Source organism: Elaeis guineensis, chromosome 6, assembly GCF_000442705.2.
Source record: "Elaeis guineensis isolate ETL-2024a chromosome 6, EG11, whole genome shotgun sequence".
NCBI lineage: Eukaryota > Viridiplantae > Streptophyta > Magnoliopsida > Arecales > Arecaceae > Elaeis > Elaeis guineensis.
The window spans coordinates 129,706,542-129,777,870 of record NC_025998.2 but is presented as its reverse complement, the minus strand read 5'-3'; the positions used below and the strand labels follow the sequence as shown (position 1 = coordinate 129,777,870).

The following is a 71,329-nucleotide window of genomic DNA, read 5'->3' as shown; positions in this document are numbered from 1 at the left end:
AGCATTGCTTTGTCGGCTTCGGCCACCGCCGACCTCTCCTTCCAAGCCGTCCGGACGTTCCCGAACCTCCGGTATCCGGCTTCAAGCTCCGACATGGTGTAGATCAACTGCCGACACAAGTGTTTCGTCAGAAAAATAAAGTGATGAAAACACTAAGGAAAAAGGATGTGGAACAAGGCTTACCTCGACCATGGTCGGGTAGAACGACGACAGCATCTCGGTCACTTGTCGAGACCTCAACGCCTCCACGTCGGCAGGGAGGAGGATTCCCTGGCACAACCTCCTAGCCAGGTTGTGGTCGGCCAACGCCGACGCCCCTTCGGGGAACTGTGCGCTGGGCGGCACAGTACGACTCCCCGACCTTGTTTCGTCTGCGGGGTCCATCGGGGCCTTCCCTCGATCGACCGCCCCGACCGACGGAACCGACAGCGAGGGGATGCTTGAGGTTGAACCAGCACCCCCCGTTGCGGCCACAGACGCCGTCGGATGATGTTCGGTTTCCCGAACGTCATCCAGCTCCACCGCCACCGGTGAGGCCGCCGATGTTCCTTCAGCCGCTTCTTCCACCGGCCTCTCCTCCGCATGCACTACCGGAGCCGCGAGCACTATGACCGGCTCCGATTGATCGGTCGCCGATGCTTCGACGGTCGGCGCCGCAGGAGTAGGCTTCTTCGGAGGACGCGAAGGTCCTGCCCCCGATGCTGGCCTCTTCCTTGCTGCAAATTGCCGAATCTCGGCGTCGGTCGGCCGCATTCTCGGAGGTGTCCCTGCGATACCGACGGAAGTGTTAATCAAAGAGCCACTAAAGGGTCGAATGAAAAGAGGATCGGGGGATCGGGCGATACCTAGTCGGGGGACCAAGCTCAAGCCGGCGTCATAGAGAGCTTGTTCGGTAACAAGCTCCCTCTGCTTCGGGACCGACATATCTTTGAGTCGGTGGAAGTCCTCCCGGTCGTCCGCCTCCATCCGGCTGTTGTCATTTGCTTCGGTTCGGGGCACGCCCCAGTGCGAAGGGAAGCCCCAAGGAGATGGAGATGATACAAAGAAAAACTGATTCTTCCACCCATGGATGGACGATGGAAGACCAGTGATGAAAGAAAGACCCTTCCGGGGGTTGAAGAGCCACCACCCTCGGGCTTTAGGGTGAGGTCGGAGCACAAAGAATGCCCGAAAGAGCGAAATGCGAGGGTTGGTCGGCAAAAGCTGACACAACAGCGCGAAGCTGATTATCAGTCGGACAGAGTTCGGCGCCAACTGCGCCGGACAAAGTCCGTAATAATTCAGCAGATTCCGGACGAACTCCGAAATCGGGAGCCGAAGATCCGCGCGAAGGTCTTCGACATACAACGCCAGTTGGCCGGGCGGAGGATTGTTGACCCGACCGTCGGCCCCTGGGGCGGAGAGTTGAAACTGCTCCGGGATGCGATACTGCTCCCGAAGCCGATCAACGTTCGGCCCCGAAAGCGAGGAAACCTCAACTTCGGAGTCGACCGGGAGTCGTCGGTCGGATTTCCCGACCGGGCTCCCCGAGTCGGATTTCCGGCCATGACACCAGAACCGAACAAGAAGAGGAAGAAGCGAAGGGGAAGAAGAAGCAAAGAAGAAGAAGAAGAAGAGGAAGGAAAGACCACGAACCGGCAATGAACCTTTCTGGAAGCAGGAGGAAAGGCTCTGCCCGCGACGACTGAGAAATCGCCCGGACAGAGTTTCTGCAGCAAAACGTCAGTGATGAAGTCCTGGGTCCGGATGGTCCTATATATATAGGGCCGTCCGACGGTCGAGATGCCTCTGCGCCGACCGAAGCCCCACGGATGTGCGACACGTGGCGACTTTTGGGCCCTTCCTTCGGCCGGATGATTCGGCGCGCCCATCCCGGGATGGCCGCACCGCCCATATTAAATGCGGGGGGCGCCGGCCCAACCACCTCCGACATGTGGCAAGCGGAGCCACGGTTCCGCATTAAAGCGCCCGCGCCGATTCGCATTTTCGATGGGACGCCTGGCAGCGCCCCGCACTCCCAGAATCGGCGCTGAGCGACGGTCTGCGTTCCCCAGAAGCCGCCGGATATCCGGTCATCTGACATCGAATCGTCTGCCACCCGACCTCCTGACGCCGACGTGACGTCTGACGATGACAAGACGTGACGTCTGACACCTGACGCCGACGTCTGACATCTGACACCGACTAGACGTCTGACGCCAGCGAATCGCTCGGCATTCATGAGACGCCTGACATCGTATCAACCCGCGGTACAGTCAGAATTTGGCATACGACGAATCCACTCCTTTTCGCTCAGTGTTGCTGCCCAAATAAAGGCATCGGCCAGCTCACCGTCCGACTCAGGAGTGGAGGGGGGCAACTGTTGGGAATACCCACCGACCGACCGACCGATGGCCTGAGGGACCGACCGACTGACGGCCGGAGGGACCGACCGACTGACGGTCGGAGGGACCGACCGACCGACTGACGGTCGGAGGGACCGACCGACCGACTGACAGCCGGAAGCGACCGACTGACGGACGCCATCACCGGCCAATTAACGACCCATCACCGACTGAGGATGTGTCGGGCGTACCTTTCCGACCGACTGAACCCGGAGGTCTGATGGCTGACTCACGTAAGACTCGCCGACCAACAGAGGGGCCCGACGCCTCTCAGCTGGCCACCGACCTAGGGTCGGTCGACTCCTCCAATCGCCGTACAGCCGCCAGAGCTTGTCAGTTCTGACAGCAACATGCGGCACGGCCACCTAGGGGCATTATCCCGCCGAGGGCATTGTCAACCCTAGTGATTTGACGGCCCCACGGTAATATGACACTTTCACGACGACTCTGACAGTCTACAGTGAGTTGACAATTCCTCAATTGTCCGCGCCATTAATGACGGCGCCATACCGTGCTCCACTATATAAATCGGGGAAGGCAACAGTGCAAGGGATCTCTCCACTTCTTGACTTGGAAACCACAGGCTCACTCCTCTCTCTCTCTCTCGATTGAGCTCTCTGTCTTCATTTTACTGTTGCCCAGTCATCTCTCTGACTTGACCGTCGGAGGGTCCCCGCCGGAGCCACCTCCGGTCAGTGTGGACTTCTCATTTTGCAGGCGCACGTTCCCCGACGATCAGACGACGGGGCGATTGGCCGCAACATACGCGATATAGTAGAAAGAAATAAAATAAAATAAAAAATAATCAAAATACGTAGATCAAGCAAAAAAAGACTCATCTCCACGGAACATGCAAACTTCACTATGAAAAAAAATATTACAAGAGAAGATCTTATCCTCAACCCTCATACATCAAATTTCTTTCTCACAGAAAGTTTTTCCTCACAAAAACTCTCTCTCTAAGAAGATCCTCCTGAATCCCTGAAGCGACCGTTGTCCAGGAGCCTTCTGTTCCTCTTCTCAGTACCTCAGCCTCTGTCTCTCTCTGTTGGTTCTCTGGGTCTTAGGCTTGACGAAAATGTGCCACCACCGAACCACCAAGCCACCACACAGGCCATTGTCCGTGATCAGGGCCTTTATAGGCCTTAAATCCATGTTAGATGGTGATTAAGACTCCTAATCAAGTCCAAACAACTCCCCAAACTGTTGGATCATTACTGGAATCAACCCACGCCCTTCGATCATACATCGGTCCATGAAACAGTGCCGAAGACCGCGAGAAATGCATGAAAAATGTCCACGCGGTCCATGCGACCGGCCATGGACTGCCCGAACCATGGTGGACCGGGCTATCAGGCTTGCTAAGCCCCGCGCACGTGCACGTGGGGCTGGGCTGGCCCACACCCGCGCGCTTGGGCCTGGGCAGCACACGCTGCATGCTGGGCAGCACCCAGCCAGCGCCTGGGCCGTGCACCACCGTGCACGGCCGCACCGCCGCAGCTCCAATGGCCCGTCGCTGACTGCCGGCGGTCCTCCACCACTTTCGAACTCCGTTTGGGATGATCTTGATCTCGTTGGACTTCATTTTTCATTGCGGACCTCGCTGTGGGTTTAATGAGAATCGAATCTCGAGATCCAAATCCTAACAATCTCCATCTCGACTCGATATTCGACCTCCTCCTAACTTCAAGAGCTTCTGAATCTCCTCGCCCCTATGTCCTGAGGCAATCGCCTACTGATCATGGATGGACAAATATGAGAGTCGAGCCAGGTCACTCGATCCCATCTCCGTCGTATGCTGTGCTCCTCCAGACCTGAGACCTGCTTGGGGCATCATCCTTTGGCAATAGGAATCTCACCTTGCGATGTCGTTTCTCGTCCTCTCGAGTCTCCTGTCTCGTGTCGATCCATCTCCATCTGGAGCTCCACCTCATTTTGGGCTCCATCTGGCTCCTGAAGCTCCACCTCATACTGGACTTCTCGTCAGGTAATAATGTTCTCTCCTTCCCTTCTTTTCCTCCAAAATAATCCTATCGCCGTGTAGTACCTTCAGGATTCCTCTACCAGCTACCGTCCTGTAACTTCTCGAATCCAGTCTGCTCAGTGAGATAAGATTCTGCTTGAAATCGGGTATATATCAGACCTCCTCCATTCTCCTCACTGCACCATCATGTGTCCTCCAGCTGACCATCCCGATGCCTCTGATCGCACAGCATAATCCATCCGGCAGATAAACAGTGTCCTCACTACTCTCCAAGGAGTCAAACAGTTCCTCTCTACAACATACATGATACGTGCATGCCGAATTTAAAATTTACTACTGGAAAGAAGTAGATACCTCATCAGATATGTTCAAGACATCTTTTTCTGAATCGCTATTGGCCATCGCTACAGCAGCTATCGTCCAATCTTTGAGTTGAGAGCAATCTCTATCTAGATACCCCAACTCATCCCACCGGTAACATCTGATCTTACTCAAGTTCCTCCTGGACTTGGACCGTCCTCGTCGCGATCTCCTGTCGCTTCGTCTACCACCTCCTGCTCTTTCAGAAACCACCAAAGCTGAGCTACCGCCTTCTGAGCTCGAAGCCGGATTCTCCCTTCTGAGAACCTCATTCTGCAGTATCACCATGGTGACCTCATCTATCTTGATGGTGCTCTTTTCTCTAGAAGAGCAGTCACCAAGGACTCGTACGAAGGGAAAAGCGATGCTAGTAAGGCCAGCGCTCTGGTTTTCTCCTCAATATTCTCACCAACGCTGAGGAGGTCGGTGAGGATCTTCTGAAAGTGGCTGAGATACTCTTACATGCTCTGTCTCTCAGCCATCCGCAGTTAATAGAATTGCCTCCAGAAGAAGAGAGTGATGAGAGATTTTGCCATATACAACTCCTCAAGCTTTGACCATAGCACCATCGAAGAAGTCTCGCTAAGCACATGGATCACCACCTCATCCGCTAGGTACATGCGGATGGTACTCACCGCCTGCATCTGTAGCCGTTTCCAATTCTGCACCTCCATAGTGGTCGGCTTCTCCTCGCACAAGAGAGCATCAATCAATCCTTGTTAGATGAGCGCATCCTTCACCCTTGCCTGCCACAAGGAGAAATTACTCTTTCCATCAAACTTGTTGATCTTCAATTTGATTGATCCTGTCTTCTCCATCTTCAGTCTTGCTCACTATCGCTGCAATCTACGTCCTTATATTTCTTCCCTCTGATACCACTTATTGGGTGGATGTCTGGTCAGGACACCACCTCCTAGGACCTTTTCGATATCACGTAATGCAGCAGGAAGAAAAAAGAAATAAAATAAAAAATAATCAAAATACGTGAATCAGCCAAAAAAGGGCTCGCCTCCATGAGGCATGCAAACTTCACTATGAAAAAGAAATATTACAAGAGGAGATCTCACCCTCAACACTCATACACCCAATTTCTCCCTCACAGAAAGTTCTCCCTTACAAAAGCTCTTTCTCTAGGAAGATCCTCCTGAAATTTTGAAGCGGCTACTGTCCGTTGTCTAGGAGCCTCCTGCTCCTCCTCTCAGCACCTTAGCCTCTCTCTCTCTGTGGGTTCTTTGGGTCTTAGGCTTGATGAAAACGCACCACCACCGAACCACCAGGCCACCACGCAGGCCACTGTCTGTGATCAGGGCCCTTTATAGGCCTTAAATCCATGTTAGATGGTGATTAGGACTCCTAATCAAACCCAAACAACTCCCTAAATTGTTAGATCATAACTAGAATCAACCCACGCCCTCCGATCGCACACCGATCCACAGAACAATGCCATGAACCACGACAAATACGTGGGAAACGTCGATGCGGTCCACATGACCGATCATGGACCGTCCGATCCATGGTGGATCAGGCTATCAGGCCTGCTGAGCCCCGCACGCGTGCGCATGGGCCTGGGCCATCCCTCGCCCATGCGCTTGGGCCTGGGCCATGCACCACAGCGTGCCGGCGCAGCTCCGCCGACCGCTGGCAGTCCTTCGTCATTTCGGATTTCGTGCCAACTTTTTTTACGCGTATTTTTTTCATTCGAATTCCGTTTGGGATGATCTTAGTCTCGTTGGACTCTATTTTTCATCATGGACCTCGTTATGGGCTCACTATGGATCGAATCTCGGAACATCAAATCCTAATACTTTTAAGCGGATATTTCTCTTTTCTTTCTCTTTGCATGATGGATCCTATATTTCCCCAATAGGAATTCATCAATACAAAGATTTGGTGCTTTAATGTGAACAATGCTATTGGTTTGATGATTACAAGGTTGTTACATCGCGGCAATTGAGCCAGGCTTTTACCCATGCTTGGTTCATTTAGGGCTCTTAAAGAAAAAGATACATCTCAAAAGGCTGGATCAGGTAGACAGCCGTCAAACAATTAGACCAAATCAAATCTCGAAAATATTGGGCTAGAATATTTTAACCTCAACTGACAAAACGCCTAGCTACCAGATTTGCTATTTTATTAGGCTTGGATTGCTGACATAACCACCAGGAATTTTTTTTTTCTGAAGTTGATAGCTGATCATTAAGAAAATAGTTGCTTAAGGCAATTCTTAGGACTCCTGTCAACTTTTCTGATACTTCTAGAGTACCAATGGAAGATTCAGCTCACATATGGCACATGGGTCTCCAACGTGCTTATGTTTCAAAATTTTCAATTGGGGATAGGTTGTCACTTGCTTAATATTCAATGCTACCTAAAACCTCACAACAAAGAGAAATTGTTGTCAACGAAGAGGCCCAAACTTGAGGCCCGTTACTGTTGGGAAAAGTCATCTGATGGATGTCACTATTCTCGATGCGGAGCTTGGGCAGCCTGAGTCAGCATCATGTACATGAGACTCGCCCTGAAGGCAAATCCTATTATCATCAAAGGAGACTCAGCCATTATTGTGGGCTGGTTGCAAGGGTGGGCCAAGATAGCTCATATGCACTCATTGATGTGTACTTATTATTGTGTGACATCTGAAGAGCGATAAAGGGAGGTTCGTTCTTCGACATCCGATATATTTATTAGGAGGCAAATAATGCCACTGACTAAGTCTCCTTTTTTACCATGGAGCACTCGAACGGGATTTTATGAACCAACGCTCAAAGCATCTTTTATTTTTTTCATGATATTTTATTTTATGATTTTTTTGATTATATTTATACTAGACTTACGTGATTACATTGCTTTACCAAAACAAAAAAGCAACATGCTTAGTGTTGCAATAGAAATCTATCTTGAATTCGGTCGGCTGGAGTCGCATGGCAATGACGATAAGATCTGCAAGATAAATCTCTATCGGAGTTGGCTCCAGTAAAGATCCTCCGATGCTCAAGTCAGATCTCCAAAATAAATGGAAAGGAGTAAGCATTTTTAAAGAATTTTTTTTTCATACCTTGGGCATCTCCTGTGAACCTGTATTTAGTGGCAGAGACTGAAAAGCCATAAAGAATGAGGAGAATCAAGCTATTTGCCTTACCTTATTAGGCGAGATATGCTTGTTGTCTCCTGCTTTATCTGAAAAAATATATTTTTTATCTTCTGCTTCATCGAGAATGCCGACTTGGAGAATTAGGTGGTTGATATTGTCTCATTGGCTCATTATTTTCAGACTTATCCGACAAGATATTTTGTTATCTTGTTCCTTATCAGTTCATCATTAGTTGTTCCTAGTGGTCATGGGATTTAAAGATCCATGTGGGAGTTGATCTTTCCCATTATACAGGATAAGGTCATTTCAAGTGCCTTGGGTCTAGCATCAAGGTCGGACCGGACCCAGCTTCCTCATGCATTGGCTTTATTAAGAAAAGAATTTTTTACCTACAATATAAGCCCCCTACTCTCGAGTCTGAACTAGAATTAAATCGGACGAAGAGAGTAAATGTAGTAGCCGACACTATTTCTGATTCAATCATCCGATATGCGGAGATTGTAATCTTTCTTAGGATGAAGCACCTTCGAGAAAGTTGTTGTGGCTGCATTTGTCTTGATAATGAAGCATCCTTCTCGTAGCTATATTTATCTTGGGATGAAGTACCTTCGAGGAAGTCATCATGGCTATATTCGTCTTAGTGATGAAGTATCCTTCTCATGGCTATATTCATCTTGAGATGGATATCATTGTGGTTATATTCATCTTGATGATGAAGTACCCTTCTCATGACTATATTCATCTTAAGACGAAATGCCTTTTAGAAAATCATCATTGCTATATTCATCTTGATGATGAAGCATCCTTTTCATGACTATATTCATCTTGGGGCAAAGCGTCTTTGAAGAAGTTGTCGTGGCTATATTTGCCTTGGTGACAAAGTACCCTTCTCATGGTTATATTCATCTTGGGATGTAGTACCTTTGAGAAAGTCGACATGGCTATATTCGTCTTGGTGACAAAATGCCCTTCTCTTGGCTATATTCATCTTGGAATAAAGCATGTTTGAGGAAATCATCATGGCTATATTCGTCTTGATGATGAAATGCTCTTTTCATGGCTATATTTGTTTTGGGACGAAGTGCCTTCAAGGTCTTCCTGTCATTTGGCCAAAGTCTTCTTCGTACCGGATGGTTGGAGTTTGTGGGCTCCTCATTTGATGCCTTTTGGCCATTATCATTGTAGCCTCCACTCAACTTGCCCATGGCCTAAGAGCGCCATTGGATCGTTGGGTTACGGATTTATACACAAAGAATGAAAGAATTCATCAGATTAATTCTAACAGGACCTTCCAATTTCTCTGTCAGGTCGAATTTCAAAATAACAGTAAAGAAAATGATAGATAATTAGAGTTGTGTTATCCCATTTTACTTAGTTTGCCTCTAATCAGCTTTCTTTGATTGGCATTCTTCAATTAATCTTTTCTCCTCAGTTCAACTTTGATCTTTATCTCGGCTTGATTTGATCTTGACCTCAGCTCGGCCTTGATGTTTGCCTCAACTCGATTGTTCTTTGCCTCGGCTCAATTTGATTTTCACCTCGGTTCGATCTTGATCTTTGTCTCGGCTTGATTTGATCTTTACCTCAGCTCGGTCTTGATCTTTGTCTCAGCTTTATTTTATTATTTGTCTCAATTTGATTTGATTTTCATCTTAGCTCGGTCTTGATCTTTATCTCAACTTGTTTTGATCTTTGCCTCAGCTTAGCTTTGATCTTTACTTTAGCTTGATTTGATCTTCACTTCGGTTCGATCATGATCTTTATCTCGGCTTGGATGCTAAAAAACCTATAGTCCTACAAAAAAGAAAGAAAGTGGAATGATGGATGAGAGCTTGAGAGCCTCTTATCATGAGAGTTTGGAGTTGTGAAAGTTTTTCCCTCTTAGAGCCTGTTCTTTTGCAATATCCTTGATTCTATTCAAATAGATGAGGAAATATGGATCCATCAGATTTTGGAGGCGCAATTCAAGAAATTTTTATAATCTCCTTTATTTGGATTTTAATCTATCGTGATATTCTTTCTTGTGTGGATTCCATCAAGAATTCAAATTTTGAAATGAGAAAGCATGGATCCATCATGGTTTGAAAATTAGAAGATTTTCATAACCTCCTTTATCTGGATGTTGTGATTTCCTTGCTCTTTTGGATTCTTCTTTTTCTGGATGTTGCGAGCTTCTTCTATGTTTGGATGTTGTGATCACCTTATTTGGATCCTGTCAGAAATTCAAATTTTGAAATATAGATGAGGAAGCATGGATTTATCATGATTTGAGAATTGGGAGGATTATATAGCCTCCTTTATCTGGATGTTGTGATCTCCTTCTCTGTTTGGATCGTATGTTCTCTGGTTTCGAGTCTAATTAGGATAGCTTGGAGGGCATTAATCGATTTGCTTGACTCATGGCTATGGGAAAAGAGGCATAGATATCTCAGCTCTGGCTATTTTGGAGATGATTGGTCTGAATCTGATCGACATCTAGCTGATCTAGAGATAGTCGGCTTGAACTTGGTTGACATCTGATCGATCTGATCTTTAGAAACTCGATGGCGTTGAAGTAGCACAATGGAGTTCCTTTGATAGGACTGGCTGGAGTCAGGTGGTGACTGCAGATCGATGATGGCGGGATGACGATGGTAGGATCTATAAGATATATTTTCATCAGAGTTGGCTTCAACAGAGATCCTCCAATGCTCAAGTCAGATCTTTGGAACAGATGAAAATGAGTGAGCATTTTAGGGGAGAAGTCTTTTCGTATCTTGGGGGTCTTCTGTGGGTGTCTATTTATAGGTAGAGGTTAAAGTACCATGAAAAAAGAAAAAAATCAGGTGGTTAGCCTTATTTTATTGGGCTAGATATACTTATTGTCTCCTACTTTATCTGAAGAGATATATTTATTATCTCCTGTCTCGTCTAAAATACTGGCTTGGAAAATCATGTGGTTAGCCTTATCTCATTGGCTCATTATTTTCAGTTTTAAGATACGTTAGTTATCTTTTGCTTTATCAGCTCGTCATTAGTTGTTCTCGACAGTCATAAGATTTAAAGATCCACATGGGGGCTAATCTTTCCCATTATACAAGAAAAGGTCGACTTAAGTGCCTTGGGGCTAGCATCAGGATCGGATCGGGCTCATCTTTCCTATGCGTTGACTTTATCAAAGAAAGAATTTCCTATAGATAATACTTAGATTAATAAATTTAGAGTTATCTATCAAAGTCTACCTGAGTGACAGCATTTAGGAACTAATTGTTCTTCCCAGCCTGATTTGGAGCAAGTCTTTGATAGCTTAAATCATGATCTTGTCATCATCATTTCGAGAAACCCAGGAGTTCAAATGCCATAAATCTTCACTTGCTTGATTCAATTTATATGTATAGAAAGAGGCATTTTCGTAAGAACATGAGTTGAAGTTATAGTTTCAATACCCATGCAATTGGCTAGCCAATATCATACCATATGACATGCAGTAGGACATTTGGAGCACTAGCACTAGCACAGGCACACATCTCATGCAATATCTTTGATTTTGTTAAGATAGATGGAGAAATATGGATCCATCAGATTTTGGAGGCGCAATTCGAGGAATTTATGTAATCTTCTTCTTTATTTGGATTTTAATCTATCGCGATCTTCTTTCTTGTGTGGATTCCACCAAAAATTTAAATTTTGAAATGAGAAAGCGTGATCCATCATGGTTTGAAAATCAGATGATTTTCATAACCTCATTTGTTTGGATGTTGGGATTTTCTTTCTCGTTTAGATTCTCCTTTATTTGGATGTTGCGATTTCCTTCTATATTTGGATGCTGTGATTTTCTTATTTGGATCCTATCAGAAATTTAAATTTTGAAATATAGATGAGGGAGCATGGATTTGTCGTGATTTGGGAATTGGAAGGATTACATAGCCTCCTTTATCTGGACGTTGTGACCTCCTTCCTTGTTTGGATCACATGTCCTTCGGTTTCGAGTCCAAATAGGATAGCTTGGAGGGCATTAATAGATTTGCTTGACCCGTGGCCGTGGAAAAGGAGGCATAGATATCTCAGGTCCAGTCATTTTGGAGATGGTTGGTCTAGATCTGATCGACATCTAGCCGATCTGGAGATGGTCGACTTGAACTTGGCCGACATCTGGTCGATTTGGTCTTTAGAAACTCGATGGCATTGGACCAGCACGATGGAGTTCTTTTGATAGGACTAGCTAGAGTCAGGTGGTGACTACAGATTAGTAACGGCAGGATGACGACGGTAGGATCTATAAGATATAAGATAAATTTTCATCGGAGTTGGCTCCAACAACGATCTTCTGATGCTCAAGTCAGATCTCTGGAACAGATGAAAATAAATGAGCATTTTAGGGGAGAAGTCTTTTTATATGTTGGGGGTCCACTGTGGGCGTCTATTTATAGATAGAGGCTAAAGTACCATGAGAAAGGAGAAAAATTAGATGGTTAGTCTTGTCTTGTTGAGCAAGATATACTTATTATCTTCGATTTTATTTAAAGAGATATATTTATTATCTCCTATCTCGTCGGAAATATTGGTTTGAAGAATCATGTGGTTAGCCTTGTCTCATTGGCTTATTATTTTCAGTTTTATCTGACGAGATATGTTAGTTATCTTCTTTCTTATTAGCTCATCATTAGTTGTTCCTAGTGGTTACGAGATTTAAAAATCTACGTGGGAGCTGATCTTTCCCATTATATAGGAAAAGATCGACTTAAGTGTCTTGAGTCTAGCATCAGGATTGGATCAGGCCCATCTTTCCTGTGCGTCGATTTATCGAGAAAAAATTTTCTATATGTAGCACTTAGATTAATAAATTTAAAATTATCTATCAAAGTTTATCTGAATGACAGCATTTAGGAACCAATTGTTCTCCCCAGCTTGATTTGGAGCAAGCCCTTTGATAGCTTAAATCACAGTCTTGCCATCATAATTTCGAGAAACCCAGGAGTTCAAATGCCATAAATCTTCGCTTGCTTGATTCAATTTATATGTATAGAAAGAGACATTTTTGCAAGAGTTGAAGTTATAGTTTCAATACCCATGCAATTGGCTGGTCAAAACCGTACCATATGACACGCAGTAGGACATTTGGAGCACTGGCACACGCACACGTCTCATGCCAGCCAATGCTCCATGTCGGGTTCCACGTGATATAGTCCAATATGGCCGCAACTCTTAATAGTTGGTGCAGATACGTACATTTTATCAAAGCATTCAGCAATTTATAATCCAAATCCATGAGATATTTCTGCAAACTAATTGACATAAATATACTTCAACGAAATTAGTTCAAATAATTCACAAAAGGATATTGCATAACAGTGGTTCTCAAATGCACAAAACATTATAAATTATCTTATATAGGTATCTAAAAGGAAAATAAGGTAGAAAACTTTAGGGGATTACGTACCACAAATATTCAATAATTATTCCATTTCCAATACTTTATAGAATAATTAGTATAAATATTTTTTAATTGCAATTCTAGTTTAGGTGGAAGGTTACTTGCAGAATATGATGAAGAGCTTCTCCACTCAAATAGAAATCCGTTCTAATAGCTAGTGATCACAAATAACCTACATGTCTAAAGGTTGCCTCTGGAGCCCAAGAATACACCTAAGTACCTCATCAAAACCAACATATTTCTTTTGTTCAAGTAGCTGAAAAATTGCATGCAGGATACAAAAATGGATAATTAAAAATAAAATTTTAGAAGTTGCAAAATATAGTGAGAAATATTTAACATAAATAAAGAACTAATTATTCTAGGTTTCCGCGAAGTCGACAAGTCCTGACGAACACCATCAACTTTAGACATTGAGCTTGCATGTAACAAGACTAGTGCAGAATTATCTAAATATATTACCAAAGTTAATCTTGTTGGAATCTTAGAACACAAGGATTCCAGAGGTATAGGCTATATATTCAACCAGAAAAAAGATATAGGCTATGTTGCCAAAAATTGGTGGAGATGACAGGCTATATAAACTAAAATCTAGATTTTTCTCAATTCTACCCAAAACTATAATTATCATCAAACTAATAGCAACATAATTGGGGTCTATTTCAATTGCAAAACATGTTTTAATTTTTTTTAAATGTGAAATGATAACACATCAAAATATTGGATTCTATGTGTTGATAGAGAAAATATACTCTACATTACATACACCAATATGTCTATGCATTGCGCCCATCATCTCGTTTTCTTTCTACGGGCCAATCACTAAGACAAGTTGTATGTTGAATGAAGTCTATAGGAAAGAGACGAGATAGTTGGTATGGTGCATGCAATATAGAATATATTTTATTATTATAACATATCAAATTTTAAGCACTCTTAGGATATATTTGGTTGGTGGAGTTGGACTCCGGAATGAAACTATTTAGTTGGTGCATTTTACTCGGATTATAAGATGGAATGGGCAACACCCAAATCCTCCAAATTCAATCCCACCTCTTGCTCTAACATTCAAATCTCATTCTAATTTCTATTCTAATCACGAAGTAAGAGGATACCATCATTTCAATTTTTATTTCGATCTATTTCAATTTCGATTCTGATTTCAGTTACTGTTGCTGCAAGGCTCTGAAGGTGAGATTGGTGTTAAACCGAGTTGGAGAGCTGAAAGTTGTGCTAACGTGAACTGCGAGCAAAACCTGCAAAAGAAATCTCAAAATCATGGGGTGTCCTCCAGTTTAGGACCCTCCGATGCTTAAGTCAACTGGGGCCTTAAGAATAAGTAGTGGAAATGGAGAAGTAGAAAGTAAGAAGTGAGAATTTATGAGTAGAGAGAAGTAGAATGAATTTTAAGTGGAGAGAACTCTGATTTTTTTTGAGAAATTTAGTAGAGTTTGTCTCTGTTCACTCAAATTTGGCTTGGACTTACTTTTCGGAGAACACCTTGTCCCCCTTTTATATAGGAAGCTTGCCTAGGCTTTAAGAAAAGGCTATTAGGCTGTTGAAAATCTATTAGACCGTTAGAAATCTATTAGGCTGTTAGGCCATTAGAGATCTGTTAGACTGTTTGATTGTTGTAACAGAATGATCAACTGTGCAGAAATCGTGGGGCGGCAGCCCACGTGACAAATAAGCTGGAATACAACTGGAAGACAATTACAGCTGAGCTGGATGATAGCTGTCAGATAATCATAGGTAGATATGGTGGCACATTGGTAACAGATTGATGTGGGATAGCTGACATCAGTAACTATTTAAACTGAGCGTCATGCCTTGAGTGTCAGTAATCAGATCGATTGGCAATCGAAGAAAAGTAAGAAAAATCGAAATATAACCGAGATGAGTATTCTGCTTACTAACAGTTCTGGACTAAGCTGACTTAGCAGATAATACTGAAGAGTCAAGTCGGCTTGAGGTCGATGTAACCTACAAGTATCATTAACTCAAATAATGATCTGCTACTACATAGATGAGGTCGACCTTATGATGAGGTCGATCTTTTGATAAACTTAGTTGTCAGCTTTCTGATCACCTCGACCTTCTGATGACCTCAACCTTTTGATGAGATCGGCCTCCTGATGACCTCCACAGTCGAGCCTTATATCGATATTCTTATCAATTTGAGAACTCCTGAGTATGAATCCTGAGGACATCAGCTGAGATGGTAAGATCTCACAATATTTGTCCTCCACTTCTAAGTCTGAAGAGGTCACTTCGGACGAAAGAAGTAGTCCAAGAAAAAGATTTTCAACTTATCCGAGGTAGCGAATCTATACCATTTGGTTTTTCAAGTGAACTGATCAGATCCTTCCACTCGAGCTCAGAGTGGGCAGGTCGGATCTCCTATATACCTAATAGGATTTTAATCTTTGGTGCCTCATTTTGTGAGGTTCAATATTTTTTGCTAAGATCTAATTCAAAAATTAGATATCTTACTTTTGATTTTGGTTCTATTGGAACTTTGGTCCAATCGGGACTTCGGATCTTTGTGACGTCCAATTCAGAGATCGAATGTCTCATTTTTTATCTTAGTCCTTTCGAAACTTTGGTCCAATCGAAATTTTAAATTTTTGTGAGGTTCAATCTAAAGATCAGATATCTCACTCTTGATCCTAGTCCTTTTGGGATTTTAGTCCAATTGGAACTTTAGATTTTTATGAGGTCCAATCCAGAGATCGGATATCTCACTTTTGATCTTGGTCCTTTCAGAACTTTGGTCCAATTGAGACTTCAAATTTTTGTGAGGTCCAATCTGGAGATCGAATATCTTACTTTTGATCTTGATTCTTTTCGAATTTTGGGCCAATCAGGACTTTGAATTTTTATGAGGTCTAATTCGAAGATTAGATATCATATTTGATCTTGGTCATATCGAAACTTATCTCGATCCAAAAATCGATATTTTAATCCTCAAGGAGACTTCACCCATTGGAGATTTAAATCAATCCGAAGATCGAATTTTTGGTTCTATTAAGACTTATCTCGATCTGAAGATCGGTATTTTGGTCCTCAAGAGGACTTTGATCCATTGGGGCTTTAAATCGATCCGGAGATCGATTTTTCTTCTTGATCTTTTCAGGACTTAAACTCGATTCGGAGATCGACTTTTCTTCTTGATCCTTCAGGACTTAAGCTCGATCCAGAGATCAATTTTTTGATGATCTTAGCTTCCACATGATCTCAACCTCCTGATGAGGATAGTTTTTCAATGAGCTCGACTTTCTTATGAGCCCTTCTGATGAGCTCTACTTTTTTATGACATCGACCTCCTGATGAGGTCAGCCTTTTATTCTGCTTGGTTGTTTAGGTGAATCGCTGCATTCCATCGGATAAGTTTTCAATATAGATTGCTAATGTGAATTTGTCGATGACTTCCATCTCAAATTCTGTCGAGGGTTTGCAGGTGACCACGGCTGTAGCAAGATGAAAGACAGCTATCAGATAACCGTCTGTATTTTGAGGTCACATCGATTCTGGACCGATGTTCCATACGACAGGTCAGTAGATAGCCAAACTGATCATAATGCCTCATCAGGAGTCAATTCAGGTTAGCTCAGGTTGGTATTTAGTTGAGCTGAGTTGAACCAGATCGGTATTCAACTAATCTGATCCAAAAGTAGACTTTGATCAATATAATTCTTAGATAATTCTCTCTGATATTGCATGTGCACACGCGTGACGCGGGCGCACACACACACACACACATATATATTGGTCTGCCGGACCTCACATAGCTCGATCTGAGTTTAACTATCCTATATAGAACTTAGATAATTATATTTATAATGAACTATTATGGTCAAGGGGGTTAGATGGCTCAGATAATTGGATTGACTCTGCTTCCATGTATATGTGGTATTGTCCGTTCTGCCTCATGACCATCTTTGGGCTTCAGTGGGCCTTAGGCTTCAATGAGCCTTGGTCATTTAGAGCTCCACAATTTTATCCTTTGTGGGAAGAGAGAAAATTTTAATCCATATAAGCCATACTTCCTTCTAACTCATAATTGATGTGGGATTAAAGATGTTGTCCCCTTATAATATGAACATTATTTAACCTCGATTGGATCAATCGTGAAGCTGATGTGGCTTAATACAATAAGTAAACTTTAAAATATTAAAAATAATATAACTTTAAGAATTAGATCGATTAATTGAGGACAAACCAATCTTAATAAATTGAATGTAATAAAAGTTTAAGAAATACCTCTGTCTGATGTCGTTATGGGCAGATTAGGTCTCTCATATATCAGATGAGTTTCATCTCTTTTTCTTTCAAAAGTATGTTGTCTTAAAATCTTAAATCTGAAACTTAAGTTTTCTCAAATAGATATATCATTCAGACGGACTTTCTTATCCTTGTTTGATCAGATTTCATGGCCTCATTTGAACAAAAGATGCTTCAACTTAATTGTAGAGATTTGATCTCCTATGGATAAGAATTAAGATATTGAAAAAAAAATTACTGAAGGCTCATTGTCAGTGCATTGTCTTTTCAGGGAAGAACTTTCATCTGCCCCCCAATCTCCACCAAAGTTTGACATTATGTTGATGATCCAGTAGTAGGCAGATTGTGATGGATTGGTTGTTGATTGTGTTGAGACAAAGTTTTTGGAGGAAATACCTTTAGTTGCTACTCTGTGGTATATAAAAGTGGAGGTGAAACTATTTCTGATACACTTTCAGGAAAAGACGGTGAAGGCATAGAGTTGTTTTGTGCTCTCTGATTCATCATTTTATCATAAAATTTTTGTGACTGAGGAAGCCGTCTTTACCTTTATAGAAAAGAATTTTTAGCTACCCCCCGATTTCCACCATGATCTCTCATTGCTACTCTGTGATATGTTAGAGCTATTGTACCGCAACAGTGAGGGCTTGAACTTGCTGAATTAGGAGGTTGAATTACTGAGGATCAACAGTCATTGATGGTTGAGCGACTTCCTAAGCTTCTCTAGAAGAGGATGAGACAGGCAAAAGATGAATCGGTGCATTTTTATTCATCATTTTTCACTAAAAATTTTTAAAATCTTCTTTTTCTAGTGTCAATCTATTGCTGCAAGGCTCTGGAGGTGAGATTGATGGTGAACCGAGCTGGAGAGCTGAGAGTTGTGCTTGTTGGATAAGATCCGATACTAATTATTATAAAAAATAATAATAATAATAATAAAATAATCAAATATGTGGATCAGCCAAAAAGCTCGCCTCCACGAGGCATGCAAAGCTTCACTATGAAAAACAGAAATTAATTACAAGAGGAGACCTCACTTGCTCAACTCTCAAATCCCTATTTCTCTCTCTCAACAAGAAACACTCACCCTTGCAAAGCTCTCAAAATCACCCAAAGAAGCCTTCCTATCGCTCACCAGGACTCCAGAACCTCTCATGGTGCTCATTGCTGCCTCTGTCTCTCGACTGCACCTTTTATCGTGCTCCATTCACCCATAGGAGCTTTTAAGGACTTGAGACCCAGTCCAGATCGGAGTTTAGATCTCCTAACATCATCCAACAACCCATTGAACCGTCAGATCACACCCGGCACACTCCAGTCATCATCCAATCACGCAATCATGCAAAGACGATCCACAAAAACACCATAGACCATGAGAAACTCCTCAGAAAATGTCATCGGTCCACTGTGGACCATGCGAAACACCCTGGGAAATGGGGCCTGGTCGACGTGGCCCCCATGGACCGCGCCAGCCCGATGGACTATGGTACGCTGCACCCCATGCATGCCTGGGCTGGCCCACATGCTGTCGGCCTGCGTCGGCCCTTGGGCCCCCTCTGGTGGCCTACGGATCGTACCAGTCTGTTACTGATTTTCTCTCACGCTTATCTACTCAATTTAGACTCCATTTAGACTATTTTTGGACTCATTAGATTTCATTTTTCATCCTAGATCTCGTTTTGGACTCATTGTGGATTGAATCTCAAGATATTTTTTTCAACAATCTCTACCTCAACTCGATATTCGGTCTCTACCTATCTTTGAGAGCCTGTGATCCATCTCGCCCCCATGCCCTGAGGCATGTCTGCTGTCTCATGGATGGGCAAATGTGAGAGTCGAGCCATGCCACTCGATTCCATCTTTATCATAAGTTGTGTCCATTCTGACCAAAGATCTGCTCGAAAAAATCTCCTGTGGCAATAAGAACTTCACTTTGTGACGTCGCTTCTCGTCCACCCAAATCTTCCATCTTGTGTCCGATCCACTTCTATTTAGAGCTCTACCTTGCACTGTGCTCTCCCTGACTCCTGAAGCTCTATCTTGTACTAGGCTCCCTACTAGGTAGTACTATCCTTCTCTAATCTTCTTCTCCTCCTGTATCACCCTATCGTCGTGCATAATCTTCAGAATTCCATCACCAGCTACCCACCTGTAGTCGTTTGAATCCAATCTGCTCAGTGAGATAAGATTCCATCTGAAATTAGATATGTATCGGACCTCACTCAATCTCTTCACTGTACCATCATGTATCCTCCAGTTGACCATCTCAGTGCCTCTGATCATATAGCTTGATCCATCCGATAGATGAATAGTGCCTTCACTACTCTTCAGAAAATCAAACAGCTCCTCTCTACAACATACGTGAAAGAAATATATGGAATCTAAAATCCACTATTGAAAAGAAATAGATACCTCATCAGATATCAATAGGACATCATCCTCTGACTCGCTACAGACCATCACCGCAGTAGCCTTCGTCTGATCTTTGAGTTATAGGTAATCTCTAATATGATGCTCCAACTCATCACACTGGTAGCACCTGATCTTGCTGGGGTTCCTCGTCTTGGACTTGGATCGTCCTCCTCATGATATTATGTCGCTCCGTCTGCAGTCATCTACTTCTCCAAAAATCGTCAAAGCTGAGCTGCCGCCATCTGAGCTAGAAATCTGATTCTCCTTGCCTGAGAATCTCGTTCTGAAGAATCGCCATGGTGATCTCATCCATTTTGATGGTGTTCTTCCCTACTGAAGAGCAGTCATCAAGGACTCATATGACAAGAGAAGCGATGCTAGCAAGACCAATACTCTGGTCTTCTCCTCAACCTTCTCACCTATACTAAGAAGATTGGTGAGAATCTTCTAGAAGTGGCTGACATGCTCTTGTAATTAGTTCAAATAATTCACAAAAGGATATTGCATAACAGTGGTTCTCAAATGCACAAAACATTATAAATTATCTTATATAGGTATCTAAAAGGAAAATAAGGTAGAAAACTTTAGGGGATTACGTACCACAAATATTCAATAATTATTCCATTTCCAATACTTTATAGAATAGTTAGTATAAATATTTTTTAATTGCAATTCTAGTTTAGGTGGAAGGTTACTTGCAGAATATGATGAAGAGCTTCTCCACTCAAATAGAAATCCACTCTAATAGCTAGTGATCACAAATAACCTACATGTCTAAAGGTAGCCTCGGGAGCCCAAGAATACACCTAAGTACCTCATCAAAACCAACATAATTCTTTTGTTCAAGTAGCTGAAAAATTGCATGCAGGATACAAAAATAGATAATTAAAAATAAAATTTTAGAAGTCGCAAAATATAGTTAGAAATATTTAACATAAATAAAGAACTAATTATTCTAGGTTTCCGCCAAGTCGACAAGTCCTGACGAACACCATCAACTTTAGACATTGAGCTTGCATGTAACAAGACTAGTGCAGAATTATCTAAATATATTACCAAAGTTAATCTTGTTGGAATCTTAGAACACAAGGATTCCAGAGGTATAGGCTATATATTCAACCAGAAAAAAGATATAGGCTATGTTGCCAAAAATTGGTGGAGATGACAGGCTATATAAACTAAAATCTAGATTTTTCTCAATTCTACCCAAAACTATAATTATCATCAAACTAATAGCAACATAATTGGGGTTTATTTCAATTGCAAAACATGTTTTAATTTTTTTAAAATGTGAAATGATAACACATCAAAATATTGGATTCTATGTGTTGATAGAGAAAATATACCCTACATTACATACACCAATATGTCCATGCATTGCGCCCATCATCTCGTTTTCTTTCTATGGGCCAATCACTAAGACGAGTTATATGTTGAATGAAGTCTATAGGAAAGAGACGAGATAGTTGGCATGGTGCATGCAATATAGGATATATTTTATTATTATAACATATCAAATTTTAAGCACTCTTAGGATATATTTGGTTGGTGGAGTTGGACTCCAGAATGAAACTATTTAGTTGGTGCATTTTACTCGGATTATAAGATGGAATGGGCAACACCCAAATCCACCAAATTCAATCCCACCTCTTGCTCTAACATTCAAATCTCATTCTAATTTCTATTCTAATCATGAAGTAAGAGGATACCATCATTTTAATTTTTATTTCGATCTATTTCAATTTCGATTCTGATTTCAGTTACTGTTGCTGCAAGGCTCTGAAGGTGAGATTGGTGTTAAACCGAGTTGGAGAGCTGAAAGTTGTGCTAACGTGAACTGCGAGCAAAACCTGCAAAAGAAATCTCAAAATCATGGGGTGTCCTCCAGTTTAGGATCCTCCGATGCTTAAGTCAACTGGGGCCTTAAGAATAAGTAGTGGAAATGGAGAAGTAGAAAGTAAGAAGTGAGAATTTATGAGTAGAGAGAAGTAGAATGAATTTTAAGTGGAGAGAACTCTAATTTTTTTTGAGAAATTTAGTAGAGTTTGTCTCTGTTCACTCAAATTTGGCTTGGACTTACTTTTCGGAGAACACCTTGTCCTCCTTTTATATAGGAAGCTTGCCTAGGCTTTAAGAAAAGGCTATTAGGCTGTTGAAAATCTATTAGACCGTTAGAAATCTATTAGGCTGTTAGGCCATTAGAGATCTGTTAGACTGTTTGATTGTTGTAACAGAATGATCAGCTGTGCAGAAATCGTGGGGCGGCAGTCCACGTGACAAATAAGCTGGAATACAACTGGAAGACAATTACAGCTGAGCTGGATGATAGCTGTCAGATAATCATAGGTAGATATGGTGGCACATTGGTAACATATTGATGTGGGATAGCTGACATCAGTAACTATTTAAACTGAGCGTCATGCCTTGAGTGTCAGTAATCAGATCGATTGGCAATCGAAGAAAGGTAAGAAAAATCGAAATATAACTGAGATGAGTATTCTGCTTACTAACAGTTTTGGACTAAGCTGACTTAGCAGATAATACTGAAGAGTCAAGTCGGCTTGAGGTCGATGTAACCTACAAGTATCATTAACTCAAATAATGATCTGCTGCCACATAGATGAGGTCGACCTTATGATGAGGTCGATCTTCTGATAAACTTAGTTGTCAGCTTTCTGATCACCTCGACCTTCTGATGACCTCAACCTTTTGATGAGGTCGGCCTCCTGATGACCTCCACAGTCGAGCCTTATATCGATATTCTTATCAATTTGAGAACTCCTGAGTATGAATCCTAAGGACATCAGCTGAGATGGTAAGATCTCACAATATTTGTCCTCCACTTCTAAGTCTGAAGAGGTCACTTCGGACGAAAGAAGTAGTCCAAGAAAAAGATTTTCAACTTATCCGAGGTAGCGAATCTATACCATTTGATTTTTCAAGTGAACTGATCAGATCCTTCCACTCGAGCTCGGAGTGGGCAGGTCGGATCTCCTATATACCTAATAGGATTTTAATCTTTGGTGCCTCATTTTGTGAGGTTCAATATTTTTTGCTAAGATCTAATTCAAAAATCAGATATCTTACTTTTGATTTTGGTTCTATTGGAACTTTGGTCCAATCGGGACTTCGGATCTTTGTGACGTCCAATTCAGAGATCGAATGTCTCATTTTTTATCTTAGTCCTTTCGAAACTTTGGTCCAATTGAAATTTTAATTTTTTGTGAGGTTCAATCTAAAGATCAGATATCTCACTCTTGATCCTAGTCCTTTTGGGACTTTAGTCCAATTGGAACTTTAGATTTTTATGAGGTCCAATCCAGAGATCGGATATCTCACTTTTGATCTTGGTCCTTTCAGAACTTTGGTCCAATTGAGACTTCAAATTTTTGTGAGGTCCAATCTGGAGATCGAATATCTTACTTTTGATCTTGATTCTTTTCGAATTTTGGGCCAGTCAGGACTTTGAATTTTTATGAGGTCTAATTCGAAGATTGGATATCATATTTGATCTTGGTCATATCGAAACTTATCTCGATCCAAAAATCGATATTTTAGTCCTCAAGGAGACTTCACCCATTGGAGATTTAAATCAATCCGAAGATCGAATTTTTGGTTCTATTAAGACTTATCTCGATCTGAAGATCGGTATTTTGGTCCTCAAGAGGACTTTGATCCATTGGGGCTTTAAATCGATCCGGAGATCGATTTTTCTTCTTGATCTTTTCAGGACTTAAACTCGATTCGGAGATCAACTTTTCTTCTTGATCCTTCAGGACTTAAGCTCGATCCAGAGATCAATTTTTTGATGATCTTAGCTTCCACATGATCTCAACCTCCTGATGAGGATAGTTTTTCAATGAGCTCGACTTTCTTATGAGCCCTTCTGATGAGCTCTACTTTTTGATGACATCGACCTCCTGATGAGGTCAGCCTTTTATTCTGCTTGATTGTTTAGGTGAATCGCTGCATTCCATCGGATAAGTTTTCAATATAGATTGCTAATGTGAATTTGTCGATGACTTCCATCTCAAATTCTGTCGAGGGTTTGCAGGTGACCACGGCTGTAGCAAGCTGGAAGACAGCTATCAGATAACCGTCTGTATTTTGGGGTCACATCGATTCTGGACCGATGTTCCATACGACAGGTCAGTAGATAGCCAAACTGATCATAATGCCTCATCAGGAGTCAATTCAGGTTAGCTCAGGTTGGTATTTAGTTGAGCTGAGTTGAACCAGATCGGTATTCAACTAATCTGATCCAAAAGTAGACTTTGATCAATATAATTCTTAGATAATTCTCTCTGATATTGCATGTGCACACGCGTGACGCGGGCGCACACACACACACATATATATATTGGTCTGCCCGACCTCACATAGCTCGATCTGAGTTTAACTATCCTATATAGAACTTAGATAATTATATTTATAATGAACTATTATGGTCAAGGGGGTTAGATGGCTCAGATAATTGGATTGACTCTGCTTCCATGTATATGTGGTATTGTCCGTTCTGCCTCATGACCATCTTTGGGCTTCAGTGGGCCTTAGGCTTCAATGAGCCTTGGTCATTTAGAGCTCCCCAATTTTATCCTTTGTGGGAAGAGAGAAAATTTTAATCCATATAAGCCATACTTCCTTCTAACTCATAATTGATGTGGGACTAAAGATATTGTCCCCTTATAATATGAACATTATTTAACCTCGATTGGATCAATCGTGAAGCTGATGTGGCTTAATACAATAAGTAAACTTTAAAATATTAAAAATAATATAACTTTAAGAATTAGATCGATTAATTGAGGACAAACCAATCTTAATAAATTGAATGTAATAAAAGTTTAAGAAATACCTCTGTCCGATGTCGTTATGGGCAGATTAGGTCTCTCATATATCAGATGAGTTTCATCTCTTTTTCTTTCAAAAGTATGTTGTCTTAAAATCTTAAATCTGAAACTTAAGTTTTCTCAAATAGATATATCATTCGGACGGACTTTCTTATCCTTGTTTGATCAGATTTCATGGCCTCATTTGAACAAAAGATGCTTCAACTTAATTGTAGAGATTTGATCTCCTATGGATAAGAATTAAGATATTGAAAAAAAAATTACTGAAGGCTCATTGTCAGTGCATTGTCTTTTTAGGGAAGAACTTTCATCTGCCCCCCAATCTCCACCAAAGTTTGACATTATGTTGATGATCCAGTAGTAGGCAGATTGTGATGGATTGGTTGTTGATTGTGTTGAGACAAAGTTTTTGGAGGAAATACCTTTAGTTGCTACTCTGTGGTATATAAAAGTGGAGGTGAAACTATTTCTGATACACTTTCAGGGAAAGACGGTGAAGGCATAGAGTTGTTTTGTGCTCTCTGATTCATCATTTTTTCATAAAATTTTTGTGAGACTGAGGAAGCCGTCTTTACCTTTATAGAAAAGAATTTTTAGCTACCCCCCGATTTCCACCATGATCTCTCATTGCTACTCTGTGATATGTTAGAGCTATTGTACCGCAACAGTGAGGGCTTGAACTTGCTGAATTAGGAGGTTGAATTACTGAGGATCAACAGTCATTGATGGTTGAGCGACTTCCTAAGCTTCTCTAGAAGAGGATGAGACAGGCAAAAGATGAATCGGTGCATTTTTATTCATCATTTTTCACTAAAAATTTTTAAAATCTTCTTTTTCTAGTGTCAATCTATTGCTGCAAGGCTCTGGAGGTGAGATTGATGGTGAACCGAGCTGGAGAGCTGAGAGTTGTGCTTGTTGGATAAGATCCGATACTAATTATTATAAAAAATAATAATAATAATCAAATATGTGGATCAACCAAAAAGCTCGCCTCCACGAGGCATGCAAAGCTTCACTATGAAAAACAAAAATTAATTACAAGAGGAGACCTCACTTGCTCAACTCTCAAATCCCTATTTCTCTCTCTCAACAAGAAACACTCACCCTTGCAAAGCTCTCAAAATCACCCAAAGAAGCCTTCCTATCGCTCACCAGGACTCCAGAACCTCTCATGGTGCTCATTGCTGCCTCTGTCTCTCGACTGCACCTTTTATCGTGCTCCATTCACCCATAGGAGCTTTTAAGGACTTGAGACCCAGTCCAGATCGGAGTTTAGATCTCCTAACATCATCCAACAACCCATTGAACCGTCAGATCACACCCGGCACACTCCAGTCATCATCCAATCACGCAATCATGCAAAGACGATCCACGAAAACACCATAGACCATGAGAAACTCCTCAGAAAATGTCATCGGTCCACTGTGGACCGTGCGAAACACCCTGGGAAATGGGGCCTGGTCGACGTGGCCCCCATGGACCGCGCCAGCCCGATGGACTATGGTACGCTGCACCCCATGCATGCCTGGGCTGGCCCGCATGCTGCCGGCCTGCGTCGGCCCTTGGGCCCCCTCTGGTGGCCTATGGATCGTACCAGTCTGTTACTGATTTTCTCTCACGCTTATCTACTCAATTTAGACTCCGTTTAGACTATTTTTGGACTCATTAGATTTCATTTTTCATCCTAGATCTCGTTTTGGACTCATTGTGGATTGAATCTCAAGATATTTTTCTCAACAATCTCTACCTCAACTCGATGTTCGATCTCTACCTATCTTTGAGAGCCTGTGATCCATCTCGCCCCCATGCCCTGAGGCATGTCTGCTGTCTCATGGATGGGCAAATGTGAGAGTCGAGCCATGCCACTCGATTCCATCTTTATCATAAGTTGTGTCCATTCTGACCAAAGATCTGCTCGAAAAAATCTTCTGTGGCAATAAGAACTTCACTCTGTGACGTCGCTTCTCGTCCACCCAAATCTTCCATCTTGTGTCCGATCCACCTCTATTTAGAGCTCTACCTTGCACTGTGCTCTCCCTGACTCCTGAAGCTCTATCTTGTACTAGGCTCCCTACTAGGTAGTACTATCCTTCTCTAATCTTCTTCTCCTCCTGTATCACCCTATCGTCGTGCATAATCTTCAGAATTCCATCACCAGCTACCCACCTGTAGTCGTTTGAATCCAATCTGCTCAGTGAGATAAGATTCCATCTGAAATTAGATATGTATCGGACCTCACTCAATCTCTTCACTGTACCGTCATGTATCCTCCAGTTGACCATCTCAGTGCCTCTGATCATATAGCTTGATCCATCCGGTAGATGAATAGTGCCTTCACTACTCTCCAGAAAATCAAACAGCTCCTCTCTACAACATACGTGAAAGAAATATATGGAATCTAAAATCCACTATTGAAAAAAAATAGATACCTCATCAGATATCAATAGGACATCATCCTCTGACTCGCTACAGACCATCACCGCAGTAGCCTTCGTCTGATCTTTGAGTTATGGGTAATCTCTAATATGATGCTCCAACTCATCACACTGGTAGCACCTGATCTTGCTGGGGTTCCTCGTCTTGGACTTGGATCGTCCTCCTCATGACCTTCTGTCGCTCCGTCTGCAGTCATCTACTTCTCCAAAAATCGTCAAAGCTGAGCTGCCGCCATCTGAGCTAGAAATCTGATTCTCCTTGCCTGAGAATCTCGTTCTGAAGAATCGCCATGGTGATCTCATCCATTTTGATGGTGTTCTTCCCTACTGAAGAGCAGTCATCAAGGACTCATATGACAAGAGAAGCGATGCTAGCAAGACCAATACTCTGGTCTTCTCCTCAACCTTCTCACCTATACTAAGAAGATTGGTGAGAATCTTCTAGAAGTGGCTGACATGCTCTTGCACACTCTGTCCCTTGTCCATCCGCTGTTGGTAGAATAACCTCCAGAGGAAGAGAGTGTTGGTGAGGGACTTTTCCATGTACAACTCCTCGAGCTTCGACCACAGCACCATCGAAGAAGTCTCATTAAGTATATGAATCACTATCTTATCCATCAGGTATAGGCAGATGATACTCACAGTCTGCATCTGTAGCCGCTCTCAAGCTTCTCTTCCATGGTGGCCGGCTTCTTCTCGTACAAGAGAGCGTCGATCAATCTTTGTTGGATAAGTACGTCCTTCATCCTCGCTTGCCACAAGAAGAAATTACTCTTTTCATCAAATCAATTGATCTCCATCTCGATTGTGCTTGTCTTCTCCATTTTTAATCTAGATCAATACCATCTTTGCCTGGATCGTCTGGTACCACTTGTCCACGGTAACCAAGCTCTGATACCACTTATTGGATAGGAACCAGTACCACTTATTGCAGAAAAAAAAAAAAAAAAATAATCAAATATGTAGATCAGCCAAAAAGCTCGCCTCCATGGGGCATGCGAAGATTCACCATGAAAAAGAGAAATTAATTACAATAGGAGACCTCACTTGCTCAACTTTCAAATCTCTATTTCTCTCTCTCAATGAGAAGCACTCACCCTTATAGAGCTCTTAAAATCACCCAAAGAAGCCTCTCTATTGCTCACCAGGACTCCAGGACCTCTCATGGTGCTCACTGCTACCTCTGTCTCTCGGCTGCACCTTCTACCGTGCTCTGTTCGCCCATAGGAGCTTTTAAGAACCTGAGACAGAGTCCAAATCGAAATTTAGATCTCCTAACAGCATCCAACAACCCACCGAACCATCAGATCATGCCCGACACACTCCAGCCATCGTCCGATCATGCAATCGCATGAAATCGATCCATAAAAACACCATAAACCACGAGAAACTCCTCACGAAATACCCTAGAAAATAGGGCCTGGTCCATGCGGCCCCCCATGGACCACGGTACGTCGTGCCCCGCGCATGCATGCTGGGCCGACCCATGTGAGCGGTGGCTGACCCACATGCTACCGGCTCGTGGGCCCCCTCTAACGGCTCATGGGCCATACTGGCCTGCTATTGGCCTTCTCTCGCGTGTATCTACTCCGTCGGGACTTCATTTGGGCTGTTCTTGGGCTTGTTGGTTTCATTTTTCATCCTGAACCTCATTTTGGACTTATTATGGATCGAATTTCGAGATAGTTTTTTCAACAGTGCTGATATGAACTGCGAGTAAAATCTGCAAAAGAAGTTTCAAAACTGTGGGGTGTCCTTCGGTTCAAGATCCTTCGATGCTTAAGTCAGTTAGGGCAATGAGAACAAATAGTGAAAATGGAGAAGTATAAAGCAAGAAGTGAGAGTTTGTGAGTAGAGAAAAATAGAATGAACTCTAAGTGGAAAGAACTCTGGTTTCCTTTCAGGAATTTAGTAGAGTTTGTCTCTGTTCACTCAGATTTGGCTTGGACTTATCTTCCAAAGAATACATTGTCCCCTTTTTATAGAGAGAGCTTGCTTAGCCCTTAAGCAAAGGCAGTTAGACCATTGGAGATATGTTAGGCCGTTAGAGATCTATTAGGCCGTTTGATTGTTGTAACAGAATGGCCAGCTATGCATAGATCATGGGGCGGCAGCCTATTTGGCGAATGAGCTGGAATACAACTGAAAGACAGTTACAGCTGAGCTGAATGGCAGCTGTCAAATAACCATACGTAGATATGATGGCATATTGGTAACAGACTGATGTGGAATAGTTGACATCAGTAACCATCTGAACTGGATGCCGTGCCTTGAGTGTTAGTAATCAGATCTGCAGGCAATCGAAGTAAAGTAAGGGAGATTGGATTATAACTGAGGTGAGTGTCTTGCTTACTAGCAATTCTGGATTAAGCTGACTTAGCAGATAATACTGAAAAATAAGATCGACTAGAGACCGATATAATCTGAGAGTATCATTAACTTAGATAATGATCTGCTACCACGTAGATGAGATCAATTTTATGATTAGATCGATCTTTTGATGAGGTTGATTTTTTAATTACCTCAGCTTTCTAATGAGATCGATTTTCTTATGAGATCGATCTATTGATGAGCTCCACAGTCTAATCCTATATCGATATTTTTATCAACCTGAGAACTTCTGAATATGAGTTTCGAGAACATCAACTGATAAGATCCCACAACAACCACGAGCTAAATGTATCCTAATTTAATATATATATATATATATATATATATATATATATATATATATATATATATATATATATATATATATATATATATATATATATATTGTTAATGATGATTGTTTAATGTGTTTACAGTTTTCTGCTCCATGTAATATTTATCGTATATGCTTCTCCCGGTCAGAACTGTACTGTACAATTTGTGGCTTTGTTCCATGTTGTCCATTATTTTTAGGGGTTCTCTCGTCTTTACGTGATTCCTGCCGATAGGTATTAGCACAGGCAGATAATATGCTTTCTGACAATGTTGTTCGAGTTTTGCTTTCATTTCTGCGCACATACGCCCATTTCTCGCGGTTTTCCCTCGCACAGAGGTGTGGGGTTAGGGTTCTCCTCTCTGCCTTCCTTTCCCCTCTCCCCGCCTCCCAGCAAGAGATCTAGGGTTAGGGTTTTGCCCCCTCTGACCCGCACCCTCGCGCCGAGATGTCCTCCACCTACTGGCGCAGCGGCTACGGGACCATCCCAACCGCCCCGGAGGCCGCCTCCACCTCCCGCGCCGCGGAGCTCTTCTCCCGGGCCACGGAGCGGGGCCGGGCCCTCATCGGCACCCGCCGGCCGTGGCGCGAGCTCGCCGATCCCACCGCCTTCGGCCGCCCCTACAGCTGCGGCGAGGCCAATGTCCGCCTCCGCCGCAACCTCGCCTACTTCCGCGTCAATTACGCCCTCATCGTCCTCTTCATCCTCTTCTGCAGCCTTCTCTGGCATCCCGTCTCCATGATCGTCTTCCTCATCGTCTTTATCGCCTGGTTCTTTCTCTATTTCTTCCGCGACGAGCCCATCGTGCTCTTCGGCCGGGCGATCGATGATCGCTTTGTTCTCTTCGCCCTCGCCGTTGTCACCATCGTCGCCCTCGTCTTCACTCATGTCGGATTAAATATCCTGGTCTCGCTGATCATCGGGGCCGTGATCGTGGGGTTGCACGCGGTGTTTAGGGTTACAGAGGACCTCTTTCTCGACGAGCAAGAAGCGGCGGACAGGGGATTGCTCTCGGTTGTCGGTAGTCCGAGTGGCTATGCCTACGGCCGAGTGTGATTCTTATTTCTGATGGCTTTTTGCGATTGTGGGTTCATTCGTGTTGCTCACCCGGGGTCTAGTCGATGGTTTTGAAGCAAATTTTCCTGTCTGTGTCTCTAAAAGTTGGATTTTTGGAGGAAACTGTCCGCACCGACCGTCGTGCCATTCTGGCATAAGAGGTTGTGTTTTACTTCTCTTTCATCTGATTCGGGATGTTTTGGCCCTAATTCCTCTTGTCTTTTTAGATATCTTTGTAAATGTTTTGGTCGAGACAAGATGGAATTGGAGTACCATGGCTCTCAGATTTTTTTTTGGTTAAAAAAACGAAGAGAAAGTTAGATTCATCTGTTTCTCATGATCAACTTTTATGCCCTTGAATGTTGAATATGTAAATTTCGTAGTTTTATTGAAATCTAGCCTTCTTTTGATACAACAATGTGTGGTTGGATATTTTGATCAATTTTTTGGAGCAAGTGTGTTTCTATATGTGTTAATTGTTCATGTTGAGGTTATTTGCAGATTGCTTAACAACTTTTTAGCCCATTCTCTTATTGTCCCTTTTGTGATCTGCCTTTTAGATATACTACTTTGCAATGGATGAGTATCTTTGAATAGGGCATCAATAGGCTTTTGGGAACTATTACACTCTTAAATGATAATGAAAAAAAGGATTTTGCTATTACCTATGCTATGTGTTATACCTAAATGACTGTATGGTGCTTGCCTTCAAAGCTGTGTTCACTTGAACATTATAAGTGGCCATGTAGCCTTTGAAGCATCTGCTTGAATGTCAAAGTGGCAGTTAATTTTATTTGACAACTGGAATCATGATCAATGCTTGGTATGAATTTATTGATATAAGAAATAATTAGAAATGCTTAATATAAACCATCTCATGTTCTGACTGTGTTTTTATTTCATTTAATCTTGTTTCCTTTCAAGAATCGAAGTTTTTGCCCTAAATAGATCCGACCAAAAGCTTTTTGTCTGGTAACATTATGTTCCATCAGTACTATTGGCGAAGAAGGGCTTTGCTCCTCCCACCAGTTGATTAACTAAATCACATGGATTTCTTCTCATCCTCTCTAAATTTCTCTCTTTCTGCTTTTTACTTGTTCATCATTGTTATTTCTTCCCTATGCATTCTTTAATCTTTTAGCACCTAATGAAACTTTCTTTTATGCCTTATCTCTCTCACACATAGACACACACTTCTTTCTCATCACCATCATCAACATATGCTACTTCTGTGAATACTGTAACTGTTCACTTCTTTCTGTTTATTCAAACAAAATTGTTAGGCTCACTTAGCATGCGCAACCCCCTAAATCCTGGCAGCTTAGCCCTAGGCAAGTTCTCGACCTCCCAAATGGCCCAAAAAACAGGCACATGGGTGGCCCACTAAATAACTAATGTGGGTTTGTTGGATTTTTGGGATCAGGTATCCAACAAGACGTACCTAATAAGCTTGTAATCAACCCGACAGCTTATATAAGAAATTTCTTGTCCTTCAACCTGCCCCAATAAGCCTAGCATGTTAAGGGAGGGAGATCAAGACATTAAAGGATGGGGTGACCTGTTGGCTGTGGGCCTGTGGCAGCAAGGGGCAACCATGAGCACCAATGGTTGCTCTGATGGACATTATTGGCAATGGTGCAGGTATGCTGTGTTTCCTTTTCTTTCCCCTATTTTACCTGTTTTGGTCTGTACATTTTTCTTTTTCTTTTTATATGCCTTTGGCTACCCATCTATGGCCTAAATTTTTTACAACCTTGGTCTTTTGTTATACTCTAGGTTGATATTTTGTTATGCCTTATCTATGTCTAGAAATTACACCAATTAGATAAGTCATTATGTTTAGAATTTACATTTTAATATTATTTTATATGTAGTGGCTTATCTAGAACTTTCCCCCTTAACTATTATTAGGGTATCTGAACACAACAAGCTTTGTAAACAATTGAGGATTCACATCATGCTAGTGGAGTTGCAGTGGAATAATTCATGCAGCATGTTTTCTTAGAGATATGGGCTTGATTTTCTAGTTCCAACACATGTCAACTTATTTGTTTAAGAAATCCACTAGATGTGCCCTCTGATACATTTCTTCATTAATTATTAGGCCACTTGAACACAAGAAGCTATGTAAACAACTGAGGTTTTAAGGATGTTGATCAATCACTTGTCTTGGCAACCATTGCTATCACATTATGCTAGTGGAATTGGAGTGGAATAATTCATGCAGCATGTTTTCTCAGAGATATAAGCTTGATTTGCCTATCCAAGCTTGCCATGAAGTTCCAAAACATGTTAACTTTTTTGTTTAAGAAATTCACTAGATGTGCACTCTAATACTTTTCTCCTTGCCACAATCTCTCCCTTTCTCATGTACTTTTTTACCTCTATGACAACGTTATACACTATAATCACAAGCAATTTCAACTGGGGCAAACCTCTAGATGAGAGCGGGGGTGTCAAACTATTTGAGCAGCTTGAGCTTGTCTCAGGATTGACTTAAAAAGCTCAAATCAATCTTGGTTTGAAGTTGAACAAATGAAGGTTGAACTAGCAAAATGGGCTCGACATTAATTTCCAGCTGATCAAGACTCGACCCGGCTTGATCAAGCACCGATTAAGGATCGAATGTATTTAAACTCAAATATATTCAGCTTGATTTAGGATTATCAAGCTTGAATTGAGCTTGATTTAAACTCAAATTGATTTCAACTCGATTTAGGATCATCAAGTTGATCAAATAAGCTCTATTCAGTTTGACTTGAAACCAAGCTCGAATTGAGCTTGAAATAATGATTAACAATTCAAGCTTGATCTCAAAGTCCAAGCTTAAGATTAATTTCGAACTTACGCTTGATCAGACTTAAGCTTAATCAAGCTTGGCTTGGTGGCACCCCAAATAAGGGAGAAACTAAAGACTATTAACCTCATTGCTTTGAAGTTGGAACAAAATATCAGAATTCAAATCTTAAGACAAGCCCCTAAACAAATTCAGGATATAGTACTTTGTGATATACTTCCCACATCAATTTAATAGTAATATTGTTAGATCAAGTTTGAGGGTGAGCTTTGGCAAAATGATAAGATTGCTTCATTGTGGCCTAGAGGTCATGGGTTTAAAACATAGAAACAATCTCTTTGCATGCAGGGTTAAGGCTGCATACACCTGACTCTCCCTAGACCTTGCAATGGTGGGAGCCTCATGCACTAGGCTGCCCTAGCAAATTTCATATTTTTGTTTGCAAATGCATCTTGGGAAGCTGATCTAGATCTCCCCTTAGAGGTTTGTAGTAACATGATACTGGAACCAATATGTGGTTTTGTTTTAAGGCAATGTCATAATCCATTCGTTAAATCAGTGTGCACCTTTGCTAGGATAGAGGCAAGTATTTTCCATTCTTTGGTGTCTGGGAAGATGAGGTTGCTATTTGACCATGAGCATCATTTGTTCGATCCAATGTAATCAATTAAATTGAGAGTCAATCTAGATTGAGCATGTTATAAGCATGCATTAGAATTGTTATGAATTAAATTACCAATATAAGTAACATGTTTGAGTGATGATGAAATACTATGTAGCGGCACATTCCTGGAGTCCTTAGATTGATTTCTTTTTTGTGCTCTTACTTTCTTTATCAATCTTCACTCATAGGAGAGATTTGAGCTGAATGGAACACATAAGATAATCTTCTACAAGTAATATGAGAATTTACTTTGCTATTCCTATTAGCATTAGCAAATTGATTGAAAAGACAAGGCAAAAGAGAGTATTACATCTTCTTAAGGCTTCAGATTGTAAGTACTGAGAAAAAAGAGGGAAGAGTAGCATGATCAAGGAGTGGGCTTTCATAATAATAATTGAAAATCAGAACAGCCGCAGGTAGCAAACAAGCAAAAAATAGTTCATTCTTGGCCCTTCTAGAATATAAGATGCGTGATCTAGGCAGATATTTATTCCAACAGCCCCTAGTAGTGAATTTCTCTGACTTCTTGGAAAAGCTCTTTGATTATTCTTTTTTTTTTAAAAAAAATCCCTAAGTTTATTTCAAGCTTTTATGTTGTTCTGGTGACTTGACAAATAAGTCACAATCTTTCTTCTGCACTTGATTAATTGTTTTGAAATATTTTTAAATTTGTCTTACTAATTGAAATAAATTTCAATATTTATCTATGTACATTCCTTCGCTTTTAATCTCCAATGTAACCTGAACCCCTGAACTCTTACCTAAAATACATAAGTTTGTCTCTGATGAAATAATGTCAAATCTCGGTTTTGTTACTATGAACAGCCATCACAGACTATGTTTGCATGACTAGCATGATGCTGTTAATATATGTGATGAATCTGAAAGTAAATATTCTGATCTTTCCACAAATTCTTGAATGACTGTCTGCAGTTGTTGGAGCATTGATTAGGCAATTCAACATTCTTTTTGTTTTCCTCAACTTGATCAATATCCAACCTCTTAGAACCATGATGTAGCATGTGAAGTTTCAAATTTGATTCAATGTACATAAAGCATGGGTGATATTACCATACGTTAGGCAGCATAGAAGCCCTTACATGCCACCTTTGACTTAAAGATGCCTTAGACCAAATTTAATTATTCATTAGCAGAAATCAAGTCTTGTTTACAATTTGTGGACAAGACTACAGTTAAGTCTTCTTGCAACCTTTCTGACGTTAAACTTCATATAACCTGATTGCAATAACCTTATAGCTATTATTGAATTTATTTGGATGCTAGCAAGTGAACTTTACAAGGAAAGTCATTCTACGCTTAACCCTTTTGCCAATCTAATGTTACCATTTTATTGGAACACATGAAGCTTATAAACGTGATGCCAAATTGAACTTAGTTAATCAACTGCACCCTTTTTGGCAAGACAAAAATGAGTTTTGAAGTTTGCTTTTATTAGATATGGTTAGTTCAACGTTCAACTTTGATAGCATGACAGCTTATTGTAAAGCTGGTAGAAAGAAAATCATGGGAAATCAAAGCATGATTGCTTATGGTAACCAGGTAATAAATCATAGGAAGAAATCACTTCATTTTACATATACTGCAGGACCATGTCTATGCGTAATCAGTAGCTTGCAAGTATTGTAGTGTACATTTTGGGCACTACTTTGTAGCTCATGGAGTCATTTTGGAACCAACGGACATGGAAAAGTATTTGACTGATGGCTTACTTTAATGAGATTTTTCCTCAAAGCTTTCCTGGACTGAAAGTTCAAAGCTTGTAAAGGAAAAGAACAGCCTGATCGGCTATTGTCATTGCTATATACAAGCCTCCTAGTTTTCACAGGTAATCCTGACCAACATTTTATGATCAGAGCATTGAGGAAGAGCACTTTGTTCTGGTTGGGTAGAATGTAAATGTGGAACTGCTATATCTTATGTTGTGCATAATCCTACGTTTGATTACCAAAGATGATTTTATCATGGATGGCCCCTGGCATTGAGAGTTCCATATCTGCCACCTGCCAAGATTTTTATTGTATTTTTTCATTATTATGAAGATACAATCCTTTCTCCTTAGTTTGAGTTCATGAACAGGTTGATGGATTGGAAGAAGCTTCAAAATGCTCGAATCTGAAATGACAGAACAGTACAAAGGCATAATTTGACTAGAAAAACTCAACTGCAACGTTGCTTTGGAGTTCTAATGTTGGAGTATGCCAGTATTGCATCACTCGACTCTCAATGTGTTTAAGGGATATGGATGGGGAAAAGCTGTTCAGGATTCGTTGAAATGATGAAAGGGATGACCTCATCTGCATATTGGTAAATGATAAGGCTAGACTTCTTACCTTCACGAAAAATTACATTGCCATCATTGTTTGGATGCAAGTTACTCGTTTTTTCTTTTTCTAAACAATCAAGAATTAAAGACTAGATATCAAAACTTCAAGCCTAATCAGCAAAATAATCTTTATAAACCTCTAATAATGCTCGTCACACCATGAATTTCCATTAGTATAACACCTGCATTATCCAAAAATTCTAGGGCACTTGATTGGATTAAATCACTTGGCTAGCTCTTGGCTAAAAATTAAAGAGCTCAACAATCTAATGGTTAGTACCTATCAATGCAGTCAGCATGCAAGGATTAAGACCCGAACATAATTGCTAACCTGTTGCTGCTGGTCAGCTAGTTGCTATTATAACAATAAAACACTCAGGACTACCAAAACATGGCTTAATGAAATTCACATCCATATAAGAACAAGCTCTGAACGCTGCCAAAATCTTGCATATATGTAATAATAATAATTCCTTAAAATTGAAAACACCTTTCGCAGCTCCTGCGCCTAATTTAATTCACTCTTCATTCTTCCTAAATTTCCCACATACTCACTGATGATATTCCAAAAGCACGCAAAGAGGCTACTAATTCTAGAAAAATAAAGTTAAAATAGATAATTCACGGAAGGCATGCTGTAATTTTAGTTGAGTGCATGTTAGACTTAAAATGGTGGATACCATCTTTTTACATGATTTCTGTATACACTGCAGTTTTTCTTGAAAAGTCTAGATATAACTTAATGCAATTCAAACAGCGAGACAACCATGATGAAGATCCAGACTGGTATTCGACCATATCTCAAGGTGGCAAATCTGCAATATTTAACAACTGTAACAATTAAAAGAAAAACTGGACTGCAGGCTCCACATTACGAAACCAGTCTGGATTTCCTGATAAAATTAGTTCCAAAGAAATTCACTTCCAAGTTAGCATCATGACATTGAGAGAATGACAATTCCCATTCTTAGAGAGAGAGAAATTATACAGAAGAAATCTTGAAACATGCTCTACTCCACAGTATTCTAAGTATAATTGCAGCCTGGAAACAGTAGTCAGGGCCTTTTGCTTACACCAGAATGAAAACAGAGTATACAAAAAGATGAAACACTTTCCTTATTGCTCTGTTGGTAAAGTTACGAATCAGTATGATGAGATTAGTTCCCATTATACTCCACTCTCAAAACAAAAACAGGGAAGGCCAAAAAAAAAAAAACACCCAGCCATGACCTGACATATCCACCTCATTTGAAAAAACATGAGGCCATTCAAAATTGCCTTCAACACGCTGGGGAATAGAGACTATAGTAATTGATGTCAAGAATTTGTATAATCTAGAAATAAAAGCTGATGCTTGTATATGTATAGATAGTCAAGCAGACCCAATGTGGGCATCATGGCACTCCTGGATGATCAAAAGACATCCATGAGATACAAACAGTCAAGCTAAAGACGAGTGAATTGAGAGTTACCTTCAGTTTCAAGCCTAGCACATAGGCAAGTGGAGGAGGGACAGCATTACCAGTTTGCCTGTGCCTATGTAATATCCCGGCTTTCCCAGAGGAATAGATGTATGTGTAAATCTGAAGATAGAATTGAGATGGAGGAGGAGATTAACAGGGAAAGGAGAGATCAGATTGGGAAGGGAGTTCAGATCAGAGAAAGAAAAGTTTTGGAGGGAATCTGAATATTTTTCTTTGTATGATTTGAATCTATATTACAGCTCCTTTTTATATGCAGTTACAGATAATGTAAATGCAATGTTTCCGAAATGAAATGCAACTCTAATTAAATGAAAATGGCATTTTTCAGGAATGAAATACAAATGTGAAATGAAATGCAAATGTTTCTAAATGAAATGTGAAATGAAATTCGAGAGGATATTTTTGAGACGTGTCGGAACGGGTTGTTGGGTTTGATGGCTGAATCCATAACCCGAATCCAACAGAATAAAAGGGTTCGGAATCCTCTGGATCCCGTCGCTTCTCCTGTTTCTTTTTGTCTTTCTCTCCGAAATTCTAGCCGACTCTTAACCCTCTTTTGAAACCCTAACCACTGCCGAGGAAGGAGAAAGGTGTGCCCGGCATGGATCGGAATCTCCTAGAGTCAGACCAAGTCTTTCTGATTCTTTTGCTCCTCTACCAGCAATCTTGATGAGGATGAGTATTTCTAACTCATTTTATTTTATTTTATTGTATTTTTTTGCTAAGATGTTACATTCCCCTCTTCTTCATAGGATCCTTGTTCTCAAGGATCAAACTGAGGGAATTGGTTCTTGAGTGACCAGTAGTCTTCCCATGTAGCTTCTTCTTCGCCGAGATTGCTCCATTTGATCAATACTTTAGTAACTGCTCTGTTTCCTTGCGGACTATTTTTTTGTCTAAAATTTTTTCTAGTTGGGCTAACAGTTGTCCTTCTCCTGTGAGGGGTACTGTTGGTGTTGCTTGCTCGGGTTTCTGAATTCTCCATTTGAGTAGAGATACATGAAATACGGGATGTATTTTAGATCCCTCGGGCAGATTAAGCTCATAAGCCACAGGACCAATTTTTTTTAGTATTTTGAATGGTCCATAATACTATAAGGTAAGTTTCAAATTTCTGCGCATGGCTACTGTAGTCTGTCGGTAGGGTTGGAGTTTTAGATATACCATTTCTTCTACTTGATATTCTTTGTCTATTCATCTCTTATCTGCATTCTGTTTCATGCGGTTTTATGCTTCTTTAAATCTGTCTCTTAAGATCTGTATCATCTTAGTTCTTTCTCTATTCCAATCTGCCACTGTACCTTGCTGTTGCATGTCCATGTTGACTACCGAGTACATAGGAGGTGGATGTCCATACAGAGCTTGATAAGGTGTCACCTCTAGGGAGGAGTGATAGTTAGTATTATACCACCACTCAACCAGAGATAGCCACTTAAGCCATCTGTGCGGACTGTGAAAGCATATGCATCTTAAATATGTTTCTAAACATTGATTTACTCTCTCTGTTTGTCCATCAGTCTGTGGATGATAGGCAGTGCTCAGATGTAATTTGACCCTCATTAATTTGAATAAGTCTTGCCATACCTAACTGGTGAAGATTTTATCTGTCTGATATAATACTTTGTGGCATCCCATGTAACTTGTATTCTGTGTCTAAGAATGATTTTGCTATATTCTGTGCTGTATAAGGATGAGTCAAAGGAATAAAATGTGAATATTTAATTAACCGATCCACCACTACTAATATAGTGTCTTTACCTTCTGATTTTGGTAATGACTCAATGAAATCCATATTGATTTTTTGCCAGGCTTGTGTGGGAATTTGCAGAGGTTGTAGTAGCCCTGCATACGGAGTTCCATGAATTTTATTTTTAATACAAATTTCACATTCTTTTACTAGTGTCTCCACTTGCTGTTTCATTCCTGGCCAAAAAAATAATTGCTTAATTCTCTTATAAGTATGGTTCATTCCTGAATGCCCTCCTAAAGCTGAAGTATGCATAAGTTCTAGGAGCTTCTGTCTCAACTCTCCTATTTTTCCAATGTAAATTCTCCTTTTGTACTTAAACACTCCTTGTTTATAAATGTATTCAGTATGTGATTCTGGTTCTATGAGTACTTCTGCTATAATTTGCTGAGTCTGTTGATCCCCTTCATAACTGTTAGCTATTTTCAAACTCCATGTAGGTACCACTGTTGTAATAGCTTACACCCTTTCTTCTTCAATTCTCCATCTCGATAATGCATCTGCAGCCAAATTTTCTTTCTCCTTCTTATATTGTATCACATAATCTAACCCCATAAGCTTCATCATACCTTTTTGTTGTGCTGCAATAGTTACTTTCTGTTCTAATAAGTATTTTAAACTTTGGTGATCTGTTTTAATGATGAAGGGTCGGAAACTAATGTAGTGCTTCTATTTTTCTACAACCAGCAAAATAGCTAGAAATTCTTTTTCATAGGTAGAAAGTGCTCTGTTCCTTTCACTTAATCCTTTACTGAGGTAAGCTACAAATCTTCCTTGTTGTGTGAGGACTGCTCCAATTCCATATCCACTGGCATCTACCTCCAAAGTGAAAGGTAAGGAATAATTCGACATAGCTAGAACTGGTGCTGTAGACATTACCTCTTTTAACTTCTCAAATGTCTTTTGTGGGGTTTCATCCCAATGAAAATTATCTTTTTTAAGTAGCTCTGTTAAAGGTTTGCTAATTGATCCATATCCTTTTATAAATCTTCTATAGTATCCTGTGAGCCCCAAAAATCCATTCAAATCCTTCAATGTAGATGGTTTAGGCCACCTTTGCATGGCTATCACCTTCTCAGGGTCAGTTGCCACACCTTCTTTGAAAATTATATGCCCCAGATATACCACTTGTTGCTGCCCAAAAAAGTATTTAGATCTTTTTGCATATAACTGATTCTTTTTTAATATAGTCAATACTTCAATGAGATGTTCTACATGCTCCTCTAAGGTTTTGCTGTATACCAGAATATCATCAAAAATACTAGCACAAACTTTCTAAGATAAGGAGAGAACACCTCATTCATGATAGCTTGAAATGTCGCTGGTGCATTAGTTAATTCGAAGGGCATCACTAAAAATTCATAGTGGCCCATGTGAGTTCTAAAAGCTGTCTTATATACATCTTCTGGGTTCATTCTGATTTAATAGTAACCTAATTTCAAATCTATTGTAGAGAAATATTGAGATCCTTCAAGTTCATCCAAAAGACCATCAATTAAGGGTATAGGATATTTATCCTTCACTGTTGCCTTATTGAGTTGCCTATAATCCACACAAAATCTTCGGCTGTTATCTTTTTTCTTTACCAATAATACATGTGAAGCATATGGATTGGTACTAGGCTGAATAATGGTAGTTTTAAGCATTTCCTGTATTTATCTTTCAATCTTATTTTTCTGTTCATATGTATATCTGTATGGTCTGATATTAACTGGATTAGTGCCCGATAACAAAAATATTCTGTGATCTTGTGGCCTACTGGTAGGCAATCCTTTAGGCTCTTGGAACACATCAATGTACTGTTTTAATACTTTATTGACTGAATCAGGTATCTCTGCCTCTGTTCTTTTTCCATCAAAATTCTTTAGTTGCCCAACTGCACAACAGTCTCCTTTAAGTCCAGACCTGTACCACTGTGTAGCAGTAATCATTTGAAATTTGGCCTTAGTAGCCTTTAATTTAGATCCTTCTGTAATATCTTTCAATATCATCTGTTTTCCTTCCTTAATAAAAGTAACAACATTATCCAAATAATCGAAGATGACTTTACCATAGGTTCTTAGCCAATCAATTCTCAGAATTATGCTAGATCCATCTAATCTAATCACCCTTAAATCTGTCTAATACTGTTCTCCCTGCATAGTCCATTTAAAATTGACACATTTGAGCTTACTCAACACTTTGTGTCCATTTGCCAATGTTACCACTAATGGGTTTGCTGCAGTAATTGTAGCCTTCACTTCTTTAGCCACTTGGTAATCAATAAAGCTGTGAGTACTTTCTGTATCAATTAGAATGACTAGAGTTTTATGACCAGTTTCTCCTTGAATCTTAATAGTTTCATTTTGATTTTGTCCCATTAAGGCATATACAGTTATTTCTATGTCTTTATCTTTTTCTTCTTTTATTATGGTCTCTTTCTCTATCTCTTCTTCCTCCTCTTCCTACAATAGCTGTTCATCAAATACTTCATCAGCTTCTATTGTGGCATTAACAAATTGATTCATCTTCAGTGAACACTGATGCCCCAGATGATATTTTTCTCCACATTTGAAGCACAGGCCAACTGCTCTTCTTTGTTCCCACTGTTGTTTATTATCTTTCTGAAATAATTTTTGATTTCTGAAGGTTTGAGATTTTGTGTTTTCCTTCTGTACTGCTAGTTTAGTGTGAAAATATTCTGTTGTCTTAGTTGTGAGTGTTTTGTAAATCATTTTGTTCCTTTTCTACATCATTAACAAAGCCTGTTCATGTAACTTAGCTTGTTCGTACACCTCTTCTAAAGTTGTAGGATGAGATAAATCAATATAGAGTATCAATTCTTCCTTCAACCCACTGATATAGCTTTCTATAAAATACCTTTCGATTAATGCTGGATTATATTGTATCATCCTAGCCCTCATATCCTCAAACTTTTCTTGATACTTCTCCACGGTACTTATCTGCACCAATTTATTAAATTCTCTAATCAACTGTTTCATATTTCCACTGTCAAATCTTCTGTTCACTGCTTCCACCAATTTTTCCCAACTCAAATTTGGTTTATCAATTAAGTACCCTTCCTTCTATCTATGTGCCTTTCCCATGAAATGCATTGTAGCAATTTCCACCCACTGAACCACTGGAATCTGATATATTTTAAAATATTGTTCACTCTTACTGCTCCATTCTTTGGGTTCTTCACCATTAAAGGTAGGGAATTCCAACTTTGGATAAGATAGGTGAAGTGAGGTCCTGTTTTGAATATCACCCATCTTATCCAATGGTTGATAAGGTGTGGGTAATATTCTTTTACCTCTAATTTCAGCTGCTACTGCTGATGAGCTACAGCCAGATAGCTCCGAACTGTTTGTTCTTCCATTTTTTAGGGCTGATGGATTGTTGTTTGCAGTGAATGAAAGAGTGGGTTGAGAAACTGATAGCTGCAGCAAAATTAGCTTCAGCAATTGCTCATGCCTGCGATTTTGTTCATGCATCATAATTTCATGCCTCCTTGCAGCTTCAATTTGTAAAGCTTCATATCTCTGTCTTTCCTCAATCTGTATTTCATCTGTCTTGCAAACACACCCAACTTTGTATTGTATTCCTCAGATACTTGTTGTAATCTGTTTTCAATATGGTTGTGGCAATCTGTGGTAAATGTTTGCATTCTTTCTTTTAGTGCTCGTAGGTTTTCATAGATATCTTTTAATCTGGTTCCTTCTGCCATTTTTTACTACACTCCAAAAAATTATTTTTAAAATCTGTTTTGAAACTATTTGACAAAGATTAAAAATTTTTATAACTCCTGGCTACAGCAATTCAATTCAGGATGGCCAATGATGAATTCATGAGGCCAGATTGCTGTTCCTAACTTATTGGAACAGTAATCACCCTTGTAGACCCTGATACATTCATCACAATCTATTCTGAAAATAGATCTAATCAGTTTTGAGAGTGTTACCTGATGTTGAGTGTCTTACTTGATTGAATGAAAATTCTGCTACCGATCTCTAACCTGGACTGTGCAATACCACAGATGGCCGATTACAGTATCAAGCAAGCTTCACTACTGTTTTCAGGTCGTCTTGCCACAGGTCCAAGGTTCAAATGTGAGCTTTGATACCAAATTTTGTAATATCCCGACTTTTCCAGAGGAATTCAGTGAGATGTATGTGTAAATCTGAAGATAGAATTAGATGAAGGAGGAGATTAACGGGAAAAAAAGAGGTCAAATTGGGAAGGGAGTTCAGATCAGAGAAAGAAAAGTTTTAGAGAAAATCTGAATATTTTTCTTTGCATGATTTGAATCTCTGTTACAACTTCTTTTTATATGCAGTTACAGATAATGTAAATATAATATTTTCGAAATGAAATGCCACTCTAATTAAATGAAGATGGTATTTTTCAGGAATGAAATACAAATGTGAAATGAAATGTGAAATGAAATTCGAGAGGATATTTTTCAGATTTGTCGGAGCGGATTGTTGGATTTGATGGTTAAATCCATAACCCGAATCCGACAGAATAAAAAGATTCGAAACCCTCTGGATCCTGTCGCTTCTCCTGTTTCTTTTTATCTTTCTCTCCAAAACCCTAGCCGACTCTTAACCCTCTTTTGAAACTCTAGCCGCTCCCGAGGAAGGAAAAGGGTGTGCTCGGCGTGGATCAGAATCTCTCAGATTCAGACCAAATCTTTCTGGTTCTTTTGCTCCTCTACCAGCAATCCTGATGAGTATTAGTATTTCTAACTTTTTTTTTTTTTTGGCTAAGATGTTACAGCCTATTCTGAATATTCCCTGAAAAACGATAGCTATCTTTAAAACCCTGCATGTACCAATATACGCTAGAATGTCAGGTAGCGCAAGGAAAAAGAAAATCAAGCTTATGCTGTGCAAAGCATTATGAAGAAGCATGCTACCAAAGTCTCAATGCACTGCACACTAGTGGAAGAACTTGCTCCGGAAAAATAACAATAATTTTATGAAAAACATCATTTAACAACTTGCTTATTCCTTCAACTAAAAATAGAAAAGGAAAAAAAAAGAGAAGAACAAAAGTTCTTTTCTTCATAGGTAGTTTCATCTATATGTGAAACTGCCGTATTTTTGCATGATAGCAGAATTAGAACTACTTTACACATGGTCAGAGAATATTGAGAGGTAGAAATGTATGCCAATAAACATATATGTCCATGCCTTTAGTCACAGAAATATCCATTAATTGTTGTGGTTATCTGCATGAAATAAGAACGTAGTTTCGACAATAGGGGGAAAAGGAACAATATAGTTCTCATCCTAGTGTGAAGTTATTGTGAGCAAGTGATTTTTATTGATGAAAAAAACGCAAGAGACTTACTTGAGACCGTGCGCATTGACAGACTAATAATCCTATCTTGCTCCGGGTGAAAGCACATCCCAACCTTTCCCATGGGCTGGGGATCTGTGATTGATGTAGGAGAATTTCCTTCCCAGTCCAGCCTACCGAAGAGTCCCTTCCATTGGTTGTGCCTCTTTGCAGTGTTTGGTAGGTACCGAGGAATCAAATCCGCCATTTGCCCAGTTGATAATTTAACTTACATTTTGCAGAATAATATCTCAATCAGCACTCAGAGAATTGAAACTGAAAATGTTTAGATATTAGTTGTGATCTCAACTAAAGCAGCACGAGCATCAATTGTAGGCACAACAACTTGAAAAAGCTTACCTTTTCATCGGGCAAGTCATGCCAGTCAGCACCTGGACACTTTGGAATTCGTTGGCACCTAATAAAATTCAGTTCATTCATTTCTTTGCAAATGTGATCATTCAGGGCGAACATGTTACCTCTAATTATCTTTTTGAAACCAGGAAACTGGTTCACTTCCATACTAGGTGAAGGGGAAAAAAAGAAATGAGGGAAAAAGGTCACCAGATTTTTTTCTCTATGTATTCTTTTGCATCTAGGGGGGCGCTGTAAACAGACTAAAAGGAGTTGGCAAATGGACTACATGCATGATTTTTTTTTTTTAAAGAAAATTATGAAACATGAAAATGGAGAAGGAAAAGCAAATACTGATTTCAAAATACAAGTCAAAGAAAGAAATTACTTAAATTGTTGGTTTTGAAGCTCCATTTGAGACTGGTGGAAGAACCCCAATCGTATCCCGAACAGTGATGGAACGGAATGGGGCTCCACCAGCAGTGCTCCAAACAGCAGCATGGTGCACACCACCAGGCATTGATATCTTCGGTTCTGGAGCAGCAAAGACATGCATAGGTTCTGGCCACTCAAAAAGAGTCTCCTGAGGAGAAGCTGCCCAAATAAATGCTCTTTTTCTTATCTGTGACACACCAAAAGCTCCTGCCTCCAGAATTCCAAACCGCACCTAAACAAGAACAGAGGTTAAGAAAGAATAATGACAGTTTTTAGATAAAAGTGAGGAGGAGCCAACTTAAAAATCAAGAAAAGAATATGACCATTATTTTGTGGTAGCATTTGAAAAGACAAATAAATTATTGATTGAAACCTGGTATGCCCTTTCCAATAGTGAAGCAGGAGTCAATTGGAACGTTTGCCCCTTATTGAATCAAACAAAGTTTCTTACATTCTACTAAAGGAAGAAACGTGACCGGAAATATTCAGCAAAAGATAGAAATGCTAAAATCATCTCACACTGTACTTTGCTGCACGTGCTTTGGTTAAAATCTATTCATGCCAGAGAAGCGCTGAAGAAGGAACAGGATTGAAGCAAAAGGATAACCAGAAGATCATATAGTTAGATAAAATGTACACGGTGCACAGAGCATGAGATCCGCCCAACACAACAAAATGCTTGTCCATTAGTATATAAAAAGACAGACCTGGCGTGGAGGCCCCCCAACAATGAAATCTACTTCACCTGGTGTTGACAGATTCTTAAGCTTTTCCCCATCCAGCCAGGCTGCCAATTTAACAGCCTCATCCGTTGCAATGCAATCATCAGTGTCCCCACATTTTTCCATAATAGCCCTGCAAGACCATATTTTGTGCTTATGAGCGCTGGCTACAAGTGTTGTGGGGTAAGGTTTGGGAGGAGGATGATTGTTAGATGTAGGAGTCAATAATCACCTTAAAATAACATTACAATTGTCTATAAACATCAAGGTTTCTGGATGGATTTCACTAAATGCTTCAGCAGCTGGTTGTTCATATTCGATTGCCCATTTTGTAAATGAAACACCTGTAGTTTTGAGCATTACATCATCAGGTATCTTGTATACATGCAACCCCACCTAACTCGTATCAAACTTTATGAGTATAGATAATGAAGGGCTCACCAGACTGCTGTAATCCCACAGACAAGCCTCCACAACCAGAAAAAATATCTAGTGTAGCCAAGCGATTTTCTTGGGCCATATCCTTCAATTTATCAGAGCCATCTTGTTTGCCTTCTTTGCATATTTCCTTACCCTTTTTCTTTTTCGGAGCCTTAGCTTCCTTTGGTTTCAGGGACACAAATTTCACATTGGCAGGCAACAGCTCACAAAACATAATTCCAGCCAACCAGAAAGAAAGATGAAGTTTTATATATGGATGCAATTAAGGTGGAATAGAAGACAACATTATCTGCTTGCAAGCACCTTTTACAAGATCATATGAATACTCACAGAAGAATACATGATCAATAATCACAGGAAGGTCTAGATTTGGCAGATCAATTTTCTTTCTCACTTTGCATTTACCCTCTATTGTCTCTACAGGCACTCTGATTATCTCTTCACTGTAATAAACCTGGAGCTTGGCCACCAAAAATTTATCACAACAAGAATTCATGGTAAACCAGATAATAAAAGAAGACAGGCAGACCACTGATTTCTAGTTTCATTTCCAGAAAGTATCATATAGTCATTTAAATACAGTTATTCACAAAATGGAAAAAAGGAAATTATTAAGAAAGCACTTACTTCTCTAATATCAGAACAGTATGCTTTTGCAGCAGAAATATTTTCAGGTCTATAAAATCTTCTAACTTTGACCTGCATCGATGTTGCGGTAGGCTGCTTACTCCCCACCGGCACCTCAATTTCCAGCAAGCGGCATACAACATGGGCTTGTAGTCCCACATCGCAGCCAGCCTTGAAGGTTCGCGATCCTTGATTTTGTTTTCATGAAAAAAACTGGGTCTAACATACAAAAAGTCATGGACATTGGAATCAGTCTTCTTGTACACAAAACTTGTCTTAAAACTCGCAATAAATACATTGCTCTCTGATTCTCTCAGTTTGCATGAGTTACAAACATGAAACACCACTCCCGGGACCCAGGTTGTCAAAAGGAAGAGAGAGAAAGGCACCTTTCTGAGGCCAATATAAGCTTTTACAGAATAACTCAACGGGCAGTCCTTTCCTTTTGCTCTCCTCGGCCTTTGCCCTATCCATCTTATCCCCATTAAAGTGCTTATTTCTATACTTATGCCCCCATGATTGCGACCAAATGCCCACAGTTACAGATTCTTTAATATCTCCCAATTGGAATTCCATACATTCATTAGTCAAGAACACCTCCCTCTCATTTGCAGCATTTCCAAGAATAGTCTGAGATCCCTTCCTCATCACTCTGCCACGTACCATTTTCATGCCATCAAGTTTTCCACACATGTATTCAACAAATAATGTAGTTGGCATTTCTTCCAATTCTTCAGCTTCTACCATTACTGCTCCACCAACAGCAATTACAATTCCACGAACAATTGCACGTCCATAGAGAGCTCCCCCAGAATCCATTCTGCCAGTTAGTTCCCCATCCCATTTTATTTCCTCAGAATTAAGCTTAGGCTTATGAGACTGTGTAGATGAACAGGGCTTTGAAGTAATCTCCTCCTGGACCAATATATTCCCCTCTTCCAATTCTTCCTCTTCATTCTCTTCTGGCTCCTCTAACTTCTTTTGATTCATGACCATCCTCATCTTTTGAATCCTCTGGAAAGTGATTGGAGTAGTAATCTCCCCAGATCCTATTGATCGGCCTGGTTGTTGTAGCACACATCACATCCCTCTTGGATAACACAGGCCTCATTATTGCACTTGGACTCAGATTTGCTTCTTTCTCTACTGCAACTTTCATAACAGGTTTTGAATGACGTCTTTCCACCATCTTATCTGAAAGGCCAGTGACAAAAGCACACTTTCAAATTGTCTCATCTGGATATTCAGCAAATTGCTGAAGGATAATCTGCCCATGCACAACAATATATCTCTCTACCAATGCCAAATTTGAAGATGCATATGCAGGATGACCCCTTTCAAACTCCGAAACTTTCTTGATCACATCTGCAAAGGAAAGCCTTGAAACCCGGCTTTGTTCTTTCAACAACTTGATGATACTAATAGCAATGTTTGCAGTTTTGAGGATTAGTTCAAACCATGAAGCATACTGCTTTGTTGGCTTTCCTAACCTGTACCTGTAATCAGAGAGCACATGTAAGTACCGGGATTAGATAAAGAAACACATAAGACAAACAGTATTCGATAATATCCAAACAGGATACATAATTCCCTTTCTAGGAATTGTTTCATATTAATGATTCTATTTCATGACTTAGCATCACAAAAAGAGATGAATATGATGCTATGTTACCTGGAAGAGAGTGATGACAAAGCTAACAACGGTGCTATGTCAACTTTGCTTGGTAATAGGAAGATAAACTGATGAATGCTTTACTAATCATGCAAGTTGAGTGGTGCTGTGGGTGTGTGGAGGTGTGGTTGGGGAAGGGCAAGAGGGGGACAAACCAGGCGCAGTCTGTCCAAATGGATATGAAAATGATTGAAGACCCAAACTCGATCATCCACTCCTTAATTGTGCTCAGATATACTGGAAACCCACTATCCACACTGTCAGATCTATTTGAAGAAGACTGACCTGGGTCAGCCTTGATATAGAACCCACCACCATCATCCATTCCAATATTACCAGATCCAAAAGCTGTCACATCAATTTCCGTGCAGGATTTTATCAGGATAAGTTCTAAAGAAATAAGCCTTGAGTCAGAATTATATAGAGCCCAGTTGTTCAGAACTCTTCTTCGAAGATCAGGACAGGACATGTAGTTGTTGCCGTCAAAAGTAGATGTACTCATCCATTTCTTCAACAAAGGGTTCATAATATGCAGGCAACGGATAATCGCTAGTAATCTCTGCCTCACTGATCTTGATAATGGCCCCTCTGCTGCTTCATCAACTTCCACTCTTCCTCCTGCAACAACCATGCTAGTTTCTCATCCTCATCTTCAGTACGCTCAACACTTCCTCCCTCCTTAAACTTCAGGATCCTACTTAAGACCATTGGAGGCAACCTATTGTACTCTTTTCTACTTTCACATTCATCTCTTAAAGCAACAAGAGTTGGCAATGTGGGTAGATTCACATCATTGTTCTCTGTGGTCTCATCCAATCCAACTAGCTGATTGTATATGAACTCACCAAGAGAGATTACAAAAACTTTACTAACAAATCCATCAGAAAAGTTCTTGTTTCTACTCATGGAATGGACAACCCTGCAAGTAGTCGTCAAGACTTAAATCTGGATTTCCACCAACAGACTTAAATCTGGATTTCCACCAACAGATCTGGCTAATTTTCTGTAAACCTCAACACAAATGCATGGCTTATCATAGAAATGATCATAGAACCTTCTGTAACCGCCTGCAGGTTTTACACATTCATAATCTACGGGTTCAGTTGAAATCCAAAGTACTGCTGACCCTTCATCATAGCCAGAAATTGACCAGGACTCAATCCGCCCAAATCCTTCACATTTTACTCCTCTTTCTCTCTCTTTCTCCCGATCATCGTCCATGGGCATGACAAGAGCAGTGAAAAAAAGATCATCAATTTCTGACATTTCAAACGGCTGAGGATTTCCATCAGCATCATGCAAGATGAAGTCTAGAAGTTTTCTACATGGTGGGAGATCTTCTGGACCAAGTTTTGTCAAACCAACAGCAACCATCTCTTCCTCCACTTGCTGGTTTTTCTTTGATTCAACAACTGAGGATTTTATCAGATAATCTGATGGGTTTCTCCTTGAAATTTGAACATGCAGCAGCTCTCTTTTGGCCTTTTGCAAGCAGCAGGTTCTTCTGTATTCTCAACAGGCTCTTCCCCTGTATTTGTCAGTACTTCATGTGCCATGTTGGCATCATCAATGATCTTGTCTTTCTTTGTTGAAGGCCTTCCTCTGCATTTTCTCTTCACACCTTTAAGGGAGATTAGGATGCTAGTTGTGGATTGTAGAGAAATAAACAGAAGCATAAGAACAAGGAGACCTAAGATTCAATTGAATATAACAACCAGTGAGCAGTATTTCTAGGATTAAGAGAATTAGCTAACAAAGTACAGTAAGAAAGCATTATAAAAAGATGAGTAACGATACAAAAAGAGAAGGCTAGGAACAATAGTTTGAAGAACAGATAACACCATGTGCACATATAACTGGATGAGCAGATAAGGAAATACATGCGATGACTATTTAAAACTTTGAATTACAAGAAAAATAGCTGAAAACCAACATTTTAAATACCATGGGACAGCCGGACAGGGCTATCCTGTTTTTTCCCTTGGAACGGGATGTCCTGCATACCAATAGTCAAAATGACGGACATCCTGTCAAATAACGGTCCATTTCCCGACTTATCCTGCCCTGCCATATCCTTCCCTGCCATCCCGCTATTATTTAAAACCTTGCTGAAAACTGAAACACATGACAGCAAAATAACAAACAGATAGAACAAAAAACAGTGAAATTTCAACAGGAAGAATTATGGATACATAAGAAACCAAAGAAGTGGAAGTATCAAATTTCACTTCAAAACAAAGATCATGAGGTGACAGATTGACAAGGTTTTAAATTTCTCACCCGCACCACCATGTACATAATGTGTGGCTAGGGACTGGCATAAAGCACCCACCAGAACAGTCAGAAGCACCATACAGGGCCGTACCACTATTGAGATACTGCTGGCCTATGACTGTAGAAAAGGTTAGTGACCTATTGTGGTAGATTAAACCTCATCATAAGGAAGCAAGGAGGTGCTGTAGCTCATCAAGATAAATTTTGCAAATGTAAGCATGGAAAATAACCATTTCTTTACTTAAAATAGAAACATAGGAGCACACAGGTTGTTAATGTCCCACTTGTTCCATGGCGATAAAAGGATCATACCTACATTACATGTTTGGGAACTCGGCACCCTGTCAAAGTTCAGCTTTTATACATTTTTTAAAAATCTCTCCACATGACTACCACTTGTTTCAAGGCATGGAAAAATTTCTGAAGATAGAAACACATTAGACGGGATAATAAAATCATTAGACTTGAGATCAAAACCCAATTAGAAAACAAGATGTTGGAAGAATGGCAAGCCAAAACGATCGGATTAGTAGGAAACCCTAGCTGCACCAAACTTGTAACTCAAGACCGAAATACACCCTGAAAAACCCTGAACCGCCTCTATCCTTCACTACCCAATCCATTTTCATCAGCCAACAGATGGGTCCATGGCGAGCTGGGTGGTGATCGTGCCTAAAAACAGGTCAAGAGCATTAGTCTAATCCACACGTTCTCCCAAATTCTTCCTCTTCAGCTCCTCATAGGGTTTTGCGTTACGGCCATATGCAAAGCTAAAACCAAACAAAGATCTGGATAGAAATGCTTCAATAATGGATAAAAAAGGATCTCTCCTTGTGCGCAATAAGGTATCCAGAATCAAAGAAACGGAACCTGACAAGTGAAAGGGAATTGCAATCATAAGCGGTAACCTGGCATAGGAAAGATGGAATCAGAGGAATGCCGCAAGCAAGGATGCGGAGAACGAGACAAAGGACTCCATTTTTCCTGGGCATATAAAATGACACAAAGTGTTTCTTTCGCTTGCAGCTCTTTTGCCTAAATGCACGGCAACTGATGAACAACTTCTATCAATATCGCAGATTTAGAAAAGCTAAGGAGAAACCGCAAAGCAAAGCTATATCTAGAAATTAATTCCTCATCCATGACGCCACAAAAAAACCAAAAAAAAAAACAAACTTCGATAACTCAGGCGAACACGCAAAAATCAAGACCGGTTACATAAGAAAACCCTAAAACAGCTCGTATCCTCACCGAAATCTCACATCTTGCTTCCTTTTTATGTAAATTAGTGCAGAGAGGTGCAGTAAGAGAGGATTATTACCTCGAGGAGAGAGTACGGCGCCGACGATCGGTATCGCCAATGATCGGCAGCCGCGTCGAAACGACCGACAAAGGGGTGGGATTGGATGGCAGCGGCAGCACCGGAGACGAGGAAGACAAGATACGGCGTAGGCATGCGCGCGCGTACAGAAAGAGGTTGGTTTTAACGGTGCATGAGAAATAGGGGAAGTATCTTTTTTGGCGGGAACGAGAAAAGCTCGAACCGCTAAGGATGTGGAGAGATTTGAAATCCAGGTTTGCCGGGTTGCCAGTTGGTTTCGAGGCGGTGGAGGTTTCTGGTATTAGACTTTTTGTCGTGAAATATTACCACAAGAAGGAAAAGCAAAATTCCTGCGGGGATGTGGCTTACGCCGCCCATCAGATGTGACTGTTCAGAAATAAGAAATAATATGTCGCGATTATGCTGTGCGATGGACGGTGGAGAGGGCTCGTTGCTTAATTAAGGGGGACGTCTGTACAACGGATGACGGAGAGAGTTACTGCTTAGCCGAGGAATACTATCATTTTTATATTATTGTCATGTTCTTTGATGCCACAAGTTTCTGAAACTTTCTTGTTGTGCCCGCAACGGTATAGAAGATTCTTTCCATTTTTTGAGAATCTTTACTCTTGAAATTTATTAGGATCAATTTTAATAACAATATTAGATATGATAGGATAGTATGAACTATGTCATCTGAGACCCGAACATCAAACTATTAACTGCCTGAGAGATCTCATTTTTTGGACACATCTGAGACAGAGCTCCACGCCGCTTGGATGAATATCATCGGTGCAAAACATGAGCTGCGAGTTGAAAAGATTTTCATTAAGGACGATTCAGCCATGGTTATCGACTAAATTTGAAATAAGATAAAAAATTTGAAGGTTCATCCGCTGCTTCACGGAGGTCCCTTCATCATGCCAATGCATTGTCTGTCTGGCACATATTTCAAAAGATGAACAGTCCGTAGATTGGATTGCTTCTTTTATTATCGAGCACATCGGAGATTGGATCTAAGGGTGAGCATGGTCCGATTTGATTTGGTTTCATGCTTAAACCTAAGCTGAACTAGTCTGAAACAGTTTGGCATTTCTAAAAACCAAAATCAGATCAATAGAGGATTGAAATCAAACCAAACCAACATGATTTAAATGGTTTGATTTGATTTGGTTTATCGATTTTTATATTATTATTATTGTTGCAACCAACTCCCTGTCGTCTGTCGTCGATAATGAGCACCTGCAGAACAGCATCCTCACAGACCGGAGTTATGTTCGGTGGAGACCATCCGATGCTTAAATCAGAGAGAGAATTGGTGAACAGTAGATTTGAATGTCGAGGGTAGCAGAGCTCTGGCTCAAAAGTGTCTTACCGGTGCTGTTCACTTACTCTTCTTTTATAAGTGATTCTGATGTAACCATTGAGCACGTGGTTCTACTTTTTATGGCGCTAAATTATCAAACCATAATTATGGAGTTAGTGGATCGTTAATTCTTACTAATTACCGTGACACGTAGTCGATAACCATTTATAGTGGTTACGGTATGTTGTGCAGATTGATCGATTATATGTCGGTAATATTGATATGTCGGTGGAATATCCGAGTGACCATCGGCTAGTAGTTCTGATATGCCGACGGTCTTAGATCGGAGGTTATTAAAGTTGTCTGCTGTTGATCGATAGTAACCTAATGTCAATCGGTCAGCCGACCATGAGTCGATGTAGTTTGCTCAGTCAGTCGGTCTTTGTTGAGTCGAAGTCGAGGGTCGATTGACTTACCCCAACAATTGCCCCCCACTCTCAATCCAAGGTGATCCGATGCATGCCACCATGTAGTTTTATCACGTTGGATGAAGGGAGTCATTTCGTGTCATATCGAATCTCGATTTGACTGTTAGTTTCTTCAAGATGTGAGCATCGGCTGTTTTGTCGTTTTGGTGAGTACAGAACCATCATTATACTGTCATATTGACAGGACGATTGGGTATTGGATGTTAGTGTCAGACATCATTTCGAAAAGATGATTCAACGTCGAACGATATAATTCTGACAAGTAGATCTTTATCATGTGTCGAATGTCATTGGGTCGGAGCTGTTCACGCGAATAGTGGTGACGTGGCTCAATTTGAAATAGGTGCGTCGAACTGTCCGATCAATGATCGGCTCAGATGTCACCACGTGTCAACATCTAGTGGGATCTTGATTTGGATTTTTTGATTCGGTTGATGTAGAGAGGGCTTCTTTAGTCCCACATTGGTTATGAGTCAAGAAAAAATATGGCTTATATGGATTAAAACCTTCTCTCCCAATATGAGGCATCTTTTCAAGAAAAAAACCGTGAGGCTCTAAATGATCAAGGTCCATTGAAGTCAAAGGCCCATTGAAGCCTACGGCCCACTGAAGCCTAAAAATGATCGTGAGTCAAAGTAGACAATACCTCACATATGCGGAGGTGGAGGCATAAGCCAACCATCTGAGCTGTTCGACCCTTTGACCCATGACCACAATATTGGCACCGTCTGTGGGAACGCCTCCTATCCACACATATTTTCTCTTGACTAGGAGGCTATGTTGTGGTGTAGAGATGGATTTTTTAGTCCCACATCGATTATGAGTCAAGAGAGAATATGGTTTATATAGATTGAAACATTCTCTCCCAATGTGAGGTGCCTTTTAAAAGATAAAATCGCGAGGCTCTAAATGATCAAGACCCATTGAAGTCAAAAGCCCATTGAAGCCTAAGGCCTACTGAAGCCTAAAAATGATCATGAGTCAAAGCGGACAATACCTCACATATGCGGAGGTAGAAGCATAAGCCAACTATCTAAGCCATTTGACCCCTTGACCCATGACCACAATAATTATTATTTTTTTTATGATTTATGAAGACTTATTATTTTTCACGTAAGAGTACCATCAAGAGAATTTATCAAGTAAAATGATTTAAATTGATATAAGATATTATCGCTCAACAAAATAAAATTTTTAAATAAATATCATCATTAAGGATTAAAATAAAAATTTCCAATATATTATAAAAAAATAAATAATCCAATAAGTAAGTCACCTAGGATTTAAGGCTAATTAATACAAAACTAAATTAATAAATAACATCATAAATTCAAAATTATTTTTTAATACATTAATACTTTAACATAAATAACATCCTAATCAAAAAGATGTTGTTTTATTAAAGTCGATCCAATTTAATTTGATTACAATTTTATTTACTGATAAATTTAAATCAATCTAACTTTATTTTTTATATATCAAAGATCAACCAAACCTGCAGTTTGATTCGATTTCATCGATTTGATTGGTTCAGATTTAATTTTTGCTCACCTCTAATTAGACCTGATATGAAAGCAACGGTTGCTCTCGGATCCTCCGAGACATCTTCTACTCTGATTTTCTTAATTGTATTAATATTGGAGTGACGTAATGATTTGTTTGTAAAAAAAAAAAAAAAGGAAAAGCAAAATCAAGTCCGTGTTTTTTTTTTTTTTAATTCAAAACCCGTGGCTTTGACCTTCTATAATTGGTGACTAATAGGGAATTAGGATACCGTGAAGATTTTAGAGGATCCACCTTTGTTAAAGAGTAATTAGATTCTGCCGCTGACCTCTTTTTATGTTTGATTCCTATTGCCTAATTATTGCACTCCAACTTTTGAGGGCCTTTTTTATATCTATAACCTTGTCGTGTACACACTTGCAGAATAATTGTTTCTTGAAAGTAAGTCTAGAACTTCCATCATACATACATAAACAATCCACCTGCCACACCGCTAAAGACGAACGCTGTAACTCAGGAATTTATTACCAAACACAAAGGGTTGATTAATATTGCCAAATCAGTGGTGCGTGTCCATTTTGGGCACCCCATTTCCATTTATTAAGCATATATATAACTATACATGAACATAATTTTATTGGGTGCAAAACATCAAACGACAATGAAACAAAGGACACGGGCCAAGTCCACCACGGCGGAAAAGGAAAAAAAAGGGTCACCATGCCAATCAAAAAGAAAAGCAGATTAATGCATTTCTGGCAACAAGCGACAACTTACTAAAAGCAATCTTAAAAGGATTCAAGAGATGGTGTAGAACAAGGACAAGCGCAGAGCCCTACAGGACATGCCATGTAGGCCTGCAGTTCTTAAGTCTGATAACAGAACTTCCAAGAAAGGATTATTATAGTCACAAAAGAAGGTAGTGACTAAAAGCATCTACAATCCAAAACAAAATGGTTTTCACATTAACATCCAATTAAGGTCCCATAAAGAAACACAGCTTATCCCTAGACTCTCCAGCTACAGTCCATAAGGGTCGTTGGCTGTGCCTTGGAGAGCCTAGGGATAAGCTGTATTTCTTTTATCAGACCTTAGTATTGTTATTGGACTTTGGTATTGAATAGAAATCTATGATATAATCTGATAGTATTTTGGAAGAAAAAGTCTAATGAGTATGTTGTGGTTGGTTGTTCTTTAACCATGATAGTTTTTCAGATTAATTAGACACTGTTGTTCAAAACATTTTGTTTGGGATTATAGATGTTTCGGAACTTTTACCGACTACATTAACCTTTTCTTGGAAATTCTATTATCAAACTTGGGAATTGCAAGGAGGCCTAACATATCATGTAGGGCTAAGCTCTACAGAATGTACGGCTGCTTGTCACATGCTCATCTCATGTCATTAGGTCACAGAGTGACAAAAGCCCCAACTTAATCTTCTTCTAAGTTGATGGAGTCGAACTTTCCTGTACAAGATCTTCTTGAGCTAAGCCATCTGAGCAAGTACTGATTCCTTTTCTTCTTTTCAGCCATTCTAGTTCCTTGCCAGCATCCTCATTCATCTTCTCCCACCTGCTCTCAACTTCTTCCATGGCATGTGAGCAAAAAGCTTGCCTATTTGGAACCTCGCAACATCCTCATCAAACAAAATTAATTCACTGCTGGCATCTTCCAAACTTCCATTTGCTTCCTGCAGACAGTGAATAACAGAGGCAACAAGTCCATGAACAAGTCCGAGGAAATTACTTTAAACATTTTGAAACTCTTTGTCCTCCTTTTGTAGCCTAAAATGGCTTTCAAGCTGTTGAATAAATGGTCAAGCAAGAGCTTACATCACATTTAGATAGCAAATATTCCTCACGGTAAAGAAGATACAGCTTTGAAGTCCTATGTCTGTTAATGTCATATTTTGCAAGATAGAACAGGATCAAGCAGTTGGCACAAACAAGAAGCTTTCAAGGTGCAGAGTAGTCAAGCAAGTCCTCACTTCACAATTAAATTTGCTCAGTATTCCTGCCTGCAAGACAAACAATTCAGCAGTCCTACTTAAGCGAACATTATACTTTTTGAGAGAGAGCAAGGTTTCCCATAAGAGGGCACATTTCCAAATGAGTTACTGTCACTCACCTGTAAGCAACTCAACAATTTGAGCATCTCACAGGCCAACTAACCCAGTACATTATGTTGACCAGGTGTCTTACCCTTCAAACCAAGGCTTCAGCAGATGTAATTGGAATTTGATTATTAAAAACATCAAGGGAACTTCCATCTAAGTCTTTCTTTCCCATTTTTTTAGGTTTGTGTTGGTGTGTGCGTGCTTGTGTTTGGATTGGTGGGGATGGTGTTGTGTTTACATGTGCCCATTCAGGCATTTGCCATGTCTGTTCTATGCATGCATAAAATTGGTGTCTTGCATTGAAAGGGCACACTAACTTGAACTCAGCCATTTCAAATAACTGTAGTGGAAAGATGTAATAGGGTTCATCCTATAGTGTGCAGGGGGTTGGTTCTATGTCTTATGGTTATGTTGGGGTGTTTACTTGTTTGCTGTCTGATTCTAGCTAGAAAAGGGTATGCAAGAGGTGAAAGTTTTTCATAAGAGTATTGGACTATATGGAGGTAGAAGACATATTATCAGGCCTGTAGATACATATGGAGAAGTGCACCACTATTTAGAGCTGGCTTCACTTTTTTTTTTTTTTGTTGTATAGATAAAGAGGTCTCCATCTAAAGACCATTTTAACATTAGAGTGAAAGGCACAACTTCATAAACCATTACGTGTACCCAAAGAAAGGAGAGTATAACTAAAAGTCAAGTCCTTGGATAATCTTTAGAATAACTATGTGCCTCTACCAATAGAAGTGGTCTGACTTTTGAAGCACAACACTAGAGGATACATCAAAACTCAGCTTTCATATGAAGGCTTGGAGAACCTATTCATTATGACCGTAGGTGATCTTAAATTAAAAAAGAAAAGAAAAGATATTCTATGGTCTCCAATTATGCTCTTAGGTAAATTATGAAATATGACCCATTTCTAAAGGCCATAAGTGGGAGATTGGGATTCAGCTTTGTGCGGTAGGGAAGATGAGATGAGAATGCTTCCTTGACTATTGAGAAGAGTAGTATGCGAGAATAAAGAAAGAAAAGGGAACTGGGACATGGTTCCTTCATTGATCCAGTTGAACAACATGTTAAGTTGAAAAGCAACAGGTTGATATAGATGCAACAAATATGTGTTGGTTTGTGGTTTGGACATGTGAAAGGCTGGGAAAATGCTGCACTTGGGGTTGTTTCTTCAGGTTTGTTTTCTCTATTATTTATCATGGTGACTGCAATCTTCATGTCAAACATCATTTGGGCATGGACATTTTCTTCCTCATGCATTTGTACTTCTTTCATCAGATAACTTACCATTTATGACAACAGGTATATCTCAAAAGAGTTCTTAGAACCATCTAGCTTCTCTCTCTCTCATCCTATGCTTCCATATTTATAACATTCTGTGTGACTTCTACCTTTCTGAAATACCAAATCTCTACTAGCTAAACTATTTTGAGGTTAATGAACATGTACCATGACTGATTTGTTTTGAGAGACAGAATGCATATAATTCTTATGAAATAGTAACAAAGTTTGTATTTCAGAAAAAAGTTTAAAGTTGAATAACATTTTTGACTCAGAACATTAGAGGAATACAGGTGGTGACTCTAAACTGATGGAATAAGAATTCTGCATGTTTATGTTTAAGCTTTGACCCTAAATAACTTCCCTTTCGATAGCTAAACTCTTCCATTATATGAAAAGTGACCTAGTCAACTATTTTGACCCATTTTCAGCACCTCAATTCTAATCATATCTTTTTCACTATTAAAAGAGAAGCACAATAAACTTTCAAATTATAAACAGTAACTCAACCCCAGCTTAACCAAGATTTTTATAAGCTGTGATATCCATCATCTTGGGGGGATCCCAGATTATTTCATGCAATATGGAAACATTTCAACTGTTGAGAAATCAGCCGATCAAGATACCAAAATTTTGGCCAACAAAGGGAAAACCATAACTAATAACTATTTTGGGGCTTCATAAATTTAATTAAAAAAAAAATCTATTAAAGGAAGGTAAAGAAAACAATTGTAACATAGATTGATATGTTAATAATAAAATTTATATCAACTGAGTCATAAGGACTGAGACTTTGTATAAGTCATATCAATGAATGCCCAGCACTGCTACAATTGAGATCTCGCCCAAGATGACACCCTTGGGCTTAACCAACAGCTTTTTCCGAATTATATGAACTATGAAGATTGAATATCAATGTACAAACCTTAACATGTTGAACAGTTTATGAGTATCTCGGGATGCCTCAGCCAACCATAAGTGAACTGGTGTGAATTATTGAAAAACACTGCTTTTGGCAAGAGAGCTATTTCCTAAGAAACCTTTGAGTCTCTTTAGTAAGAAAAGGAGGCAAACATTATGCATTCGAGGGTTCCTCTTGACTATCTTGCAGCATCAAAGCAAAACAAAAGAAGCAGAAGCTTCCATGGCAGACCAAATGATTCGAAAAAAAGAAAACGGACACATACTACAGGCCTCCCATATTAAACAAATGACAAGGATAACAATCTTTGTATGATAGATGGCGCTCAAACAACATAATAAATCAGTAGGAAAGATTATCAAGGATAAGAAATATTGGACATTAAAGAAAAGGTACTGGAAGAGTTTGAAATATTAAAAAAAATCATAATATATTAAAAAAGGGAAAAGAAAAAAGAAAAAAATGCAGATAACGAAAAAGACACTAGCATTCCAACCATAAATTTGGAAATCCAGAACCCAAGCAATATTAAAGTAGACGTCTAATATCGATTATTAGCAATGAGGCGTTCCAGAAAGCAAGTTTAAAGATGCCAAGGAACAAAAGAATTCGCACAAGTAATGCAGAAATTAGATTTGGCTCCCAAGCATTTGAGGAATAAATTGAAACCAATCAAGGGATTACCTTGGCGACCTTGACCTAATACTCGAGTTTATGGAAGCGATTGTTTAACCTTCTAAACTTGCTGACGTTCTGCTGACTGATCCTCCCACGTCACCTGCGCCTCTGTCCCTTTCCCCTTCCAATGCCGCACCAAAAATCTTCAGCAAAAAGTTCCACATTTTGTACAGAAACGAACCCAAAAGGAGCAAGAACCTAGCGTAATATGATATCTAAGGATCGGGTTTTTGGAGATACCTACTGCATCCTGTGATCTTCCTACCCTGAACCTAATTCCAAAATCGTGTGCAGTGCATTGAAATCAAATTCTAAGTCTCAACCATCTCATATTGATCCAGCGACGGCGAATATTGTGATCTCTTTTTTTTTTTCGAAAAATGAAGAAAGAGGAGGGCTTGGGCAACTCATTTTGTTTAGGGGAACAGCGTTATCTGGTTACCTAGGAAACGGAGATTGGGATGCCTGGTGCACAAAAGATCACCGCTACGAAAGCAGGATCAGTGTGGCTGACAGGAGAGATGGCGCCAGCCTTATGATCTGTGACCTCAACTTTCGATTCATTGTGGCTGGAGGCATTTAACTTGTGGATATTATGGTGCCCATTGCAGAGTTGAGAGCGACTTGAAAAGACAATATTTATGTGAGGATAACCCTTGGGCCGATTAGTTGGTTGCGGAGAACTCGTTGACAGTAGTCGTTTGGATGCGGAGCACGATGTGCAGGGGTGAAAAAATATAATTTGATTTATCAATTCATTCTGTGTTTGATTCATCAAAAATAAATTTAAATTTAAATTTAATTAATTTAAATTATAAAGAAATTAATTTATTTAATCTATTTATTATTTGAATCAGATTAGAATTTTATATATTCAATCTACTTAATCGGTTTAATCCATATAAATTTTGGATTGGTTATGAACTAAACATTGGGTAACAGATTGGTGGACTCATCTCAGATGGGCTTGCAGCATGCAGCATGTGCTTTTTTTCAAATTCGCTCGATGCAGCCCCACCTTCATAGACATTATTCGATGGTGTCAAATCCCACAATCGATAATATGCCATGCTATTCCTTACATTTTCATTTTTCAATTTCCATCAACATCTGAGCGCCTGAGACCGAGATCCCCCTCCGCTAGGATTTTTTTCCCTTCCCCTTAGCCGTCCCTTTCATTCTTCTTCGTGCTATCGGAGGCGACTGAGGGTGCGATGGTGGAGTAGGAGCCTAAAGGCGGCAAGAGCATGGGTTGGGCCAGTTGGTGAAGAGGCGGCACCGATCAAGCCTTCTAGGGCAGAGTCAAAGACAGTCAACGGAGGGGTAGTCGGGCCAGGTGCGATCGGGTGGAGTAGGAGCCTAAAGGCGGCAAGAGCATGGGTTGGGCCAGTTGGTGAAGAGGCGGCACCGATCAAGCCTTCTAGGGCCGAGTCAAAGGCAGTCAACGGAGGGGTAGTCGTGTTGGGAATAGTGTCCAAAGCCAATCGTCAGCCTGTTGACGGTTGTGCTCCTTTTGTATTAGTACATGAATTATAAATAAATAAAAATTATTTTGGTATTTTTTCATCACAAATGTTTCATCTTCTAATGAACTCCTGTGTTGTGGTGAAGTCCTTAGGACTATTTAGACTCGACAAAGGAGGATTTGTCGCTTAGTCCTTAAACATGTTCGCGACCAAATGATACGTTGTTACCAAGGACGACAACATTTATCGAGCATAGGTCGTTGTGTGCCATATGGGTTGGTTGTCCTCATAACCAAAGAGTGTGGAGACACTGGTATGGCATACAGGTGAGATGTAATGGTACATCTGCACTGAACGTGACCAACTCCGGAGCTATTTCTGCTGTCAAGATTTGCTCCGATGGGATATGGGTATAAATGTCCCTCCGACCTGAGACCGCCACGGTGACTTGCAAGCAACTCACTGCACTTAGGCACTGGACTACCTGAATTTCTAATTCAGTGACGGAAGGATGCTGGGTGTAGTCAAGTACTTGACTTGTCGGTGCGTGTGTCAAGATGGGATTGACCACTCCAGTTTAGGAGCTGTGTACAGTCGTGTTTCAATTTAGCAAAACCTTGGCCAGGGTAGTCCTAGTGAGGAGTCACAGGACTAATTGAGTTGAGCACGATTCGGATGATATCATCAGGGTTGACAGTTTAACCCTGAGTCATCCTAAACACAGGGGTCAAAAGGGATGAATTATACGGTAACCATATTCACGTAGGTTCTGAATGTTGCGATTGCGATTATTCGACTATCCGATCGTCGGGTACCATTGCTAGATGGTCACTTCGATTAGTACAGAAATTGGTTCCTGTGCTACCGGCTTAGGTTCGAACCTGCGGGGTCACACACATTAGAGGTTCCTTTCTGATCTGATGGCTGATTATGAGTCTTATCTATCTGGGACTCTATGATTGAGAATTAGGATTCTCTAATCATGAGTTCCACACATTTTGGATACCGGGGTCAAAATTTTGAATTTCAAATTTTGAATTTGAAATTTGAACTTTTTGATCAGGGTTTCATATCGATGGTCTCTGATGCCTGATTGCCCATCGGATTTGGACTCAATATTTATGAGAGATTTAATTAATGATTTAATCACTAATTAACTCAATTTGATTGAGTAATTATTTTTGGATCAAGTCCAATTGAATTGGATTCAGTTTGGATTGACCCGATTAGGTTAAATGTTGACCTAATCGCTAAGGTGGTTTAGTCCCTGATTTGATCAGGGGTTAGGTTTAGTTAATTCCTGATTTGATTAGGATTTTATTAAGCCTAATTAAGCCTAATTATGTTGGGTTTAATTTGGTCTAATTGTGCTCAACCTATTTTAAACTAGGTTGGCTCAATTTGAATCAAACCACCTTGTTTTAAATTCCCTGCATCACCCAACTTCCTTGCACCCATTTGAATTCACGAGAAGAAACTTCTCGTGAAATTTTTCTCACGCAAAACCCTTCCCCACGTCCTCATTTGTGCGCCATATGATGGATAAAATAATTAGTTAGCCATTCAAATTCAAAGCATGTTTGAATTTGAATGGATAACTTATCACTTGCCCTTTCATCCTTATCCATTTTGTGCGCCACATTACTTACACGAGAAAAGGTTTCTCGTGAAACTTTTTCCACGCACAAAGAGCCACGCCCCTTCTCTTCTCACGCCCAAAAGGATAGGGATAAGTTGGTTTTCGTTTGAATTCAAATTTGATTTGAATTCAAATGTGTAACCTCTTGTCTTTATCCTCTCACGCGGATAAGACACGTTTGACGTTGTTTTAAAAAGAGGAAAAAGGTGGGACGTGCGTAGAAAAATTAGGAGAGAAACTTTGGGGCGTGAGGAAGGCTTCTGCGCAAGGTGAAGGTCCAAAACCTTTCGAGAGAAAAAGAAAGAAAAGAGAGAAAATTGGGCGCAGGGTTTTTGGTGTGTACCCTAGGGTTTCTACCTAGGGTTCGGGAAGTGAGATTGGTGTGCCACGAGTGTCGTGAGTCCACCAAATTTTAGAGAGAGATCCATCAGCCTCTCAAGTAACTGTGCAGATGATCCAGAGCATCCAAGAAGTCGGCACACATCGATCGAAGGAGTTCGATCAACATCTGCCATCAAAAGGGTGAAATCACGAACTAGCATTCGTGAGGAGCTGATCAGACGGGAGCTTCGTGTGGACGATCCGCAGAGGCCAGACAGTTGGGTGGCTGTGACGTGATGATCAGAGCCCTCCGACGGTGATCAGATTGTGGTGATCGACTATCCGCAAAAGGTGATGTGTTCTGAACACAGTACTGTAAAACGTTTACTGATTCAAATTTGAATTTCAAATTTAAATGCATGCTGTTGTATCATATTTAGATCTTAGTGTAGGGTTAATTAGTATTAATTAATGAGATTAATTAATAATTTCCTGTAAAATAGTAATTTTGAAAAAGTTTTAAAATTACCATTTTGCCCCTGCACTAAATTTTCGCTTCAATTGGTATCAGAGCAGGTTCTAGAATATGATATACATATGCATGCGTAGATTAAGGTGTAATCTATAAGTTTAAATTTGAAATTTGAAATTCAAATTCGAAATTCAAAAAGATTTAAAATTTGAAATTTGAAATTTGTTAGAAGTTTCAAATTTGAAATTCAAAATTTGAAATTTGGTTGAAATCTCAAATTTGAAATTTGAAATTTGAAATTCGAAATTTGAAATTCAAAATTCAAAATTTGAAATTTGAAATTTGGTTGAAATCTCAAATTTGAAATTTGAAATTCGAAATTTGAAATTTAAAATTCAAAATTCAAAATTTAAAATTCAAAGATTGAAAATTCGAAATTTGAAATTTGGTTGAAATCTCAAATTTAAAATTTAAAATTTAAAATTTGAAATTTGAAATTCAAAATTTAAATTTTGAAATTTGTATATTTAGATATACTTGATCCAAGTAGCAAGTAATCTAATTGGGTTGGTTGCCATGGCCGTCCGGTCATAGGAGAAAAGTAGGGTTTAAAGGCCCTCTCTTCCCATTCGAAGGGGTCTCCTATGGCGGTAGGGGTGCCGATGCAATTATATCCCATGCCGATGAAGCAGCGAAAGGACTTAATTAAGAAATTTATCATGAATGTGTTAGATTAGATCTAAAAGAAAATTTATGATTTATTTTGAGTTATTTTCTGTTATGAAATGAGCAATAGAATTGCTGTTTATGAAATGTGCTGATCCGTTTGTGAAATGAGTTAACACATTTGGTGAACAGAAAATAAAATCTTTCAAATTTGAAAATTATTTTCGAAATGCCAAACCCTGACCCATCAGTCCAAGTACTTAATTAAAAGAATTAAGTATTGTCTAGTAGGTCTAGAATTGTGAATTAAGACCTAAGACAATTGCATAAACTTTTGGATCAATGGGTTAGATGAATTAGGTCCATAATTGGGTTAGACCTAAGGTTAGTTTAAAAAATGGACTAATTGGAGTAATTGGTCAAATCTAATCAAAAGTTGAATTAGATTAGGTCAAGGATACTCTAGACTCAACTTCAATAGTTGTAGTTGAATGGGTCCATGTCTTTAACTAGACCAAGATGGACTTAATTCATGGCTACGCGGTGGAGCTCTATTTACTAAATTGATCAAAATTAAAACTGATGAACCGGTTGGTGTCTAAGGTAAGTTCGGCAGTTTTGACCAGTGGTTCTTAAGCGGGAGCTACTCGCATTGATTCGATCATTGACGAGTTAATGGCAAATCCCCACCACTGATCTCACTTACCTGGCCAATCTGATAAGTTAGATTTTGATTAGATCACTTGGTGATTAGAGCTCACCCATGTCATTAGGTAAATCAGTAAGACTGATTTAGGTGCTCCTAATGCCAGCTTTAATTAAATCCTTTTTTAATCTGACTTGGTGAAGTCAGTGGGAGGATTGAAATTGGCTGGATGATTTCTTCTCTACTATTCTTTAATAAAATTCTCAAAATTATTAGGTCCCTAAAATGATTAAGTTATAATGATAACTAAGTCATAGCCTCCCATTAAGTGAATGATAATGAGTCCATTAGTTCAATGATCATTGGAGGCCCAAAGGCCTGGTGCTCATTGGCCAATGGAATTATTATTCATAATATGATAATTTGATTGAGTCTTTCTGATGGTGGTTAGGTTAGCCGGCCAAAGTCGGGTCTGATCATTTATTGGTCCGATTCACTAAATTAAGTCATGTTAATGGTTGGACCTAACCAGATTTTTTCAGTGGAGGCCAAAGCCTACTGATTAGGTTCTGGGGCAAAATAAATTACTAGAAGTTGTTTAGAGAAACAACTGGTTAAGAACCTACCCATAGATGCACATGGGTTGACCAACCAAAGTTGGGCTCGTGTGTAGTCTGTGTGGATTCTAGTACCCATTAAGGAATTAAAGTAATTCCTCGAATTGGAGGATGAGGCTACCAGTTCGTAAAAATATTGGAAAAAAACTTTAGACTAAAGTCCAAGTCTTTAGTATTAATTTATGTACTAATAGAGGTCTCGTTTTTCTTTAAGCAGCTATGGCCACTACCCTGTCGCTCCGATCATTATTAGATAATGACAAGCTCATGGGACCCAATTTCGATAGCTGGTATCGAAAATTAAAAATCGTCCTTGAGCATGAGCGGATCCTTTATGTAGTAACGGATCCAGCACCTGAGGAGCCAGCTCCGAACGCTAGTAAAGCGATCTGAGACACTTACTTGAAGTAGCTCAATGACCGTACCACCGTTCGATGTATTATGCTGGCAGCAATGAATGACGAGTTCAGCCGAAGGTTTGAGAATGCCCAGCCACAGGAGATGCTTCAAATGTTGAACGACTCCTTTGGCACGCCTGACGACGTTGAAAGGCACAAAATTAGTTGTGCTATTTTCAATGCTCGGATGAGGGATGGGGCCTCAGTCACTGATCATGTACTGTACATGATCGAGATGATTGAGCGCCTAAGCAAATTGGGCTTTCCTCTGCACGAGCAGCTCGGTAAGGATGCGATCCTTAATTCCTTGCCCAAGTCCTTCCTCCCATTCCTTACTCATTTTCGAATGACAAAGCCTGCAGTAAACTACCACGGATTGTTGGGGTTGCTGCAGAACTTTGAGAAGGATCACCAACTCCATAAGGAGTCGGTGAATGTAGTGGGAGGGTCTTCTTCTCGTCGTCAACCCTTTGGGAAGGGGAAGAAGAACAAGAAGAAGAAAAATAAGAAGGTGCAATCTCATGCTGGGACAGTAGCACGGGGTCAGACCAAGAAGCGCAAGCATGATCATAGCCAGGCGGAGTGCTTCTTTTGCAAGAAGCACGGGCATTGGAAGAGGAACTGTCCTCAATACATTGCCTCCCTGGACCCGAACAGACCAAAGAAGAAGCAAGGTAATTATATGATAACTCCTTGCAACTTTTTGATTTGTGATACTACTGCCTGGGTATTAGATACCGGAAGCCCTTATCATATTTGTAATTCGATGCAGGGTCTGCAGGTCAGTAAGAGATTTGATGAAGGCGAGAGGTTCCTGAATGTTAGAGATGGAAGCAAAGTTCCAGTTCTAGCTTTAGGAATCATGAGTCTTGTAATCAATTCTCGTAATGTAATTCTGAGTGAATGTCACTATTGTCCAAGTTTTTTATTAAATATTATTTCTGTAGGCCTTTTGGCCATGTACGGTTATGATTTTTTAATAAAAGAAATATTTGCAATATCATTTTGAATGGTGTTACAATATTTGTTGGACAATTAAATAATAGAATTTACTTACTATCACAGCCTGTTAATGTGGTTCAAAAATTCGGTAAACGCTCTAGAATAGATAATGTGTCAGAAGTCTACCTTTGGCACTGTAGGCTAGGTCATATCAATAAGAACAGGATAAACAGGTTGGCTCAAGAAGGAATTCTTGAAGTTAGTGATTGTGAATCACTTCCAACCTGTGAGTCCTGTCTTCTTGGGAAGATGACCAAGTCACCTTTTACTGGAAAAGGTGAGCGAACCAGTGAACTCTTAGGTCTGGTACATTCTGATGTATGTGGACCCATGAGCTCAAGTGCAAGAGGTGGATTTTTCTACTTCATAACCTTCACAGACGACCTATCTAGGTATGGGTATGTCTATTTAATGAAGCATAAGTCGGAATCATTTGAAATGTTCAAACTATTCTGAAATGAGGTAGAAAAACAAACTGGAAAGTGTATTAAAACTCTTCGATCTGATCGAGGAGGTGAATACCTTTCCAATGAGTTTCTGACGTATCTAGGGGAGAATGGGATTCTCTCTCAGTGGACTCCTCTTGGAACACCACAGCATAATGGTGTGTCTGAAAGGAGGAATCGGACCCTGTTAGACATGGTTCGATCCATGATGGGGTTTGCTGGTCTGCCGATCTCCCTCTGGGGATATGCGCTCGAATCGGCTTGTTACCTTCTAAATAGAGTTTCGAGTAAGTCTGTAGCCAAAACGCCATATGAGATATGGATAGGACGTAAGCCAGTACTCTCGCACCTTAGGGTTTGAGGGTGTCCGGCTTATGTTAAACGTTTAATTACAGACAAGCTTGGACCTAGGTCTGACAAGTGTAATTTTATAGGGTACCCAAAAGAGACCAAAGGGTATTATTTCTACCTTGCTGATGAGCAAAAGGTGTTTGTCAGCCTTAAGGCAATCTTTTTAGAAAAGGAGTTCCTTAGTGAAGGAACTGTTGCCTCTAAAGTCGAACTTGACGAAGTTCGACAGGTAGAAAAATCGACACATGTTACTGAACCTGAACCGGATTTGATTAGATCAGATCCGGAGCCCATTGATTATGCACCCTTAAGGCGGTCTGGTAGAGTACCACATCAACCGGACAGATACTATGGTTTCTTGGTCCGGGATGGTGATCCTATCGAACTTGATGAAAACGATGAGGATCCGATCACCTACATGGATGCAATGCAGAGACCTGACTCTGAGAAATGGCTAGAGGCCATGAAATCCGAAATGGAGTCCATGAAGGTCAACGATGTGTGGACATTGGTTGACCCACCCGAAGGAGTAAAATCCATAGGGTGTAAGTGGGTCTTCAAAAGGAAGAGGGGCGCAGACGGAAAGGTGGAGACCTATAAAGCCCGTCTGGTTGCCAAGGGATATCGTCAACGTTATGGTATAGACTATGACGAGACGTTTTCTCCTGTGGCAATGCTCAAATCCATTCGGATTATGCTTGCGATAGCTGCCCATCTGGACTATGAAATCTGGCAGATGGATGTGAAGACAGCTTTCCTAAACGGAGAGCTGGACGAAGAGGTGTATATGATACAACCTGAAGGGTTCACATCCACAGATGAGTCTAAGATGTGCAAGCTACAGAGGTCCATTTATGGACTTAAGCAGGCATCTCGGAGTTGGAACATACGTTTTGATAGGACGATCAAAACGTATGGCTTCGTTAAGAACGGAGAAGAACCCTGCATTTATAAGTGGGCTAATGGTCCAGCAGTAGTATTTCTTGTATTGTATGTGGATGATATTCTCTTAATCGAGAATGATGTCCCTGCATTACAGAGAATAAAGATTTGGCTATCGTCACAGTTCTCCATGAAGGATCTGGGAGAAGCTTCCTACATCCTAGGGATGAGGATCTATAGGGATAGATCCAAAAAGTTGCTTGGCTTATCCCAGTCCACGTACATTGATACTATGCTGAAAAGGTTCAGCATGAAAAATTTCAAGAAAGGCTATCTACCGATAGGCCATGGAATTTCTCTCTCGAAGAGGGATTGTCCGACAACACCTCAAGAGAGAGAGCGTATGGATAGGATTCCATATGCTTCGACAGTGGGATCTATCATGTACGCCATGACATGTACACGACCAGATGTGGCATATTCACTAGGGGTAGTGAGTAGATACCAATCTGATCCAGGAGAGAATCACTGGAAGGTTGTTAAAACCATCCTGAAGTATTTAAGAAATGCTAAGGATCAGTGGCTTATATATGGTGAATCGGACTTGAGACTTATAGGGTTTACAGACTCTAGTTTCCAGTCTGATCGCGATGATAGCAAGAGTGTGTCAGGATTTATTTTTACCCTTAATGGTGGGGCTGTCTGCTGGAAGAGTTCCAAGCAGCACACTGTGGCTGATTCAGTATGCGAGGCGGAGTATATTGCTGCATCAGATGCTGCCAAAGAAGCGGTGTGGCTGAGGAAATTCATCACCGAGCTCGGAGTAGCACCCTCCCTTGTTGGTCCAGTTCTGCTCTACTGCGATAGCTCTGGAGCCATTGCTCAGGCGAAGGAACCAAAGGCCACACCAGGACGAAGCATATTCTGCGCCGC

At 40.2% G+C, this 71,329-nt stretch overlaps 1 protein-coding gene, 1 long non-coding RNA gene and 1 pseudogene across 3 annotated transcripts; 1 reads left to right on the top strand and 2 right to left on the bottom strand.

Moving 5' to 3' along the window:
- The first annotated feature begins 30,134 nt into the window (after nucleotides 1-30,134).
- Nucleotides 30,135-36,801, top strand: LOC105046553 (PRA1 family protein F3). 2 transcript variants are annotated; one of them, XM_010925170.4, is made up of 3 exons: nucleotides 30,135-31,135; nucleotides 32,398-32,615; nucleotides 36,533-36,801. In XM_010925170.4, the coding sequence occupies exon 1, from the start codon at nucleotides 30,366-30,368 to the stop codon at nucleotides 30,972-30,974; it is 609 nt and encodes a 202-aa protein (XP_010923472.1). In that variant the 5' UTR covers nucleotides 30,135-30,365; the 3' UTR covers nucleotides 30,975-31,135; nucleotides 32,398-32,615; nucleotides 36,533-36,801. The 2 variants fall into 2 exon arrangements, with proteins under 2 accessions (XP_010923472.1, XP_029120821.1); XM_029264988.2 differs by lacking the exon at nucleotides 36,533-36,801 and adding an exon at nucleotides 36,042-36,465.
- A 1,372-nt stretch (nucleotides 36,802-38,173) lies between these two features.
- Nucleotides 38,174-53,608, bottom strand: LOC105046604 (DNA (cytosine-5)-methyltransferase 1B-like; annotated as a pseudogene).
- Nucleotides 53,609-57,019: 3,411 nt separating this feature from the next.
- Nucleotides 57,020-62,153, bottom strand: LOC105046605 (uncharacterized). The gene is made up of 2 exons (XR_012142215.1): nucleotides 58,314-62,153; nucleotides 57,020-58,171 (listed from the first exon to the last, which is right to left on the bottom strand). It is a non-coding gene; the product is annotated as an uncharacterized lncRNA (long non-coding RNA).
- Between the last annotated feature and the right edge of the window lie 9,176 nt (nucleotides 62,154-71,329).

Coding starts and splice junctions, on each gene's coding strand:
- LOC105046553 (XM_010925170.4), top strand. CDS start 30,366: ATGTCCTCCACCTACTGGCGCAGCGGCTACGGGACCATCCCAACCGCC.